Below are 72,089 nucleotides of genomic sequence, written 5' to 3'. Positions count from 1 at the left end.
AAATGACCAACTAAATCGCAATGCGATCGATAATTCGTAACGCGATCTCCGGTATCGCAAATCAGTTTCCAGATTCGCAACGCGAACTTCGACTATCGCAATGCAAACTTGGACTATCGCAATACGAACTTTGACTATCGCAATACGAATATGTAAATCGCAATGCGATAGTCGACTATCGCAATGCGAATATGTAAATCGCAATACGATAGTCGAAGTTCGCATTGCGATAGTCGAAGTTCGCGTTGCGATAGTCTAAGTTTGCATTGCGATAGTTGACTATCGTATTGCGATTTACATATTCGCATTGCGATAGTCCATGTTCACATTGCGATTTATTCCAAATTCGTTACGATAGTCCAAAATCGCAACAACTGGTGGTATTGCAGTTGTTTCTTAAGAATTTTCTCTAAAAAGATAGTATTCGCGCGGACGTGTCGAAGACACGTATTACTACGACCACGACCCTGACCCCAACCCGAGACGAGACGGACGGTGGCGGCGGCGGCGCGCAAGAGTCCCCCTTGTTCTCTATCACTCAACAAGGAAGTGGGAAAGCCAAGCCTTAAATACCATTCCCAATAGTGTTTCCAATACTATGTGGGATTGAGCATTACCAACACTTGATCCCAATACTATGTGGGATTGAGCCTTAAATAGTGATATTATTTTTGAATGTTTTGCTTAAAATTGCAATAATCGCGATTGATTGTAGATTGACTTTTAATTATGACATATTTAATCGTATAATACTAATGCAATTGGTTGCTGATTCAGTTGTTTTAAGGTGCATGATTGTTAATTGTTTCCTGAATAATCACATTGTATTGGAAACAAGTGTTGGTAATTCTCAATCCCACATAGTATTGGAAACACTATTGGGAATGATATTTAAGGCTTGGCTTTCCCACTTCCTTGTTGAGTGATAGAGAACAAGGGGGACTCTCGCACGCCGCCGCTGCCGTCTGTCCGTCTCGTCTCGTCTCGGGTCGGGTCGGGTCGGGTCGTGGTCGTGGTCGTGGTCGTGGTCGTGGTCTTGGTAATACGTGTCTTCGACACGTCCACGTGAATACTATCTTTTTAGAGAAAATTCTTAAGAAACAAATGCAAAACCAACAGTCGTTGCAATTTTGGACTATCGCAATGCGATAGTCGACTATCGCAATGCAAACTTGGACTATCGCAACGCGAACTTCGACTATCGCAATGCGAACTTCGACTATCGCATTGCGATTTACATATTCGCATTGCGATAGTCGACTATCGCATTGCGATTTACATATTCGCATTGCGATAGTCCAAGTTCGCATTGCGATAGTCGAAGTTCGCGTTGCGAATCTGGAAACTGATTTGCGATACCGGAGATCACGTTGCGAATTATCGATCGCATTGCGATTTAGTTGGTCATTTTGGCAAATCCAAAAAAAGTTGGTTAAAATCGTATATTATAAGGCATTTTTGGTCAATGAGGTTATTTTCTCTTTTAAAGTTCTAAAGATGGATTTGACTTGTCAAAGGGTTAATTAAGAAGTTAGAGGTGATAGAATTGAATTTAGAACACATGGAAAATTTGATGAAATTCTTTGATTCAAGAATTATGGTAAATTATGAGAGACGGTGAAGTGTTATAGTGTTATAAGAAGATTTACATATGTATAGATAATTTTAAGACATAAGGAGGGGTTAATAAGTAGAATTTGAGGTCAAAGCAAGAATTTTTAGGTTCAAAATATAATTTATGGGTCGTGTGCATCGATGCATCTTCAATGTGTATCGATGCACTCTCAAATAAATGAACATCGAATTCCATTAGTGCATCGATGCATAAGGAGTGTATCGATGCACCCCCTTAAGATTAAAAACATCGAAGGTGAATTGTGTACCGATGCATGGGTAGTGCATCGATGCACATGTTAAGGGATGCATCGATACACTGTAGAATATACCGATGCACTTCAATGGGAAATGAAATAAATCGTTATTTCAGTTTATGAAATTATAGATTATAGTATACCAATTGGATACTGATAAGTATCAATATATGATTGTGTAGACATTGATCAAAAACAAAGTTCGGATAGGTCGGCAGAGTAAGATATACAAAGAAAACAAGAGATTAAGAGTGTTCATTGTGACCAGGTGAGTACATGATAGTAAGTATATGTTATGCTTGGGAATTTAGAATTGCGACGAGTCTAATTCCGATATTAGATTATATGAGTACAAAGATACAAGCATGTTGTATAGGATGTTCATGAGTAGATGGATATACGTATATACATTTAGAAGTTAACTGCATCTGTATATATGATTTATATGAATGTATATTGTATGATAAATTTGATAGCCATGATTTATGTGATAATAAGATGTAGGATTCTGTGATGATAAGAGATATGAATATAAATTTATATGAAATGAGATCATGTGATATGAATGTGGTATATGAATATAAATGATTAATTAACATGAGATACATGACCATGTGAAAGCAGGAATATGTATATGTGAACATGTGTTATGAGATAAGAATCATAACTATGAGCTATGTGGTACGTGGATGTGAATTACATGGAAAGATGCTAAGTGAAAGTAAAGTATGTGCCTACGTGAAGATGTGAAATGATATAAAAGATAATGTCCATGTCATGTATTATGAGAGCTATAGGTATAGTTCGCATGCCAAGAGACGAGAGTTCTACGTGGTCCTACGGGACATAGTGGTCCTACGGGACATAGTGGTCCTACGGGTCATAGTGGTCCTACGGGACAAAATTCTCAACATATGAGCTGTGGTGACAGCATTGTGCACAACCTCTATGTACTCACATACCTTAAGTTCTCAATAGTGTGCACGGGCTTTGAAAAGAAAATATAATTTGATATAATGATATGTTTGTTTCTCATGAAATGGTACATGTGATATGTGACATGTATAAGTGATAAGTTAGGATCAGATGGTAATAATGGTAACAAGTGTATATGTATAATGGTAATATGAGATGCTATGTGGTTATGTATGATATGATTATAGTAATTATTCATGTATTGTTGCATTTTGAAGTTATATTATATGTTGGTGTTCAATATATGCTCATATGATGGAATTGAATTAATGACAAGGAAATAAGTAAGGATAAAAATGTTAGTGATAGGTTCAATAAGTATATAAGTATAATTTGTATTACACAAGATGTTCATGCATGTGTTAGTTTACTTTATGTATTTATATGTCTCACTAAGTCTATGACTTAGCGTGTAAGTGTCTTACATGTTGGTGTGAAAAAGTCAGAAGATCAAGCTTCGGATCAGCATAGCAGCATATCTCAGCACAAAGTTCAGATCAAAAAGATTTTGTAAAGTATGTATTGTCAGATAATTTCGTATGTTGTCATGTAACTACGTCACTAAATATTTACGCTCTGATGGAGTCTGTTAGGGTTTTTGACACGTTTATGTAAAAGAATTTCTTATAGAATAGAAGTTTTAAATTTTCTATGGTTTCTTTTATAAAAGTATGTGCTTTGACTAGTCAATGTGACGCCTTGGATTCGTATCCGGGTTGGATACGGGTTGGGGGTGTTATATTTAATGGTATCAGAGTTAAGGTTTAGCCGATTCTAGGCTTAAACGAAAGTCAAAAGTATTTTGAAAAGGTGTACATGCCAACAAAAAGTGAAAGTTTATCATTTGATAGAGTCATGAGTATGATGTCTTCTAATAAAGTTATATTGTTATGTATTAGATGTCTGATCGTGAGAGTCCTCGCAGTGAAAGGAGAAGTAATAGACCTGAGGGTAATAGACCTGAGGGTAGTACCAATGTCACTATGAGATTAAGAACTGATAAAGTGACTTGGTTATTCTTCTTGGAAGAATTCAAGCGTAAGTACATTGGTGATCAATATATCAGGCAGATGAAACAAGAATTTTTTAATTTGAAACAAGGGAATTATACAGTGTATGAATATGAATGTGAGTTTAATAAGTTAAGTCATTTTGCTGCTGAACTTATTCCGACTGAAAAGGATGCATGTGATTGGTTTGTGGAAGGTTTGCACCTTAGGCTAAGAGAGTTATTAATAGCCTTGAATTTGTCATCGTTCCAAGAAGTGGTTAATCGAGCTAAAGCTCTAGAGAGAGCTTAGAATGAAAGGTTTAAAGAACAGAAAGTTCAAAAGTCTAAAAGAATAGGTGCTTCATCGAGTTCTTCGCCATCAAAGAAAAGTAGAGAATGGGATTCTCCAACTAAAGATATGTTGGAATCAGATGTTTTTTACCGATAGAAGATCAAACCTCAGTCAAGTCAGGCAATGTTCATATTGTGGAAAGAATCATACATGAGTGTGTAGAATAATTTTAGGAGCATGTTTTAGATGCAGTGATGTTTGACATTTTATTCGAGATTGTCCACTTATGACTGAAGAGACAGTATAAAGAGAAAGATCTATAGCGATATCCCAAAGAAATAGAGGTAGAGGTCATAGAATAACTCGATCGGATTCATTCACTCAACATGATATGCAACCACCTGCCCAAGTTTATAATTTAAGGACTGATGAAGATTTTGATGACCCAGAGATTTTGGCTGGTAAAGTTTGATATCATGGTAAAATAGTTTGGTTTTAATAGATTTGGGAATCAACATAATATTCAGTAAGTGGTAATCAGAAAGATAAATGGGAAGATTTGAGTAGAAGCAAGAAATAATGAATTGTTAAGAATTAATAGTATATGATTTCCAAGTAAATAAGTGGTATAAAGGATGTCTATGGAATGAGTAAGAAAGATATTTATATATTGAGCATCGAAGGATAACTGTATATGAGTAAAGGTTAATAGTAAGGGTAAGATAAGAATTGTTGAGTATTATAAAGGATTGTTTCATCTCAAGGTAAAGTGAAAATTCGAGGACGAATTTTCTTTAAAGGATGAGAGATTTGTAACATCTTGAAATCCTGGTCAGTGACTAAAATGAGAATTTTTGAAATTTGGGGATCAATTTAGGAAATTGAAAAGTTTAAGGATTTTTATAAGAATATTTCAATATTGGATAAAGGGTAAGTAAGAAAGGATTATAAGGTTATTATGGTAATTTGGCTTGGAAGATATTTTATCTCCCTTATTTAGGAAGATAACACGAGGATGAGGAGAGTTTTCTGGAAAGCTTATTTCTTCTTCTTCCTTCTTCACGTTGGCTTCCATTGTTAAAGGTAAGTTTGATTTTAGTGTTTGATTTCTTGAATTTATAAGTATTGTTTGATTCTTTGGGTGTTATATAAGCTTAAGGAAAGCTTATATTAGTTTAAAACACCAAGAATAAATAATTAGAAAGTAATTTATATTAAGAGTTTAGAAATGAATTTTTGTTATAAAAAGGTTTTTAAAGTGAGAAAATAACCTCATTGACAAAAAATGCCTTATAATATACGATTTTAACCAACTTTTTTTGGATTTGCCAAAATGACCAACTAAATCGCAATGCGATCGATAATTCGCAACGCGATCTCCGGTATCGCAAATCAGTTTCCAGATTCGCAACGCGAACTTCGACTATCGCAATGCAAACTTGGACTATCGCAATGCGAACTTGGACTATCGCAATGCGAATATGTAAATCGCAATGCGATAGTCGAAGTTCGTATTGCGATAGTCGAAGCTCGCATTGCGATAGTCCAAGTTCGCATTGCGATAGTCGACTATCGCATTACGATTTACATATTCGCATTGCAATAGTCCAAGTTCGCATTGCGATTTATTCCAAATTCGTTGCGATAGTCCAAAATCGCAATAACTGGTGGTATTACAGTTGTTTCTTAAGAATTTTCTCTAAAAATATAGTATTCGCGCAGACGTGTCGAAGACACGTATTACCACGACCACGACCCCGACCCCGACCCCGACCCGAGACGAGACGAACGGTGGCGGCGGCGGCGCGTGAGAGTCCCCCTTGTTCTCTATCACTCAACAAGGAAGTGGGAAAGCCAAGCCTTAAATACCATTCCCAATAGTGTTTCCAATACTATGTGGGGATTGAGCATTACCAACACTTGTTTCCAATACAATATGATTATTCAGGAAACAATTAACAATCATGCACCTTAAAACAACTGAATCAGCAACCAATTGCATTAGTATTATACGATTAAATATGTCATAATTAAAAGTCAATCTACAATCAATCGCGATTATTGCAATTTTAAGCAAAACATTCAAAAATAATATCACTATTTAAGGCTCAATCCCACATAGTATTGGGATCAAGTGTTGGTAATGCTCAATCCCACATAGTATTGGAAACACTATTGGGAATGATATTTAAGGCTTGGCTTTCGCACTTCCTTGTTGAGTGATAGAGAACAAGGGGGACTCTCGCGCGCCGCCGCCGTCCGTCTCGTCTCGTCTCTCGGGTCGGGTCGTGGTCGTGGTCGTGGTCTTGGTAATACGTGTCTTCGACACGTCCACTCGAATACTATCTTTTTAGAGAAAATTCTTAAGAAACAAATGCAAAATCAACAGTCGTTGCGATTTTGGACTATCGCAATGCGAACTTGGACTATCGCAATGCGATAGTCGACTATCGCAATGCAAACTTGGACTATCGCAATGCGAACTTCGACTATCGCATTGCGATTTACATATTCGCATTGCGATAGTCGACTATCGCATTGCGATTTACATATTCGCATTGCGATAGTCCAAGTTCGCATTGCGATAGTCGAAGTTCGCGTTGCGAATCTAGAAACTGATTTGGGATACCGGAGATCGCGTTGCGAATTATCGATCGCATTGCGATTTAGTTGGTCATTTTGGCAAATCCAAAAAAAGTTGGTTAAAATCGTATATTATAAGGCATTTTTGGTCAATGAGGTTATTTTCTCTTTTAAAGTTCTAAAGATGGATTTGACTTGTCAAAGGGTTAATTAAGAAGTTAGAGGTGATAGAATTGAATTTAGAACACATGGAAAATTTGATGAAATTATTTGATTCAAGAATTATGGTAAATTATGAGAGATGGTGAAGTGTTATAGCGTTATGAGAAGATTTGCATATGTATAGATAAGTTTTAAGATATAAGGAGGGGTTAATAAGTAGAATTTGAGGTCAAAGTAAGAATTTTCGGGTTCAAAATGTAATTTATGGGTTGTGTGCATCGATGCATCTTCAATGTGTATCGATGCACTCTCAAATAAATGAACATCGAATTCCATTAATGCATCGATGCATAAGGAGTGTATCGATGCACCCTCTTAAGATTAAAAACATCGAAGGTGAATTGTGTACCGATGCATGGGTAGTGCATCGATGCATATGTTAAGGGATACATCGATACACTGTAGAATGTACCGATGCACTTCAATGGGAAATGAAATAAATCGTTATTTCAGTTTATGAAATTATAGATTATAGTATATCAATTAGATATCGATAAGTATCAATATATGATTGTGTAGACATTGATCGAAAACAAAGTTTGGATAGGTCGGCATAGTAAGATATACAAAGAAAACAAGAGATTAAGAGTGTTCATTGTGACCATGTGTGTACATGATAGTAAGAATATGTTATGTTAGGGAATTTAGACTTGCGACGAGTATAATTCCGATTTTAGATTATATGAGTACAAAGATACAAGCATGTTGTAGATGTTCATGAGTAGATGGATATACATATATACATTTAGAAGTTAACTGCATATGTATATGATTTATATGAATGTATATTTTACGATAAATTTGATAGCCATGATTTATGTGATAATAAGATGTAGGATTCTGTGATGATAAGAGATATGAATATAAATTTATATGAAATGAGATCATGTAATATGAATGTGGTATATGAATATAAATGATTAATTAACATGAGATACATGACCATGTGAAAGCAGGAATATGTATATGTGAACATGTGTTATGAGATAAGAATCATAACTATGAGCTATGTGATACGTGGATGTGAATTACATAGAAATATGCTAAGTGGAAGTAAACTATGTGCCTACGTGAAGATGTGAAATGATATAAAAGATAATGCCCATGTCATGTATTATGAGAGCTATAGGTATAGTTGGCATGCCAAGAGTCGAGGGTTCTACGTGGTCCTACAGGACATATGTGTTCTACGTGGTCCTACGGGACAAAATTCTACGCGCCCCTAGTGGGATTTATACGAGCTGTGGTGACAGCATTGTGCACAACCTCTATGTACCCACATACCTTAAGTTCTCAATAGTGTGCATGGGCTTTGAAATGAAAGCATAATTTGATATAATGATATGTTTGTTTCTCATGAAATGGTATATGTGTTATGTGACATGTATAAGTGATAAGTTAGGATCATATGTAATAATGGTAACAAGTGTATATGTATAATGGTAATATGAGATGCTATGTGGTTATGTATGATATGATTATAGTAATTATTCATGTATGTTGCGTTTTGAAGTTATATTATATGTTGGTGTTCAATATATGCTCATATGATGGAATTGAATTAATGACAAGGAAATAATTAAGGATAAACATGTTAGTGATGGGTTCAATAAGTATATAAGTATAATGTGTATTACACAAGATGTTCACGCATGTGTTAGTTTACTTTATGTATTTACATGTCTCACTAAATCTATGACTTAGCGTGTAAGTGTCTTACACGTAGGTGTGAAAAAGTTAGAAGATCAAGCTTCAGATTAGCAGAGCAGCATATCTCAGCACAAAGTTTAGATCAGAAAGATTTTGTAAAGTATGTATTGTCATATAATTTCATATGTTGGCATATAACTAAGTCACTAAATATGTACGCTCTGATGGAGTCTGTTAGGGTTTTTGACACGTTTATGTAAAATAAGTTCATATAGAATAGAAGTTTTAAATTTTCTATGGTTTCTTTTATAAACGTATGTGCTTTGACTAGTCAATGTGACACATTGGATTAGTATCCGGGTCGGATACGGGTTGGGGGTGTTACAAATCATTGACCTATATAATTTAACATCCACACATTTACCTCGTTCATCTATGTCAAGCTTTGTTGATGAGCTCATTGGAGTGTTATGAGGTTTCCCATTTTCCAGTCCAAACTTCTTGAGCATATCTTTGATGTACTTAGCTTGATTGATGAAGATGTCATCTTTTCTTTGCTTGATTTGGAGTCCCAAGAAAAATTAAAGCTCCCCCATCATGCTCATCTCAAATTCACTTTGCATTAGCTTAGAAAATTCTTGGCAAAGAACATCATTAGTAGAACCAAATATTATATCATCAACATAAATTTGAACTACTTATAAATCTTTACCTTTATGCTTCAAAAACAATGTAGTGTCAACCTTCCCTTTTGAAAAACCTTTTTCAATTAAAAAGTTTTACAATCTTTCATACCAAGCTCTAGAAGCTTGTTTTAAACCATAAAGTGCTTTTGTTAATTTAAGAACATGATTTGGAAATTTTGAATCTTTAAAACCTGGAGGTTGTTCCACATACACTTCTTCTTTTATTAAACCATTTAAAATGCACTTTTAACATCCATTTGATATAATTTAAATTCATTGAAACATGCAAGTGCTAATAACATTCTAATTGCTTCCATCCTAGCTACGTGAGCGTATGTTTCATCATAGTCTATTCCCTATTCTTGAGTATACCCTTGAGCAACAAGTCTAGCCTTGTTTCTCACTATATTACCACTTTCATCAAGCTAATTCCTAAATACCCATCTAGTACCTACAGTAGATTTATTACTAGGCCTTTCAATTAATGTCCATACTTTACTTCTCTTAAATTGATTTAATTCTTCTTGCATAGCCATAATCCAATGTTCATCTTTTAATGCTTCTTTGATGTTCTTAGGTTCTATGAATGAAATAAATGCAACATAATTACAAATATTTCTAAGAGAAGATCGAGTTGTTACCCCTTTGGATGGATCACCTATTATTTCACTATTCTTGACATAGTTGTATTCCCTTGGGTAGGAGACTTCCATTTCTTCAATGGTTGGATTCTCGAGAGGATCTTGAGTTTCCTTATATTTCATTTCTTCCTTTGATGATGGTTCTCCAACATCATGTCCAACGTCATTTATATTTATAATGCCTACATCATCATTCACACAAGAATCCTTCCTCGTAAGGGGATTATCATCGAAAACAACATGTATAGACTCTTCTACAACTAAAGTTCTTTTATTAAATACTCGATAAGCTTTAAAATTTAATGAATAACCCAGAAAAGTTCCTTCATCACTTTTAGCATAAAATTTGCCAAGGTTTTCTTTACCGTTGTTTAAAACAAAACATTTACATCCAAAAGGATGAAAATAGCTAATGTTAGGTTTTTTATTTTTGAAAATTTCATATGGAGTTTTCTTTAAAATTGGCCTAATCATTACTCGATTTACAATATAACAAGCGGTATTTGTGGCTTCCGCCAAAAAATATTTTGGCAAATTATTTTCACAAAGCATGGTTTTAGCCATTTCTTCTAAAGTTCGATTTTTCCTCTCAACAACTCCATTTTGTTGAGGGGTTCTAGGTGCTGAAAAATTATGGCTAATACCATTAGAATTACAAAACTCAATAAATCCAAGATTTTCAAATTCAGTGCCATGATCACTCCTAACACTAGTTATAAAGTAACCTTTTTCATTTTGGATTATTTTTGAAAATGTGATGAAATGTTCTAATGCTTCATCTTTAGTACTTAAAAATAGAACCCAAGTATATCTAGAATAGTCATTTACCAAGACAAATGCATATTGTTTTCCACCCAAGCTAGTAGTCCTAGTTGGCCCAAAAAGATCTATATGGATCAATTGTAATACTCTACTAGTTGATACGTCATTAATGGATTTAAAAGAAACTCGCTTTTGTTTTCCTTTAGCACAAGCATCACAGATTTTATCATTATCAAATTTTAGTTTAGGCAACCCTCTTACTAAATCTCCTTGAATTAGCCGTTGCAAAACACTCATACTAGCATGTCCTAGTCTCCTATGCCATAACCAACTATCATGCTCATCTCTTTAGCAACTAGGCATAAATTAGTCATATCTATAGAATCTAAATGCACCATGTAAATGTTTCCTATTTTATGACCAACAAGCATAATCAAAATAGATGCAATGTCAATCAATTTTGCAAACACTTAATTTAAAAATAAGACATTGTATCTTTTGTCAAATTCATCTAATCAGATTATGCTTTAATCCACTCACATACAAAACATTATGTAATGTTGATTATCGAGATTAAAAGAACATGCATAAAGTTTTTGAAAATGTTATGCATTAAAACTTTATAATATAAAAAATCTATGCATAAACATTAAGAAAAATTTAAGGTCAAAATTTTGCAAAACCAAAGTTCTTGAAAAATCGATATCAATTGTCAAAGATATATAAATTACATTTTAAAAACAATTTTGACCAAAAATTAATATGATGAACTAGAGTTTATAAAACATTACCAAAAATTACTATGCTCATCATACAATATTTTTCAACATACATGAGATAAAACATAATCATTTAGAATTATTCAACATTTAAAACCTCATGCATGTATAAACTAAATGAGCAACCAAATAAAATAAAAACATTAAGTTTAGAGGTTACCCATTCCTTTTTCATGTGTGGCTAGAGCATCTTGAATATCATCATCTTCATCACCATTGCTCCCACACGCCTACAAGAGACATTTAAGTAGATTTTGGTATCCAAATTGCTTTGGATCCGTGAATGTTAGTTTCAATGCCCATTGTTCCTTTTGGAACCTATACTTGTCTAATTTTAAATCTTTTTCCTTTCTTTAAAGGACAAGTATGTTCCTTATGACCATGATAATGACAATGTGAATATATTGTCATTATTGAACTAGATGAATTATTTAAAATGATCTCTTTTTCTTTTGTTAAGCATTCAAACTTAACTTTCAAATCAAAATTTTATTTTTCAATACTTCCAAATTTCACTTTTAAAATCTCTAAATCCTTCTTCAAGAGTTCATTTTAATTTTCAGAATCCATTTTCGTTTCTAGAAGAAGTTTGTTTAATTTGAAAATTTCTTTTTCAAAGTTTTTCAGATTTTAGTTTTGAAAGCTCTAACTCCTTTTTCAATATTTCATTTTGTTTTTCCAAGTCTGTTTTAGCTTTCAAAAGAAGATCACTTTTAGCTATAAATTTAGAAATCAATTTCCTCTATTTGGAGTTCATGGTCTCAAACTTAGAAAATAATTCATCATAAGCATCTTGTAACTCATTAACAGATTTTGAATTTAATTTATTTGAGTTAGAAGATACCTTTAGCTCCGTGAGAGCTAATAGAGACATCACCTTTATTGGTTCTTCTTCTTCCTTGTCTCCATAGATCTCCTCAAGCTTGTCCCACATTTCCTTCGCACTTGATCAAGAAGAAACTCCTTTATATACTTTAGGATCAATTGCACAACATAACATGTGCATAGCCTTAGTATTTTGTTGAGTTTTCTTCCGTTCTTGATCACTCCACTTCTTTGCCTTCTTCATAGGAGAGGAATATCCTTTCTCGATTATCATCCAAGCTTCCATATCAAATGCTTGGATAAATATCATCATAAATCTCTTCCAACGATGATAATTTGTTCCGTTGAAGTGTGGAGGCACGTCAATTTGTCTGGATTCTTCCATGGAGAATGAACTAGAAGTGGACACCATCTTTATTGATTTAACTCTTCCCAAATCGACTCAAGAGGTGGTTAAATCTTCAAATAAGTGAGGCTCTGATACCAATTACTGAGTTAATCGATCGATGAAATCAGCCAAGAGGGGGTGGATTGGCAATTAAAAATTTGGTGGAAGCTTTTGTAGAACATTGAAAGTAATTTGCACAGCGATTTAGAGTGGTTCGACTTTCTCAACCAAAGTCTATGTCCACTACCTTAGCTATCCACACTAAGGATTTTCCAACAAATTCACTAATTTGTTCTTTCTTTTGAGGCCAAAGAGATAACCTTACAATTCCCTCAAGAATATACCCCAATTCTTGAAAACACTCTTTCTCAAAGAGAAGATTACAAATTTGCAAACTTACAAGGAAGTCCTCACAAGGTAGATTGTTTGCACAATTCTAGAGCAAAGAAAAGAAAACTAAAAAATGAATACAATTGAGTACAAGTAGTGTTCTTGAAAGCTAAATGAATATTGAATGAAAAATAGGCTTGAAATGCTCAAACTTGAGGTTTGATACTTTCTCTTTGATTCTGTCTTAATTCTTGATTCTTGTTATTTCTTCTTATTGATCAATGGCTTCTAAGCTTGTTTAAATACTGATAACTTCGTAAAAGACCACATTTTGGGGCCTTTTAACTTAGGTTATTGAATGTTTAAAGGCTCATTTAGGACCATGTAGATGCATTTAGTAGCATTTAGTTGTATGTGGTGGATTTCAGTTTACCGTGGCATTTTATTTTTACAGCGGTGCTACTTTATGGGAAAGGTACTTGTCAAATGATGTGCAGGTATTGAGAGCAAGGGAAAGAGGAAAGAAAATGCCGTGACATAAGGAGATTACTGAGCAAAATGAATTTTCCAAGTTCATCCGACATTTCGAAAGTGCTTAAAGTGCGGGAAGATATTTTTGAAGCCAGCTGTATCTAGCTGTCCGAGAGCTCTGCCCGAGAAATTCACCTCGAAGATATACCTGGAGGGATCAGCGCTGCAACCGCCGGTTCTGCTGATGACGCCACTTGACCTTGAAGATCATAGTTGTCCTTGGGCGTCTGCCACGGGATTATGCCGGTCACTCAGCCAGCTACCTAGGCTATATCATCACCTGTCTTGCCTGACTCCCAAGCAAAGTTAACCATGGTTTGGGAAAGTCAACTTTTAGTTCAAGGGTTAATTTCCCCTATAAATAGAGGATGAAGCCACATTGTTAGAGACTTTGATTCCACACTGATTTGAGCTTAAAAAGTTAGAGAGAGAAGGTCTCATCTTTCTCCGTCAATCCTATTTGCCGTGGCATTTCTCCTTGACAAGTTTGAGGGAGTGGTGGTCTGAGCGTCCGAGAGGAGCCAGTCTGTTGGGAGCAGTTCTTGGTGACCGAGGGAAGCACTGGGCAGTGCACGTCGAAGGCTTTCTCTCCTCCCCTTACTTCTTTGCTTTCATATTTTGTTATTGGGTTGTAAGGAACGAATGAAACTTGCTTTATGCTTGTTTATTTCGAACCCCACCATGAACTAATCCTATTTGGTGGGAGTTTGCTTGGATGTTTAAGTTTTATTTCAATGAATGGTTGTTTTTATATGCTTTAATCTGTTTTGTTTATGAAACTTAATGCTTTAAGGTTATAGGAGCTACGAGAGTAGCCTTTCCTTAGAAGAGCTTGAGGGTTCAAGAGAATGCCTTGGCAATTTATCTTTTGTCTTCGAGAGAAGCTAGGGAGGAACTATATAAACAAGGGGTTCTAGGTAGTAACTAGGCCTAATCCACCTTAAAGATAAGGCTAGGATTTCATTTGACTAAAAGGAGCTGTACAAAAACGATAGGTTAGATGTTAATGCTGCTGCAAAAAGGTATTGCCAAGACATATCCTGTTATCTGAACCAATAGGATCACTGCAGGGGTTTACGCCAATCGGATTTGCCAAGGCATCTTTAATATGTCGAGTCCCTTACTAGAGATAGCATAGGGCTCCTCTGTAGACTCTTTCGGGAAGGTTAGGCATCGAAGAAATACCATTAAGAGAAATAGACTTAGATTTTCCTAGTGACTCATACCACTCATTCCCATAGCAGCTTGTCGTAAAGCTAAAGTCCTATATATATTAAATCTAGTATTTGCATTTTTATTTTGCCTTGGCATTTACATTTGTTTGCATGTAGTACATTTTAATTTACCACGACATATCCATTTGCTACCACATTACCATCATTCCATTTCCACATTAGTCATTCCATTTTGCTACAGCATTCTCATTTGTATATACCATCACTAACTTTACTTGGGTGACAAAGTAAAGTGCCTTGACAAACCTATTCGACTTCCCCAATTCCCTGTGGAGAAGATACTCTACTTACCACTTTATTACATGTTTGATTGTGTATACTTGTACACATATCCGCACTCATTTTATAGTACCCACAAGAGCGGACAAGTTTTTGGTGCCGTTGCTGGGGAACTTGGCAACTGGAAGTTAAATTGATTTGTCATAGCATTTTTATTTTACTTGTCCATATTTTCTTTTTAGTTAGTTTAATTTTTACTTTCCTTAATTTTTCTTCATTTATTTTTTCTAGGTACATGACCCGAAGCAACCTTGAAGAGCCATTAGAACCGATTGATCCTGAAATCGAGAGGCTTTTTAGGCAACGAAGACACGCTCAACGTGTAAACATGTACCAACTCAGAAATCAAGGTATTGGTCATGAGGAGGATCAAAATGCCGGGGCAAATTTAAATGCTAGAAACACAACCAGACCTCGTGCCATTTGTGATCACCTAAATCCAATCTTAGAGGATCTAAATCCTGGAATTGTGGCCCCAGATATTCAGGCAGTCTAATTCGAGCACAAACCTGTCATGTTCAATATGCTGAACTCCATAGGCCACTTTGGGGGCATGCCAAATGAAGATGTCAGGCAACATATTCACAACTTCTTGGAGGTGTGTGATTGTTTCCGCCAACAAGGGGTGCATAAAGTTGTTTTGAAATTAAAGTTGTTTCCTTATTCCCTACGTGACCGAGAAAGGGTGTGGTTGAGTGGCGTTCCAGCGAGTTCAATGGAGTCATGGACTGATCTATGCAAAAATTGTTTACTGCGATATAATCCTCCAAATATGAACACCCAACTGAGGAATGACATTGCTTCCTTCCGTCAGGCTGATGATGAGTCGATGTATGAATGCTGGGATCGATACAAGGCATTGCTTCGTAAGTGCTCAAACCATGGTTTCAAGATTGGACACAAGTGGTAATGTTCTATAATGGGCTAAACGTACCCACGAGGATAATGCTAGATGCCTTGGCAAATGGGACGTTACTTGATAAATCACCAACAGAGGCATTTGACATCCTGGATAAGATTTCCACTAATGATTATCAGTTTCCATCCACAAGGCTTGGAGTTGGGCAGAAATCTCATGGAGCTTTCGAGCTAGATTCTAAAGATAACGTGTCCGCCCAACTTGCTGCTATCACCAACATGCTAAAATATTTGCAAAGGCCAAGTGAGGTGAGAGAAGTAAATGTAGCTCATTCAGCATGTTTATTATGCCACAACAATCACAATGAGAGTGACTGCCCAACCAATCAAGAATCCATCAACTTTGTAGGCAATAACAACCCTTATTCCAACACATATAATCTTGGATGGCGTCAACATCCAAACTTTTCATGGGGAAATCAAGGATCTAACAATGCCCATCAACCAGCTCAGCAGCAGAATTACAATGACTTCCAGAGTTATCAATCGAATATGCCATGGCATAATTCTAACAAGGGATGACCATTTTCATCAAACACCAGTTCTTTAGAAGCCACAATGCAAAAGTTTATTGCAACAAAAAAGACAATGCTGCAAGATCATGCAAACTCCATAAAAAATCAAGGATCCCTGCTTCAAAGCCATAGTTCGTCCCTAAGAGCATTACAGAGTCAAGTTGGTCAGATTACTGCGGCATTACAAGAATACAAACCAGGACAGTTGTCGAGTGACACTGAAGTCACTAAACCTCATGGCAAGGAGAACTACAGTGTGACGACTCTCTGAAGCGGTGCACAAATTAATGTTGAAAACAAGTTTGAGGGGAAACCAAAGGATGATTCACCACATGTAACTAAACAAGATGATAACAAAGTGCAAGAAGAAGCACAAGTGGAAGAGGAAACGACTGAGGAGTCGTCAAGTAAAGAAACTGATGGGGAAAATAAAGATGCCAAGGCAACTTTTGTTCGCACCCCGTCAGTATAGGAAACCAGACCCCCACCTCATTTTCTGCAACAACTGAAGAAGCACAACGAAGATATCCAATTTAAGAAGTTCGTTGACATTCTGAGTCAACTACAAATATATGTCCCTTTTCTAGAAGTTATGGAACAAATGCTCTCCTATGCCAAATTTCTCAAGGAGATTAATACCAAGAAGAGAAAGGTTGAGCAGTATGAAACCATTGCCACGGCAAAAGAATTTTGTTCTTCCTTAAGTAAGCTACCACCAAAGAGACATGATCCGGGCAGCTTCATTATCCCATGTTCAATAGGAGAAAAATTTGTTGGGAAGGCATTATGTGACCTTGGCTCAAGTGTGAACTTGATGCCTAAGTCAATATTCATCAAGCATGGGATAGGAAATGCGAGACCCACCTCGGTCATCTTGCAATTAGCTGATTGTTCGCACGTTCGACCAGAGGGGAGAATTGAAAATGTCATCGTACGGGTTGACAAGTTCATTTTTCCTGTTGATTTTCTGATTCTGGACTGTGAGGTTGATGCCACAGCACCCATCATCTTGGGGAGACCCTTCCTAGCTACCGGTCGTATTTTCATCGATTACGAGAGGGGCGAGCTGACCATGCGAGTGACCGATCAATAAGTCACTATGAATGTCTTCCGATCACTTAAGTACATTTATGATTCTGAAGAATGCCATAGCACTTTGGAAGTGGATACAGTAATAACAAAAGAAGCAGATCAATTTTGCCAGGATAATTTTATTCAGCTGGGACCTGATGAGAGGTTACTGGAAGACTTAAAGGCCATAGAGCCTCATGAATTTTCATCCGATGAACAACAAGTTAGCTTTCTCAAGGCTAGCCTAGGTACACATTTTGAACCTTTGAACTTTGAAGAGTTTGTTCCTCCCAAGCCCTCATTACAACAAGCTCCTACCCTAGAACTTAAGAATTTTCCACATAATCTTAAATATGCTTATCTGGGTAGTGATGAAACTTTGCCTATGATTATTTTCTCTGCCCTTTCTCCTAACCAAGAATCATGTTTGTTAAGTGTTTTGTCACAGTATAAGAAAGCGTTAGGATGGACGATGGCAAATCTCAAGGGAATAAGTCCAACAATCTGCATGCATAAAATCCTGCTGGAAGAATGTCATGGCAAATCCATAGAGCCACAGCGAAGATTGAACCCAATCATGAAGCAAGTTGTGATGAAGGAGATTCTCAAATGGCTTGATGATGGAGTAATTTACCCCATTTCGGATAGTTCATGGGTAAGTCCCATTCAATGTGTGCCCAATAAGGGAGGAATGACTGTGGTGACGAGTGAAGACAATGAATTGATACTTACTCGCATGGTCACTGGATGGAGAATTTGTATGGACTACCGCAAGCTTAACAAGGCCACCAAGAAAGATCACTTCCTTTTGCCTTTTATCGATCAAATGCTGGATCGACTTGCAGGCAAGACATTTTATTATTTCTTGGACAGTTATTCGGGGTATAACCAGATTGCCATCGCACCAGAGGATCAAGAGAAGACCACGTTCACGTGCCCCTATGGCACTTATGCTTTCCGCATAATACCTTTTGGGCTCTGTAATGCCCCGGTAACTTTTCAGCGCTGCATGCAAGCCATATTCTCTGACATGGTTGAGGATTGTCTTGAAATTTTTATGGATGATTTTTCCATTTCTAGTGACGACTTTCAAAAATGCCTCGACAATTTGGCAAAGGTACTGAAGCGGTGCGAGGAAGCCGATCTCGTCGTACTAAACTGGGAAAAATGTCATTTCATGGTAACCGAAGGCATTGTTCTAGGACATAAAATTTCAGCAAAGGGCATTGAAATGGACAAGGCCAAGATCGAGGTGATCGAGAAGCTTCCCTCGCCAAACTCTGTCAAGGGCATTCGGAGTTTCATTGGACATGTTGGGTTTTATCGAAGGTTCATCAAGGACTTCTCCATAATATCCAAGCCCTTGTGAACCCTACTGCAACAGAACCAACCATTTGTGTTTGATCAAAAATCCCATGGCACATTCAAAGAGCTGAAGAAAAGACTTATCTCTGCACCGATCGTAGTTCCCCAAGACTGGACAACACCGTTAGAATTGATGTACGACGCAAGTGATTTTTCCATGGGAGTTATGCTTGGACAACGTAGAGGTAAATTTTTTCATGTGATTTATTATGCTAGTCGTACCTTAAATAATGCACAATTGAATTATACGACCACCGAGAAAGAATTACTTGCCGGGGTATTTGTATTTGACAAGTTTAGGCCATACTTGATAGGCACAAAGGTCATAGTTCACACCGATCACTCTGCTATAAAATATTCAGTGAACAAGAAGGATGCCAAGCCTAGACTGATTAGATGGATATTACACATGCAAGAATTCGACTTAGAGGTAGTTGATAGGAAAGGTACTAAAAATCAGGTTGCAGACTATTTATCTAGGCTAGAGAACATTTCAGAACGCCCTGACATTTTTGATATTAAAGAAGAATTTCCTAACGAGAAAATTTTATATGCCACGGTAATTTTGTGGTACGCTGACGTTGTTAATTTTCTTGTTAGTGGTGTTTTTCCTTATGAATTAAACAGCCAGAGAAAAAAGAAATTTCTGCATGATGCCAAGTACTATTTTTGGGACAAGTCGTACTTGTTCAAGCAATGTGCCGATCAAATGATTAGACGGTGTGTCCCCGAAGAGGATCAACGCAATATCTATACCATTGCCACACAACAACATGTGGAGGGAATTTTAAAGGTTCGAGGACTGATGCAAAGGTCCTCTAATTGGGTTTTTATTAGCCATCGCTATTTAAATATGCCCATGAATTTTGTAAGGCGTGCGATCGATGCCAGCGCATCGGAAACATTTCCAGATTACATGAAATGCCGTTGCAGAATATTCTGGAGATAAAACTTTTTGATGTTTGGGGCATTGATTTTATGGGACCATTATCATCTTCTTTTGGGGATTTATACATTTTACTTGTGGTGGATTATGTCTCGAAGTGGGTTGAAGCAATTTCTATGCCGAGGAACGACTCGAAGACAGTGCTCAAGTTCCTTCACAAGAACATATTCATGCGATTTAGAGTACCGAGAGCCATCATTAGCTATGAGGGCACCCACTTCGATAATAGATTAATTGCCAAGGCATTGCAGAAATATGGAGTGAGACATAAGATTGCCACGACATATCACCTGTAGACGAATGGCCAAGCTGAAGTGTCCAATCGATAAGTCAAGCAAATCCTTGAGAATGTGGTGAACCCTCGAAGGAAAGACTGGTCCCCCAAGCTCGATGAAGCATTATGGGCTTATAGGATGGCATTCAAAACACCTTTGGGAATGTCGCCTTTTAAGATGGTATATGGAAAAGTCTGCCACCTCCCAGTTGAGTTAGAACACAAGGCATACTAGGCAATCAAGAAGCTAAACATTGACGCACAACTTGCTGGGGAGAAACGATTGCTCGATTTAAATGATATGGAAGAGTTTCGAGCACAAGCATATGAAAATGCCAAGCTCTACAAGGAAAGAACCGATAAGTGGCATGACAAAAATCTTTTGCCACAACATTTTCATGTGGGCCAGAAAGTGCTGATTTTCAACTCAAGGCTAAAACGTTTCCCTAGTAAATTTAAGTCACGTTGGTCGGGACCTTTTGAAGTACACCATGTTTATCCATATGGCGCTGTTGATATTAAGAACATGGATGATGGATCCGTTTTTAAAGTTAATGGCTAGCGCCTGAAAGCTTACCAAGGAATCCCACCTGCGCGAGACAAGTCAGCGTTGCTCTTGCACGACGTCGACACTGGTCCAACATCTTAAGGATGCCCTGACATTTTAAATTTACTCCTATGTATAAATAATTCTTATTTTACTATTATTATCACCTTTATTATTTTTTAATTATGTTTATTTTATTTTTGTTGCAAGGGACTTCCAACATGACCATCACGTGAAGCGTATGAAGGAAGCTTGTTAAAGATGGGCGGCAAAAGTGAATAGTAAAAGGAGGGAGTTTTTTCACTTTTACCTAGGATTAAAATTTTTAACTTTTAATTTTAGTTTTCTTCCCTCCTAGACCCCACAATTTCTTATTTTTATCCCCCCACATAATCTCATTTTTGTTTTATCTTCATTTCCTTTTCACTTTTCCTTTAACTTTTTCTTATCTCATCTTCTCATTCTCTCTTTGACTGAAACCGCCATAATCGTCCAAGGTTCAAGATTTTTCCTTCTTTTCTCAGTTTTTTTCTCTTTTAACAATGGTCCGCTCCCGTCCCCCTGCGCCACCTTCACCACCATGGTTTGTGGATGGTTCTACCCGCGAACGATTCGAAATACTAAAAAACCGCCGAGTCTTTTTCGAGTTGGGATTTGTCTTCTCTGAGGAGGAAGATGCGGCCCTAGGGAGTGAGGTTCTTGAAGTTGTCACCACGCATAAGTGGCAAAAATTTGCCAAGCATCCCGCAGCCGTCAACGCCACTCTAGTAAAGGAGTTTTACTCCAATATATCCGAGCCAAACCAACATGTCGTGACGGTTCGCGACATTTCTATTCGTTTTACTCCTTCTGCAATTAATCTTTATTTTAAACTGCAGGTTGCTGAAGATCAGCATGTTACTTTTACTCAAGATGCTGAAAACGAAACTTACCAAGGCATACTGGAAGATCTCTGTCTTCCGGACACACAATAGAATGGGCAGCAAATGAGTTGCAAAACCGTGGATCGGGAGAGGCTCCTTCCACAAGTGAATTTGTGGAATCATTTCATGAAGCACAAACTTTTACCCACTTCCCACAACACGACTGTGTCTTGAAGGAAGCAAAGGGGAAGGAAAAAGAGGCATCCACATCTCGCGTTTCACCATCTCCATATGCCAAGGCAAATTTAGATTCCCTGGAGCAGGCAGTCCAGCGCACTCAAGATCATGTCGGGCAGCTGTCCGACAAACTGATGATATATTTCACCTATGCCAAACACCGAAATAAATTTCTAACCAGTGCCTTGATGGAATTCCTCCCGCACACGAACTTCACCATTCCTGTCTTCTCAGACATACTCGTGCCACCGAATAAGGATACCAAGGCATCTACAAAAGTACCTCGTCCTGCCCATACAGATGCCCCTCAATCGCATGGTGTAGAGAGTCCCCAGCTTGCTGAACCTAAAGAGCCTGCTGACGCTGAAGAGACTGATGACCCTAACCTCGTCCATGTTTTAGCACCCGATGCAGATCAAGAAGCCAATCTCCAACTCAATAATATCCTGAAGCCAGCACAACTTGTTGAACCTTTGGCGGCAGAACACCCTGATACACTGCAACCTACTGCATCGATGGAAGAAGAGCACCCTGAAGTACCACAGCCCACTGAGTCAATCGAGGATTCACAATTCGAGATGCCACAGTAAGCTACTTTACGTAGGAGCCGACGTCGCCTTAGGAAGACATCTTAGCATTAGGAGCCCCCGCTCCCAGCCGTTCCTGAAGGACCCAACACTCCTCCAGCCGCACCTGCGTCTGACTCTGAACATTCCAGCCTCGCCAAGTTGAGAAAGCACACTCGCCGCTCGACCACTACACCACCACCCGTTTGAAGACAAGGTACCTTGCATTTGCATTGCATTCATAGCATGTAGTTTTATTTTTCTTCGTTTTAGTAAGCATTGAGGACAATGTTTCTCTCAATTTTGGGGGAAGTAGGGTTCTCGCAACATTGCAAGATAGTAGTAGTAAAATACATATGCCATAACATTACTATTTGCCTGAATAGTTTTCTGGAATTAGTTAAAGATGTCCGATGATGATGAATCTTGATGGCTAGGATATAATGTACATGACTGGTTGAGGATGATAGAACTAACTTTTGGGCTTGCTTCTTTGAAATCCTTGAACACACAGTTGTATGTTTTCCATGCTTGAGAAACTTAGAAATTTTTTATAAGAGAATTCTTAAAATGTCGTGGCATAAAGTTTTGAATGATGGGTTTATATATATATATATATATGAATGAATGAAGTTATGAATAAATTCCTTGGTATATCTGTAGAGGGACACTCCGCTATGCCATGGTATATAAGTGAATGAAAGTAGTCACGGGATGACTTTACCTGACTAGCTTGGGGGTGGAAGGTATGCACCCTTTCACCTAGAGTGTAGGATTGTAAAGTGATGGGCTGACTCCCCTCGTAGCAGAATTAAAGAAAAGAAAGCAAGGTGGGAGTAAATTTTGTGAATGCCATGGCAAATTAAGAAAGCTTGCTTAGAAAATTTTTAAATTTGTTAAGCATGGACTGGAGACAACACGCAAACACCCACACAAAGAATCTTTGCCCTAGGAGGCAGTACTAGATTTCTCAAACCTAGTCTAGCATGTTGAAGCCATATGTGCTGAGGGCTGAAATATTATCCCATAAGACTATTCTACTTCTGAACTTGTCATGGTATTTTTGTTTTACTTATCACTATCTATTGCTTGAGGACAAACAGTAGCTTAAGTTTCGGGGTGTGATAACTCTGTAAAAGACCATATTTTGGGGCCTTTTAACTTAGGTTATTGAATGTTTAAAGGCTCATTTAGGACCATGTAGATGCATTTAGAAGCATTTAGTTGCATGTGGTCGATTTCGGTTTGCCGTGGCATTTGATTTTTATAGCGGTGCTACTTTATGGGAAAGGTACTTGTCTGATGATGTGCAGGTATTGAGAGCAAGGAAAAGTGGAAAGAAAATGTCGTGACATAAGGAGATTGCTGAGCAAAATGAATTTGCCAAGTTCATTTGGCATTTTGAAAGTGCTTAAAGTGCGGGAAGATATTTTTGAAGCCAGCTGTCCGAGAGCTCTGCCCGAGAAATCCACCTCGAAGATACGCCTAGAGGGATCAGTGCTGCAACCGCCGGTTCTACTGATGACACCACTTGACCCTGTAGATCTGTCCTTGGGCGTCTGCCACGGGATTATACCGGTCACTCAACCAGCTACCTAGGTTGTATCATCACCTGTCTTGCCTGACTCCCAAGCAAAGTTAACCATGGTTTGGGAAAGTCAACTCTTAGTTCAAGGGTTAATTTTTCCCTATAAATAGAGGATGAAGCCACATTGTTAGAGACTTTGGTTCCACACTGATTTGAGCTTAAAAAGTTAGAGAGAGAAGGTCTCACCTTTCTTCGTCAATCCTATTTGCCATGGCATTTCTCCTTGACAAGTATGAGGGAGTGGCGGTCTGAGCGTTCGAGAGGAGCCAGTCCGCTGGGAGCAGTTCTTGGTGACAGAGGGAATCACTGGGCAGTGCACGTCGAAGGCTTTCTATCCTCCCCTTAGTTCTTTTCTTTCATATTTTGTTATTGGGTTGTAAGGAACGAATGAAACTTGCTTTGTGCTTGTTTATTTCGAACCCCACCATGAACTAATCCTATTTGGTGGGAGTTCGCTTGGATGTTTAAGTTTTATTTCAATGAATGATTGTTTTTATATGCTTTAATCTGTTTTGTTTATGAAACTTAATGCTTTAAGGTTATAGGAGCTATGAGAGTAGTCTTTCCTTAGAAGAGCTTGAGGGTTTGAGAAAATGCCTTGGAAATTTATCTTTAGTCTTCGAGAGAAGCTAGAGAGGAACTACATAAACAAGGGGTTCTAGGTAGTAACTAGGCCTAATCCACCTTAGAGATAAGGCTAGGATTTCATTCGACTAAAAGGAGCTGTACAAAAATGATAGGTTAGATGTTAATGCTATCGCAAAAAGGTATTATCGGGACATATCATGTTATCTGAACTAATAGGATCACTGTAGGGGTTTACGCCAATCGGATTTTCCAGGGCATATTTAATCTGTCGAACCCCTTACTAGAGATATCATAGGGCACCTCTGTAGACTCTGTCGGGCAGGTTAGGCATCGAAGAAATACCATTAAGAGAAATAGACTTAGATTTTCCTAGTGACTCCTACCACTCATTCCCATAACAGCTTGTTGTAAAGCTAAAGTCATATATATATTAAATCTAGTATTTGTATTTTTATTTTTCCTTAGCATTTACATTTGTTTGCATGTATTACATTTTAATTTACCACGACATATCCATTTGCTACCACATTACCATCATTCCATTTCCACACCAGTCATTCCATTTTGCCACAACATTCTCATTTGTATATACCATCACTAACATTACGTAGGTGACAAAGTAAAGTGCCTTGACAAACCTATTCGACTTCCCCAATTCCCTGTGAAGACGATACTCTACTTACCACTTTATTACTTGTTCGATTGTGTATACTTGCACACATATCCACACTCATTTTATAGTACCCACAAGAGCGGACAAATACTCCTTCAATTGATTCTGAACGTTGGGGATGATTAGTGGAGTCAAAGTAGCCGTTTGAGTGTGAAAACAATTAATAAAATAGTTTGGGAGCGTCAGTGCATCGATGCATATACAAGGTGCTTCGGTGCATAAAGTGTAAAATTCAAATATTTCGACCGTTGGACCCTTAGTGCATGGGTGTACTAAGAGTGCATCGATGCATGAAGTGCATTTGATGTTTCAAAATAGCCTGAGTGCATCGATGCATGTCTTGTGCATCGATGCATCAAATGCATTCGATGTTTTCATAAAACCTGAGTGCATCGATGCATAGTATGTGCATCGATGCATAAAATGCATTCGATGTTCAATTTATTCATTGTGCATCGATGCATGGATTGGTGCATCAGTGCATTCTTTTGAAAAATTGATTTTAGGCTTGATTTTGGTTCAAAATACTTTGTGAAAATTGTTTTAAAAATAGTTTAAGTATAAAACACAATTTTACACATTTAGTAAGGTTTGAAAATTGATCTTGAAATACTTGGAGTAATAATTTGATATTCGAGTAATTAAATTGAATATACTTAGAAAATCATTTGTAAAATCGTAAAATTCATTTAACTTAATTTGTTATATCGAAACATCAAAATGTTTTCAACAATTATTGGGTTATGGGGTTCAGCGATCACCCTTAGGGATTCTATCATGTATGGGCGCGATATCGGTACGTGACTGTCCAACCTACCGAGGCCCACGTGTGCCTTGCGAAGCCCCTAGTCCCACGTGTGCCTTGTGAAGCCCCTAGGCCCGCCCGCAGCACGCTATAGATGCGGGGCTCTGCAATGCCGTGGTAAACTATGGGGGGTGCCCCACAAGAATCCACCTTGGTTTGGGAGAACCCAGTGATCACCCACTATAAATATATGAGGTTAAAATGGCCCACCTACTTATCACCAATTGGTTTTAAGAAGGAATGGTGACCATTCGCTTCAGAACTCTGTAGTTAAGTATGCTTGGACCAAGGAAATCCAGGGATGGGTGACCCACTGGAAAGTTGTTCAGAAATGAATGACTCGATCCTACAATTATGATTAATTACCTCATTCATACATAATGTTTAAAAATTCTTGATTTCTTACAAAATGTTTTCTACCGTTAACGAGTTCACCCATTTTCATCACATAAGGTAACGTGGAACCCTGTGACCACTAACAAAATGTCACGTTGCATTTTAATTTTAATTTTTTATTTTATTTTATAAAATAACCTTTCATATTTAATCATTCACCAATGTACATCGTCGTTCAACCTTCTCCGACGATCTGTGGTGTTCACTGTCACCATCGCCGGCATCGTCGTTGTCCTATGATCAAACCTTGACCGTCGATTACCTCTGTTTGTTCACTGTTTTGTAGAAATCTATGAGAGACCGCTATCATCATCGAGAGCGCCTTGCCATTGTGACCAAAACCTCGACGATCGTTTGTTGTGAACCGTTGCCGATCTCCGTGGAAGATGATTCGAAGGTTTGCCGGAAATAAGTTCTTCGCCGCTGTTTTTTCGCCATTCCGATCGACCTCGACGTCTGTGAGCCTCACAACCACCACCACTAGAATCCCCAAGTTGCTCCAATCAAAACCCAGTTCGCCCGCTCGTCGTTTCTGTCCTCTCCGATCGTTGTCATTAGCCTCATTGAGATCTTGCTCAAGTTAAGGGGAAAACTGAAAAATAGGGGAAAGCTTTATTTTTTAATAAAAAAATATTTTTTAAAGTACCATGGCACATTATGTGAAGAAAATAGGTGAACCCGTTAACGGTAGAAAACACCTTGTATGAAATCAAGAATTTTTAAGCATTATGTATGAAACTGAGAATTTGGTATACTTTATATATAAATGGGGTAATTAACCCTTTAAATTATTATTGAAGTTATATTTTAGTTATATAATTCTAAATGAAAATAAAATAATTAAATTTAATAATATATAATAAAATTATTATATTATATTTAATATTAACAAAAAATTAATTTAATTAAATAAAAGTAAAATAATTATATTTAATTAAAATAAAAATAATTCTTATCTATGAACATGATTGGTTTAAATGGTAAACAGCTTAATATCACTAAAATATGTCTTGAGTTAAAAGCCTTATGTATTCATAAAATTTTCGTTGAGAGACTCATTCATAAAAATAAATGTATGACACGAGTCTGTCTAGATTAATAAAATAAAACTCTAAGAAACCAAAAAAAAATTCTTACCCATTACCTGAATCTACTTTACTTTTTTATATAATGAATTCAAATTTAGAAAATAAATATTCAAATGTTTTTTATTGGGGATAACAAGTTTAAAACCGAATATTTTAACCTATCATCTGTCTTTCTCTTTAAAATTTTCATTTATTTTTTTATACTTTGAATTTGAATTTTAATATCCGATAAATAAATTATCAATTTTTTATATGATAAACTATATGATAAGTACCCCAACTATCATTTTTATTTCGTTTGTCATTTAGTTATTATTTTTTTCAAAAGCACACCTAATGTTACATTTTAACTTCATTATGATCTCATACCATTAAAAAATTAACATAACCACTAATATGACATTTAAAAAAGTCAATAATGACATGACATTACCTTATGGCGACACGTCATCATAACCATTATTTTTTTTAATAGCGAGTGACTAAAATAAAACCAAAACGTTATGTTAGGTATGATTTCGAAACAAAAAATAATTTGGTGACCAAAATAGAACAAAAGTAATAGTTTAAATACAAAACATGTAATTTACCCTATAAAATATCAGTGCGCAATGCAGCTTTTCCATGAATCAGGCCAAACAAAAATCCAAGCCGAAATGTTTGAACTTTGCTTTTTCCTAGCTACCTAAAAGTTAAAATCGGAGTATTTACAATTCTTAAGCAGCAGAGGTGATGGATGATGTAGAGCATTGAGTCGAAAGCAAGATGGACCAAAACTATATGTTAAAACTGAGTTTCAGATTTGCATTAGTGGTTTCTATAACAAACGACTTCACAAGAATATTTCTGAAGAACGAAAAATATTGTGAGAGCAGGTCGAGCTGCCACTTGAGATATGAACTACTACTGTATTCATCAATATCTGCAAGATAAACGAAGAAACATATAAAAGGATCAGAATTTCTGAGAATGTCGAATAGAGAGAACTAGCACTCGTTGTCAGGCCATGGGCACAATACCAGATGAATACCATACTTTCTTCATATGCAAATTGGAATAACAAATCCTACCTTATGCAAAATAGCAAAAGAGAGTATACAACAGGCCAATAAATTACATATGCAGCCACAAAATGGATAAGCATGTCTGATATCTCTTTATATTATTATTAAGAATTAATTGCATGACACGTCCTTCAATTATGACTCTCATTCTAATTGGTCCCTAAACTTTTAAACTTTCCAATTTCATCCCTAAACTATGACTATTGTTCTAGATTAGTCCTCAAACTTTTAAACATTTCAATTTCATCCCCAAGCTGTGATCTTCATTCTAAATTAGTCCCCAAACATTTTGAACATTTCAGTTTCATCCTAAATTATATGCATATAATAATCACATCCCTAGTTAATAAAATTGTTAGGCCAAGTTATATTATTATATGTTTGAAAAAAAAAATAGGTTAAACTATAGTTGAAACTAATTACATATTTAGATGAATTTGCAGATGAAATTGGAAGATTCAAAAGTTTGAGGACCAATTTAGAATGAGAGTCATAGTTTGGGGACAAAATTAGAATGTTTAAAAGTTTAAGGGCTGTTTTAGAATGAGGGTCATAGTTTGGGATGAAATTAAAATGTTTAAAAGTTTAAGGATCAATTTGAGATGAAGGTCATAATTTAGGGACATGATGCAATTAACTCTATTATTAATCTACATATCTATGTTACTTGGACTCTAGAATGAGTCCATACCAATATCCAAATATATTTCAAAATGAGTGCACAACAAATAAACTGGAAAGAAAATTTACATATGCAACTTTGTGGTGCTTATTCAACTATTTTTAACCAAGAAAGGAATAATCTCCATAAGCATTACTAAATCAATCACATCATTAAAGTGAACAGCAATGCACAAATCCAGGTTTAAACCAGCTTAATCAAATGATAGGCAAACTACTCAATAATTATTAATCATGCAAACTAACCTTCTGCACAAGCACTCATTTTGGTATAGATGATGAACGGTGTTCTATGAACTTCCAAGAAGACTTTGAAGTATCTGGTAATGGCGTTCCGAAATCTAAGATGCGTTGAAGCCATTTAACCCGACATATAAGTTCCTCCAAATCCAAAACTGCAGCCTCTATTGTATCAGAGTATGTGGAATTCAAACAAAGACTTCCATCAATTTTCTTCTTCTTTAATCCATTGTCATCAAATTTGTCCGTCATTCCCAACATCTGTTTTGAGGTATCTTGAATATGTAAACTTGAAACTCCATCCGAGTATTTTCTCTTTTCAGGGACATGATCCACTATATTGACGCCTACTATTGTTTCTGAGGTGTTTGTCTGTTTTTCATTCAAAGATTTCTTTCTCAATTGTTGTTTATACGGAAAATATAAAAGACTAATTGAAATACGAGAAGATAAAGAAACCTCATGCTTGATTGATACATCTGTTGTTGAATGAACATCTTTTTTCTCTCATTAACAATGCTATCTATCACGTTTGAGGAACCGCCTGCAGTCACCATTCCCCATGCAAGTTCACACGCTAATTGTCATGGAAATGTGCACCAACAAATATAGATAAAAAATCCATTTTTGTCCTTTCATATATGTTCACATCATGCTTGGAAGAAATCAAAAAATAGAAAAATTGGTTAAATACAGCCACGAAAGAGACTAGAAAACAATAACATGTGTGATAAATATTGTATTGTGTCAAACAGAAAGTTTCTAAACATTGAATATAGATATTTTAAAAATAAATAAAATCTAATACATTTAAATAACTATAACTATATAGTCGATTACTCTTTTCCAAGATATATATTATATTGAAGTTTCTATATGATTTTCATGCATAGATATAAATTATTATATTAAGTCAAAGTAAAAGTACTGAGCAGCCAAAAGAGTGTTACAAGCATTAAAGTTGCCAATGATTAACAAAGGTAAACCAGAAGGAAAACAAATCATTTTCTCCATGCATACACATTATCAAAAGTAAAAATACTGAGAAGCCAAAAGAGTGTTAGAAGCATTATTACCTTGATTAAGAGGCTTGACTATTCGAGCACAAAAATGACCATATTTATCCCCCTTATAACAAGCAGATTAGAACAAACTGATAAGCATCTAAAGATACAATAACCACAACCCTTGTTAACGTGTATTGTTTAAGACATGATAGGATAAAGTAGGTCCATAGATGGCGAGACATATCTTGCACCAATGAACTGCTTTCTTAGTTCCAGATACAGAGAATAACCATTGTCAATGTTGAGGAAACGTCATAACAAGAATACTGAAGGCCATGGGTCAAATTACCATAAATTGAAAATTTATACAAATATATACATACTAAGTTATCTCTGCTTTCATGATTTATCACGTCATCATTGTTTTCACATTGTTCCTATATAAAGTTGTTATATAAATTAAAGAGAATGTTGATGGCACTATGGATAAGTGGTGGTCGAAGGGTGGCATTGGTGGGTTGATTAGAGATGAGAAAGGAGTGATGATGGGTTCGTTCTCTTAAGGTATTGGATCCGGACCTCCTATTATGGCAGAGTTGATGGAAGTAAAAAGAGGCTTGAATTTGTTTATGGATTTGGGGATGTCGGAAAACGGAAGACTTATTTTGGAATGCGATAGTGTTGTGGCAATCGATTGGATAAAAAATCCATTAAGTTTCACCCTGATGTTCCTATCCTTAGTCAAAGATATTGCATAGATTGTGGTAGATAAATGTGTCATTGTTCGTCATGCGGTGAGAGCAGTTAATTGGGAATCGGATAAATTCACTAAACTAGGGATTGGTTAAGTGGAGGGGATTTATTTTTGTTGCTGTCCTGTTTCTAGGGAATTTTTGACAGCTTTAGTTTATGTTTAAGTTTGTTCCTGGCTGAGTCTTATTAGGAGATTGTTTTCTGTAGGATAATTCTTATGCTTAATTGTGGTGCATCTTAGGGCAGTGTTGCACCCGACCAAGGATTTTGGCGGTATTGTAATCTTATTGTACTTGGTTCTTATACAATAAAATTTTTGAGACACTCTTTTTCTCATTTTAATGTTCGTTAAGTCCTTGTTGCTTGACGGATATGAAGGAGTTTTTAATGAGGACTTCCTTATTATCAAAAAATAAATAAAGTTGTTATACTTTCTTGCCCCAAAGGATATTGGGTACTAAGCCAAGATAAAAGATAAAATCAAATCAGACAAATATGCAAGGGAAGAAAAAGAGTGTGAGACAACCTTGGGCAACTTCCAACCCTCATCTACAGACCATTCCAATGATGGACGCAAGTCTTTGCAAGAAGCGTCATATAAAGACCCTTCACCCCTGGGAGGAGGTAGCAATTCAACCTATACAAACAGATAAAACCAAGAGCATTTGAAGAAAAACAACCATCAGAAGCCATTCTCATTGAGGAAGTGTTAAAATGAAAAGTTGGGTCACTAAATAAACTATTTATAGGGATGGGCACTTATGGATACATACTATAGCCAGACGGGAATGACATACAAACACATTATTTCTCAAAAGCATACAAACTAACACAAAAGAAAATGGTAGCCTATATGAGATTAATATTGAATTGAGATTTGAACCATCTGTCGAATTTTCGGTCTTAAAGATGAGGGAGCAGCTAGAATTATCAAATGAATTCCCGTGTGGGGTGAACGCTTTCCCTTTCCCTTTACGCCAGAGGCTCTTAAACGGATCTGGTTTTTCAAAGCGTCAAAGCCAGGCGAAAGCAATTGTTCCAGGCTCCGTATGAGCTGGTTTTTCAAAGCCAGGTCACGAAGGAGTGTTTTAAGAAGCAAATATAGTTTCCTGTTTCGCAGATATAATTAGCTATATCTTGTTTCCTATTTTGTAGATATTTTGTTTTAAATTTATTTTTATGTAGGAAGTAGTCTCTTTATCTAGGTGCGCAAAAATGTGTACATATCTCCTATAATTATTTTGATTGAATATGTGATGACACGAAATTTCGATTCAACGTTAAGCATTGACTTGATTGTTATTCGAATAAATTAATAACAGTAAGAAGGCTCAATGGGCCAAGTTTGAGTTCAATTAGATAAGAAAGTGGTCTAATTGGAGATAAAAATGAGATTTTTAAGCTTAAGATGAAATCATGGTGATTTGGGAAGAATTTGTAGCTGAATTTAGAGTGGGTTTTAGGATTTCATTCAGAAAACATTTTCTCTTCTCTTCCCAAGGCCTCAACTTTGTACCTTCTCTTTCTACTCAAGTCAAAACTAGAACAAAAGTCTTTTTCTTTCCTCTCCCTTTGCATCCATCCGAAGATATCAAGACAAGATTCATGATCTAGGGATCATGAGTTTCAAGATGAGCTCACCTTCCTTTTCAATAATGACCATGAGCTCATTTTGGGGTTTTTGGAAGATTTAAGCTCCACGAGCTTCCTCCGATGTTTCCATCCGGATTTCTTATAGCCAAATTGTTATTTAGCAAGTTTAATCATCATATTAATGATAAAATCATTTTTTAATCATCATATTAATGTTTTCATGGTGTCTGAGATTGATGAGAATTTTCTTCTCTATTCCACCCCTGTCGAGATTTAGAAGACAGTTAAAAAAACTTATTTAAGTGCTAATAACACTGCTGAGTTGTTTGCTATTGAGAGTAAAATGCATGCTCTCCGACAAGAGGAGCTGACTGTCACAATATATTATTATACATTGTTGAAGTACTGGCAGCAGATAGATCTATTTGAGGAAAATGATTGGCAATGTGGTTGATGTTGTTCTTCACAAAAGAAACACACAACAGAGAAGGGTGTTTCAGTTCTTATTTGGACTCAATTGAGACCTTGATGAGGTTAGAGGTAGGGTTCTTAGCATTAAGCCTCTTCCGACCCTCTAGGAAGTGTTTGCTCTTGTCAGAAGAGAAGAAAGTCGCATATTTGTGATATTGCCTGCTCCTATTGTCACTGAAAGTTCTACCCTAACGACTCATACTTCCTGGGAAGCAAAGAAAAGGAGAGGCAATCCCGGTGTGATTATTGCAAAAAGGTGGGTCACATTAGGGACCAATGTTGGAAACTTCATAGAAAGCCAGTCGATTGGAAGCCTCCTCAATTCAAAGGTCAGAGGGACTCACAATCCCACCTGGTAACTACTGCAGGGTTAAATAGTTTCACCAAACAACAGATGAAAGATCTTCGCAGGATATTTGAACACATGAAAGCCACCAATGTCTCCAATGACTCCAGCCAACTTATGAAGGTAGTTTTCCCTTTGTGGGTATGGTTGTATGGATAATTGATTATGGGGTTTTAGATCACATAACTGGATACAAAAGTCTATTTTAAAATTTCATCCTACTTCTCAGAATTCTATAAGAATGGCAGATGACTCACTTTTCTCAATTGAAGGCAGTGGTTCAATTCAAATTAATGAGGATATTGACTTAGATTTTGTTCTTTATGTTCCTAATCTAGCATGCAATCTTTTTTCTGTTAGCAAATTATTTCAAGACCTTAAATTTGTCACTAAGTTTGGTCTAAATCTTGTGACTTGCAGTGTATGGTAGGCTCTATGTGCTTCATGGTCAACAAAATAATCCCAGCAGGTCCTCAATATTGGTTCCAGTTTTTATCTCCAATATATCAAGTGATGTTATGCTTTGGCAACTTCGATTAGGCCATCCTAGTTTCTATTACCTTGAAAAATTATTTCCTAGTTTATTTATTAATAAAAAAACCAAAACAGTTTCATTGTGAAAGTTATCAACTTGCCAAACATACAAAGAGTTTCTATTTACATGCTTCTTACAAACCTTCACAACCTTCTAGAGTGAAGAACATTAATGGCAGCCGGTGGTTAATATCCTTCATCAATGACCACACTTGAATCATATGGACCTATTTGATTAAAAATAAGTCTGACACTGTACAAATATTTAGGAGGTTTCACAATATGATAGAAGCTCAATTCAATAGCAAAATTCATATTCTAGAATTTGATAATGAGGAAGAGTATTTTACTAAAAACTTGGGACCTGTCTTTAGAGAAAAAAAGAATATTTACGTTACTTTTTGTGTTGACACCCCATAACAAAACATGGTAGGAAAATCAGACATTTATTAGAGGTTACTAGATCCTCATTATTCTATCATAATGTTCTTAATTATTTTTTGGGTGAGGCTCCTTTAATAGCTTCCTACCTAATCGACAGGATGCCTAGCAAATTATTAGCCTTCCAAACACCTCGGTTAGTGTTTCTTGAGTTATCCTCCTTTCAAACCAATGTCCTCAATTCTTCTTGAAAATATTTGGTTGTACTGTCTTTATTCATAACAATAGTCCTTCACGGTCCAAATTAGATTCTATCCTAGGCTATTCTTTGCTAAAGAAGGGTTACAAGTGTTTCTCTCCAACCACTAAAAGAACATACATTTACATGGACATTACCTTTCTTGAGCAGGTACATTTTTCCCCAAACTAGAATTCAAGGAGAGACATTAGTAGAATTCCAGCAGTTTCTATCCGAACTGCAGTAGACGCCATTACAGCCCTTACCAGAACTACATCAAACTCCATTATAGCCCTTAACTGAGGTGCAACAAACTCCCTAATCTAAAAACATAGTACGTCAAAATCCCTTACCAACACCTAAAACAATAACCTCCAAAACCATCCCAGGAAAAACTACTACACCAACACCTAAAACTCCTCATATTGAAGGGAAAAAGTTGTGTTTACAAGAGAAGGCAGAAAATTGTTCCAGAGGCCACTATACAGTCTATTCCTTGCCAAAAACTATCACCAAGTCCAAATGCCTCTACAAATGAAGAAGGTATTGGAGGTAATTTTCCCATTTTAGATATTGACGATTTGCCTATTGCAAAGAGAAAGACAATGCACAAACCATCAAATACAAAGCTTTGTAACATATGGACTCGTTTATAGCTTTTACAGCTAACATTGATGGAGTAAAAGTTCCAACAAATCCAATGGTGAATGAAGCAATTAGTTCTATCTCTAAAACATCTTTACCTTCCAATACAAATCCAATCCAACCCAATTCTGGAAATTTTGAAACTTCAAAAAATTAGTCCCTCTCATCACAAGACATAAAGAAATATCTTCAATGGTCTCAATCTGTCCAGATGTTCATATTACCTGATCGGAAAAGTTTCAATTCTTGAAAAATGATTTAAGCTACAAGAATTGGAAGGTTGGAAACCATCAACCCATGTCATGGCTCATAAACACCATCAATCCTATATGAAACGACACAGGAAATACGGGAGGCATTAGGGAAAACTTAATCAAGTTCTGAAATTACTTCGGAACTCTTCACGATGGAGAAAGCTTTTCAGGATCTTCATCAAGGAGAATTAACGGTAAGTTTTTTAATGTTTTAATTCATCATTGGTAGCAATTAGATATGTTTGAGTTTTATGAGTAGAAATGTCCAGGGTACTGGCATATTATAATTAAAGAAGATGAGAAGGAAGGAATCTTTAGTAAGAGAGAGAATGAGTGCGATAGTTAGAGAGAGCGAGAGTAAATTCGAAAAAGTACAATGTTTTTTATGAGGAATGGACAGTGTTCATTGATAATCTTAGTAAGAGTGTTTCAAGAGGGGTGTTAAGGAATTATTTCAGTCCTTATGGTCAGATTCTAAGGATTTTCATCCCCCGTTTTTAGAAAAACCAAATTATAAGTCTTATACTTTTGCATTTGTCCAATTTGCTGGTGAGGAAAGTAGAAATAAGGCAATCCAGTTCGGGAATGGGAAGTGGATTGATGGGAGAAGAGTCTTAGTAGGGATTGCTAAGTATCAAAAGGTTAAGAGGAGGGAAGCTGCGGAGGGTAAGAGGATGTTGGAGATCAAGTCAGGGGAAAGAGATACTTCAAAAACTGGGAGGAAAGTTGAGTCGTTGAGAAGCATGAGAGAGGGCAGATCGTATAAGGATGTGGTGAATTCTGAGTATAATCTGAGAAGAGAACCAGTGTATTGAAAATATTTTGATATTTCGATATAACAAATTATGATAAATGAATTTTAAGATTTTCCAAAAAGATTTTCTAAGTATATTCGATATAATTATTCGAATATCAAAATATTACTCCAAATCTTTCAAAAGTCATTTTTAATCCTTACTCAAGTGTAAAATTAAGTTTTAATCTTAAAATAATTTCAAAACGATTTTACAAAATATTTCGAACCATTTCAAAGCCAAAAATTCCAGATTGCTCAGAGGGAACCGATTCCCCCCCCCAAGGGGGTACCGATTCCCCCTGAATGGTTTGGCTCCGAGAATTCCATTATGCTCGGAGGGAACCGATTCCCCCCAGGGGTACCGATTCCCCCCACTGTTCAACGGTTGAAATATTTGAATTTTACACTTAGGGAACCGATTCCCCATGAGGGGTACCGATTCCCCCTACGCTCCAAGCAGAAATATTAATTGTATTCACACTTAAACGGCTACAATAACTTCATTAATGATCCCCAACGTTTAGAAGTGATTCAAGGTGTATTTAAGCAAGCTTAGAAGCCATTGATCAACAACAAGAAACATCAAGCAACTAGAATAAAGAGAGAATCAAAGAGAAAGCATCAAACCTCAAGTTTGAGCATTTCAAGCCTATTTTTCATTCAATATTCATTTTGCTTTCAAGAACACTTATTGTGCTCAATTGTATTTATTCATGAGTGTTCTTTCTTTTTTCTAGAATTGTGCAAACATATTTGCCTTGTGAGGTTTTTCTTGTGAGTTTGCAAATTTGTAATCTTCTCTTTGAGAAAAGAGTGTTCTCAAGAATTGGGGTATATTCTTGAGGGAGTTGTAAGGTTATCTCTTTGGCCTCAAAAGAAAGAACAAATTAGTGAATTTGTTGGAAAATCCTTAGTGTGGATAGCTAAGGTAGTGGACGTAGACTTTGGTTGATAAAGTCGAACCACTCTAAATCGCCGTGCAATTACTTTCAATTTTCTGCAAAAGCTTCCACAAAATTTTAATTGCCAATTCACCCCCCTCTTGGCCGATTCCGTCAATCGATTAACTCAACAATTGGCATCAGAGCCTAACTCATTTGAAGGTTTAATCGCCTCTTGAGTTGATTCGGGAAGAGTTACATCGATAATCAAAGTCATCAATGGCCTCTACTTCAAACTTCGACTCCAGTCTCGATTCGATGTCCATCAACAAGCCTCATTTCTTCAATGGGGCTAACTATGCCTATTGAAAAAATAGGATGATGTACTTCATTCAAGCAAGTGACATGGGAGCATGGAATGTCGTAGAAGAAGGATACATCAAGCCTCTCACTCATCCAAGATTGTGGAGTGAATGAGAGATAAAAATATTCCAGCTCAACTCTAAAGCCATCCATATCATATTTTGTGCTTTTGGATCAGATGAATACGAAAGAGTTTCATCTTGTACAACCGCCAAAGAAATATGGGACAAACTTCAAGTCACTCATGAAGGTACCGATGAGGTAAAGAAATCTAAAATTAGTATTCTAACGCATAGCTATGAAAATTTCAGGATGAAACCAAATGAAGATATCAAAGCTATGACGGATAGATTCTCAACGATTGTCAATGGTCTCAAATCATATGGAGAGATCATTTCAAATGAAAAGCTTATGAGGAAGTTAGTTTACTCCCTTCCAAAATCATGGCAATCAAAGAAGAAAACAATCATCGAGTCTAAGGACCTAACATCCTTAACTCTTGAAGAGCTAATCGGTTTACTCCTCACTCATGAAATGATGCTTGAAGATGAGGTGGACCTCGATAAGATTGAAGAGACACCAAAGGAGAAGAAGAAGAAGAAAAACATTGGAGTTGCTCTCAAATCCATAAAAGATAAGAGTGATTCGGATGAAGATGACGATGACGAGGAAATGGCATTGTTTGCCAAACGGTTCAGAAAAATGATGAGACTTTACCGAGGAAGAAAATTCAAACAAAATGAAGGCCTCGAAAATGAACCAAAAGAGAAGGACCCAATCATTTGCTATGAATGCAAAAAGTCGGGGCGTGTCAAATATGATTGCCCACAATTGAAGAGAAATGGCCAATCAAAGAATAAGTACAAGGCTCATGTGGCTATATAGAGCGATGTAGAAGGTTCTGATGAAGAGGAACAAGAAGTAGAAAACTTGTGCTTGATGGCATTCGGGGAAGATTCTAAGGTAACCTCTAACTCATCTGATTTTGATGATTTATCCTATGATGAGTTATTAGAGGAATATAATGGGTTGGCTTCGGATTATGAGAAATTGTTTTTAAAATATAAAAATGATATTTCAAAATTGAAAAATGAAAATAAACTCATATCCAAAACCAACAACAATCTTGAAAGTAAAATCAAAGATTTTCAAATCAAACTAGAAGAGTTTGAAAAGAAAATTTTGGATTTGCAAAATTTACTTTCAAAGGTCAATGATGATCATCAAAAGAAAATTGATGATCTTAAAGCTTCTTTTGATAAAGTTGGAACAAAACGTTTTGAAAATTGAGAAAATTCAAAATCCAACTTTGTTAGAAAAAGTTTTAAAAATTACAATCATAGAGGTCCCCAAAGAACCTCTAATGGAAAAATCGTTAGAAGTATATGGGTTCCTAAAGAGCTCATTACTACTAAAGAGAAGTATATCCTACACAAATGGATACCTAAGGGGACTAGGATTTTAGAAACTAATGAATATGGATCCAAAAGAATTTGGGTACCAAAAATCAAAAATTAATCTATGTTTGTAGGAAAACGAGCATTGCTACAAGGCACGGGAAACAAATCTAAATTCATGGTACCTTGATAGTGGATGCTCGAGACACACATGACCGGGGACAAAAACCGGTTCATAGAGCTTAACGCCAAAAATGGAGGAGAAGTGACTTTTGGTGATGATTCAAAATGTCACATTGAAGTATAGGTACAATAGGTAATACCTCTTCCATACAAATTAAAAATATGTTATATGTGAATAGATTAAAGCATAATCTCTTGAGTATTAGTCAATTATGTGATAAGGGATTCAATGTCATATTTGAAACTAATGGTTGTAAAGTTATTGACATTGCATCTAATAGGATTATGCTTGTTGGTCATAGAATAGGAAACATATACATGGTGCATTTAGACTCTATAGAAATGACTAATTTATGCCTAGTTGCAAAGGATGAGCATGATAGATGGTTATGGCATAGGAGACTAGGACATGCTAGCATGAGTGTTTTGCAACGATTAGTTCAAGGAGAATTTGTTCGAGGGCTGCCTAAACTAAAATTTGATAATGATAAAATCTGTGATGCTTGTGCTAAAGGAAAACAAAAGCGAGTTTCTTTTAAATCCATTAATGACTTATCAACTAGTAGAGTATTACAATTGATCCATATAGATCTTTTTGGGCCAACTAGGACTACTAGCTTGGGTGGAAAACAATATGCATTTGTCTTGGTAGATGACTATTCTAGATATACTTGGGTTCTATTTTTTAAGTATTAAAGATGAAGCATTAGAACATTTCATCACATTTTCAAAAATAATCCAAAATGAAAAAGGTTACTCTATAACTAGTGTTAGGAGTGATCATGGCACTGAATTTGAAAATCTTGGATTTATTGAGTTTTGTAATTCTAATGGTATTAGCCATAATTTTTCAGCACCTAGAACCCCTCAACAAAATGGAGTTGTTGAGAGGAAAAATCGAACTTTAGAAGAAATGGCTAGAACCATGCTTTGTGAAAATAAATTGCCAAAATATTTTTGGGCGGAAGCCACAAATACCGCTTGTTATGTTGTAAATCGAGTAATGATTAGGCCAATTTTAGAGAAAACTCCATATGAAATTTTCAAAAATAAAAAACCTAATATTAGCTATTTTCATCCTTTTGGATGTAAATGCTTTGTTTTAAACAACGGTAAAGAAAACCTTGGCAAATTTTATGCTAAAAGTGATGAAGGAATTTTTCTGGGTTATTCATTAAATTTTAAAGCTTATCGAGTATTTAATAAAAGAACTTTAGTTGTAGAAGAGTCTATACATGTTGTTTTTGATGATAATCTCATTCCGAGGAAGGATTCTTGTTTGAATGATGATGTAGGTATTATAAATACAAATGACATCAGACATGACGTTGGAGAATCATCATCAAAGGAAGAAACGAAAGATGAGGAAACTCATGATCCTCTTGAGAATCCAACCATTGAAGAAAGGGAAGTATCTTATCCAAGAGAGTACAACTATGTCAAGGATGGTGAGATTATAGGTGATCCATCCAAAGGGGTAACAACTCGATATTCTCTTAGAAATATTTGTAATTATGTTGCATTTATTTCATGCATAGAGCCTAAGAATATTAAAGAAGCATTAAATGATGAACATTGGATTATGGCTATGCAAGAAGAATTAAATCAATTTGAGAGAAGTAAAGTATGGACATTAGTTGAAAGGCCTAGTAATAAATCTATTGTATGTACTAGATGGGTATTTAGGAATAAGCTTGATGAAAGTGGTAATATAGTGAGAAACAAGGCTAGACTTGTTGCTCAAGGGTATACTCAAGAAGAGGGCATATACTATGATGAAACAAACGCTCTCGTAGCTAGGATGTAAGCAATTAGAATGTTATTAGCATTTGCATGTTTTCATGAATTTAAATTATATCAAATGGATGTTAAAAGTGCATTTTTAAATGGTTTTATAAAGGAAGAAGTGTATATGGAACAACCTCCTGGTTTTGAAGATTTAAAATTTCCAAATCATGTTCTTAAATTGAGAAAAGCACTTTATGGTTTAAAATAAGCTCCTAGAGCTTGGTATGAAAGATTGTCAAATTTTTTAATTGAAAAAGGTTTTTCAAAAGGGAAGGTTGACACTACATTGTTTTTAAAGCGTAAAGGTAAAGATTTATTAGTAGTTCAAATTTATGTTGATGATATAATATTTGGTTCTACTAATGATGTTCTTTGCCAAGAATTTTCTAATCTAATGCAAAGCGAATTCGAAATGAGCATGATGGGGGAGCTCTCATTTTTCTTGGGACTCCAAATCAAGCAAAGAAAAGATGGCATCTTCATCAATCAAGCTAAGTACGTCAAAGATATGCTCAAGAAGTTTGGACTGGAAAATGGAAACCTTATGACACTCCAATGAGCTCTTCTACAAAGCTTGACTTGGATGAAGGAGGTAAATGTGTAGATGTTAAATTATATAGGTCAATGATTGGATCTCTACTTTATCTAATTGCAAGTAGACCGGACATTATGTTTAGTGTTTGCTTATGTGCTAGATTTCAATCATGCCCTAAGGAATCACATTTACTAGCTGTTAAGAGAATCTTTAGATACCTTAAGGACACTCCTAGTTTAGGAATTTGGTATCCTAGAGACTCTAGCTTTAGCTTGCATGCCTTTTCTGATGTGGATTATGGAGGATGCAAATTAGATAGGAAAAGCACCTCCGATACTTGCCAATTCCTTGGAAATATGCTGATTTCTTGGTTTTCAAAGAAACAAAATTGTGTTGCATTATCTACCACTGAAGCCGAATACATTTCAGCTGGTAGTTGTTGTGCACAAGTTTTATGGATGAAACAACAACTTTTTTGATTATGGAATTGAAGTAGGTACCATTCCTATCAAGTGTGACAATACTAGTGCTATTTGTCTCACTAAAAATCCCATCCAACACTCTACTAAGCACATTGAAATAAGACATCACTTCATTAGAGACCATGTCACTAAGGAAGATATAGTTCTAGAATTTGTTGATACTTTGCATCAATTAGCGGATATCTTTACAAAACCTTTAGACAAGGAACATTTTTTGACACTTAAGAGAGAATTAGGTTTAACTGACCTATCTTCACTTAGTGTTTAAAATAAATTTAGCACTTTTAAGAATAAATGAAAAATGCTTATAATAATTTTTGATTGCATTCTTTGCTATTAGTTAGGGGGAGTTTATGATTTTTGATGAAAAATTAACTTTATGTTCAAATGTAGTTTAAGGATTAATTTGATTGATTGAACATAATTAATTTTTGATATATGAGTTGCCAATACCACTAGAGAAGATTAATTTAGCATTTTTAGTGTTTAAAATACAAAATTTTGAATTATAGGGCAGAGGGAATCAATACCCCCTTGAAGGGTAACCGATTCCCCCTTTAAAGGGGAACCGATTCCCCCTAGGGGAATCGATACCCCCCTGGGGTTCTGGTTTTATCGGGCAGAACCCTTGTTTTTGGCTCAAACCCTCTTTTCTTCTCTTTCTTGCCGCCGTTTCCCCTCTCTACTCTCCCTATCTCCATTTTTGCCTCAAATCAACGTTTTTAATCGGAATTCTCTTCAAATATCATCTCCTAAACCTGCTAGCATCATTAAAATCATGCAAACAACATCAAAATCCATTTAATCTCATCTTTCAAGGTAAATTTTTCTAAACTCTCTATTTCATTGATTTTGAACATAAGACTAGTTTTAATTAGTTCTAAATAGAAATAGTGATCGGGCATTGCTTATTAGTGTTTAGAAACTAAATTTTTACAACTAATTTCATCAAAAACACAAGATTTTTCCAAAACTTTTGAAAATTTTGAAATAAAAAAAATTTATTATGTTTAGATTGAATTACGATGTTGTTATAAAAACTATACATATATTGATTTTCAAAACCTTATTTTTCAATAAGTTTTTCGAAACCTTTGCCCATTAGGATTGATTTAGAGAACCTTGAAATATTGAGAACTCAATTGAGTTTTGGGATTAATTGAATTGCATACATGTGTTTTCTAAATTGCAGGTTATCCATTCTATTCTGATTTCCTAAACAATGTCCAATCCTAAACGTGCTAGGTCATCATCTAGTCGCTCAAACCGTCAACCAAATCCACCTCCAAATCCTCCTCCTATTCCTGAAATTCCAATTCCTAATCCTAATCCCATTGATCCTAATATGAGTATCCAAAACTCGTGCTTCAATCATCCTGGTCCTAGAAATCATCATTTTTGGTATTATCAATATTTTGACTCTTACAAAATTAGAGAAGAACGTATCCCTTCTCGTCAAGCTATGATAGATATCGATTTTAGATATCTTCCTCTTTTACAAGAGTGGAAATTTTATAAACTTTGTGACCTTGAACCTATAGTTTACCATCAACTTGTTTACATATTCTATTCTAATGCCGTTTGTATTAAGAACCGAGCTCAAACCAAAACCATAGCAGTTCGTTCCTATCTCCTAGGACAATTCATCAATCTTGACTCGACTTACATAGCTAATGAATTAGAATTAGATAATGATTGTATATCAAATGAAAAATAACTTTTAGGTTCTCGGTATAAAAGAAGGGATAGTGCGAGTGTCTTAGATCTTCATGATCGTTTTCTTCATCTAATGATTTCTTGGTGGTTTCGACCATCCGGAGGTCGTTACTCTACTCTTCGTGCTTTAGATCTTTGGTGGTTATATTGTTTCCAAAACAGTATTAAAATAAATCTTCCTGAGATTATTTTTGCTGAAATCGTTGAAACCGTAAACTTAGTACCAAATAAGAAACTTTGTTCCTCTCTAGTTTATGGTTGCATTCTAAGTAATATGTTTTCTAAAGTCGGGCTTAGAGTAGGTATAGATGTCGTCTTTCCTCTCAAGAAACAAATTAATCTTCTTTCCTTAACGAGAGCGGGATGGATAAAGAATAAGGACACCGGTGAATGGGTTCAATCTTCTGAAGATACTCCGGGAGCTAGTTCTTCACTAGCTCCTCCAGCAGATGACGACGATCCCGAACTTGAGCAATTAATGCAAGATATTGACGAAGCCGACGATGAGCTGGAACAACACGAGGAACAAGCTCAGCAAGAATATCATGTGCCTCCATATTTTCAATCATTCATGGAGATATTTGATTTCCGTTATGCATCATTGGATTCTCGCTTCACTTCCATAGAATCTCACTTCTCGACTATGGAAGCTCAATAATTGGAAATTCTTCGAGAGATGCGTGCAAACAATGAGGCAACCAACGCTCGTATTAATGAACACACTCATGAAATGGAAGTTATGCGAGCTCATTTCCAACCTCCCGATCCTCCTACGGATGCTTGAACTTTAATCTTTTCTTTGCTTGTTTGGATTAAACTTGGATATTTGCATTATTGTTAAAACATTTTGAATGCTTTTGGATTGTTTATTTTTGGTTGTTCAAACTTATGTTTAATACATTTGATTTGAATTTTGTGTGTATTTTGCATCTTTAGACATATATGACCAATTATCCATTACATGTTTATGAATATTGATTATGGAACTAATGGCTAACGTTTCTCTTGATTATGATCTTAGCAGCTTACGCTATATTTAGTTATCAATTGGCTAATTGTTTTTCAGAAACTTGTTTAAAATCTTTTAAAGGTCTTTTTTTATTTAACAAAAAGGGGGAGAAATATTAAAGTGTTTTTAAAGGGGAGAAGTGTTAGGGTAAGGGGGAGTAATTTCAAAACTTGATTTCAAAATCTTAAAATTACTAAAATGTTTTGTTATATCAAAAAGGGGGAGATTGTTGAAAACATTTTGATATTTCGATATAACAAATTATGATAAATGAATTTTACGATTTTCCAAAAAGATTTTCTAAGTATATACGATATAATTATTCGAATATCAAAATATTACTCCAAATCTTTCAAAAGTTATTTTTAATCCTTACTCAAGTGTAAAATTAAGTTTTAATCTTAAAATAATTTCAAAACGATTTTACAAAATATTTCGAACAATTTCAAAGCCAAAAATTCCAGATTGCTTAGAGGGAACCGATTCCCCCCCCAAGGGGGTACCGATTCCCCCCTGAATGGTTTGGCTCCGAGAATTCCAGTATGCTCGGAGGGAATTGGTACCCCTGGAACCGATTCCCCCCAGGGGTACCAATTCCCCCCCACTGTTCAACGGTCGAAATATTTGAATTTTACACTTCGGGAACAGATTCCCCATGAGGGGTACCGATTCCCCCCACGCTCCAAGCAGAAATATTAATTTTTTTCACACTTAAACGGCTACAATAACTTCATTAATGATCCCCAACGTTCAGAAGTGATTCAAGGTGTATTTAAGCAAGCTTAGAAGCCATTGATCAACAACAAGAAACATCAAGCAACTAGAATAAAGAGAGAATCAAAGAGAAAGCATCAAACCTCAAGTTTGAGCATTTCAAGCCTATTTTTCATTCAATATTCATTTTCCTTTCAAGAACACTTATTGTGCTCAATTGTATTTATTCTTGAGTGTTCTTTCTTTTTTCTAGAATTGTGCAAACATATTTGCCTTGTGAGGTTTTTCTTGTGAGTTTGCAAATTTGTAATCTTCTCTTTGAGAAAAGAGTGTTCTCAAGAATTGGGGTATATTCTTGAGGGAGTTGTAAGGTTATCTCTTTGTCCTTAAAAGAAAGAACAAATTAGTGAATTTGTTGGAAAATCCTTAGTGTGGATAGCTAAGGTAGTGGACGTAGACTTTGGTTGATAAAGTCAAACCACTCTAAATCGATGTGCAATTACTTTCAATTTTCTGCAAAAGCTTCAACAAAATTTTAATTGCCAATTCATCCCCCTCTTGGCCAATTCCGTCAATCGATTAACTCAACACAGTGTCAGGGGCAAACTTGGCGGGTAACAAGCAGAATGCACCTAGTGTGAGGAACGTTTGGGAGATGCATATTCCATCAGAAAATTTGGAATGGGTTCAACGTTCATTAACAGAGATAATGAAATCTACTTTCGACCATGACTCGTTAAAGGAAGCTTTGGAGATAGAGGGTATGGAAGTTCATGTTGTAAGATGGGGTTATGCATGTAATACGTGCATCATTACTTTCAATTCGGTGGAGGAGTTCTCACTGGCATGGATGAATAAAAATGAAGAGTTGTTCTTATGCTTAGACTGGTTGGCCCTAGTTCTGAACAAGGATGGAGTTCTATCGGCCCTTTTCCAGATAGAGTTATTTGGATTGCCTCTACTGTGTTGGAATGAGGCATTCATGAGAAAACTTACTAGGAAGTTGGGACAGTTTTTATGTTTTAATGAAGATTCAGAGAGCAGATCGGACCTCTCGTTGGCGAAAGTTCTACACAGGGTGGAAAGTCCTTATGATGTTCCTGATACGGTGATGATAAGCTCGTATGACAGATCGTTTAAATTTAAGATCTCACTGGGGTCTGTTTTGAATAAATAAAAAAAAGGGAGGAAGAAGATGGAGAAATTTTCAAAAAAAAAAGGAACAGTGGTTATGTCTTGTATGAGGAGGGAGATGGTAGACGTTCTACTTTTGCAGTAAATAGGGATGAGTTCACAGAGGATGCTAGGCTTAAAGTCATTTCTTGGATGAATTATGGGCAGAATAGTGGAGTGAATGGAGTTAGTGAGGGACATGTCCAATTGAGTAAGTCAATAGCAGATAATTCTGATTGTGGCCTGTCAGGTTTCTTAGAAAATAGGACAAACCAGAAGGGTAATCACGTGGGCCTGGGATTGAGAGATATAATTGACCTGGTGGATTTAGTTCAATCAGAGGACAATGAGGCTGCTTTTTTATCAATTAAAAAATTGTTTCCTAGTGGGTCTGCATACAATTTAAAATGGGTTGGGGATAAGTTTATTTTACAGCCCAATGCCATTTTTGCAAATCATTTGCTTGCTGCTGATGAAGGAGAGGATAGGGTGGTGAAAGATAATTCACAGGGGGATAAGGAAGTGGTTCTAAGCAAACAGGGTGCTGAAATGAATAAAGAAAAGTCTGTTGGCTCAAGAAGTTTGGATGGGGATCACGTTTCCATATTACAGATTCATAAGGATGTAGAGAGGAGTAAATTTTCAGTTGATCAATCAGAATGTTTAAAAAAGATGAAGAAGGTCATGGAGGATAGTGTAGCTTCAATGAGGAAAGCTTCTGAAGTTTGAGTGTAAGGAATAAGAGTTATGAGAATCAAGGGGGAAACATTTCATGACTTAAGAGGGATGGTCAGTTTAAAGCAAAGGAGATTCATCTAGTTCCAACCAAACATCAGGATCAATGTATTCCTCGGTCTAAAAGTCTTATTAATCAGAGAAAGTTGAGAATAGCTCCACGTCGCTCAGGAAGTGTATGCTCGGATACTGAAGTGTCTATCAGCTTTTTTGATAGAGTATATAAAAGGGTTTTTAGAAGTATGGTCAGGGATTTGTTAGAACAACTCAGGGAGTTATCACAGTCTTCCCAATCTTCTATTAAAGCTAGGAATGAAGTTGTTGCTACTAGGGAGGTCTGTGACTTGTTGGGGATTACCTTTAAAGGGTACAACAATTATTATAGGAGGAGATTTTTAAGATAAATATGAAGGGGTCTTCAAGGAGATCCTGATGATTTCTAATGGTTTGTTTTGGAGTTTATGATTTTCAATTAAAATGTCAAAGTTAAAAGTAATCACATGGAATATTAGAGGTCTTGGGAGAAGAGAAAAAATCAGAACAGTGGCCAGACTTGTTAATAGAGAGAAGCCAGTCATCCTATTTTTATAGGAGTCAAAACTATATGTTTGTAATAGTGGTCTATAGAGGAAGTTAGGGGGTAATCTATTGAAGGTCATATCTTTCATCCAGTTGAGGGTTTTGTAGATGGATTGATATGTTTGTGGAATGAGAATTTTTTTGAGGTCAGTGCAGAACATAATCAAAATAGATTCATAGCATTATCAGGGAAGTTCAAGCTGTATAACTTTGATTATGTTTTAATAAATGTGTATGGTCCGTCAGTAGAGGCTGATAAAGAAGAGTTTTTTAGGGAGCTGATGTGTTTTGTGTAGAGTTTAAATCTTCCAGTTTGCATAGGGGGATTTTAATGCATATTTGGATACAGAGGAGAAATGTGGTGTATAAAAAAAAATTGGCCTTCTATGGATTTGTTTAGATCATTTGTTCAACATTTTAATCTTATGGATTTACCGTTAGTTAGAGGAAGATATACCTGGTGCAACAATAGAGAGTCTCCTACTTGGGTAAGGCTTGATCAGTTTATTATTAGCGGTTCCTTCCTAAATCAATTTTCTAATGTGATCCATAAAATGTTACCCAAATCCCTTTCAAACCATAATCCATTGGTGTTAGTAGAAAAATGCAACAATTGGGGACCTAAGCCTTTTCGATTATTAAACTACTTGTTAAAGGAAGATGGGTTTGTTGAGTTGGTGGAAAATTCATTGTCTAAATTGAAGAATGCTAAAGGTCGAAGGGGACTGTTTACTTGACTTCGAGGAACAAAACAAAAGATCAGTAATAGGACCAATATGAATCAAAAGGGGATTTTTGAAGATATTTCTGATCTAGAAGGCAAGATAAATGGTCTAGAATTGAAGTTACAAGAAGGAGGGATTTCCATTCAAGAATGGGATTTGTTGTTTATGTCCAGAATGAATTGTGGAAGTTGCACAGGAGGGAAGAGAGTATTTGGTTACAAAGATCAAGACTGAAGTGGATCAAGGAAGGGAATAGGAATACGAAGTTTTTCCATTTAACAGCAATTAATAGAAACATAATGAATTTAATTTCAGCTTTGAAAGTGGCTAATGAAGAAATTTTTGATCCGAATAAGCTGAAAAACTGTCTTTGAGTATTTTAAGGAGAATTGCAGTACAAAAGCTACACTAGAGGTAGAGGATATTAATCTTAATTTTGTGAAATTATCAGAGGATCAGAAGAATGGTCTTGAGGTAAAATTTTCAAAACAGGAAGTTTGGGAAGCAGTGTTTTATTCGGAGAGTTCCAAAGCCCCGGGTTCAGACGGTTTCATGATGGGTTTTTAAACAATTATGGCCTATACTGAAGGATCAACTTATGAAGTTTGTGGATGATTTTCACAGAGGGAGGCGTTGGGAGCATGGGGTCAATCATGCTTTTATTACATTGGTTCCTAAGAAACTAAATCCTGAAGGTATTGAAGACTACAGACCAATAAGTCTAGTTGGCAGCTTATACAAAATAATCTCCAAAATCTTATCAAGAAGATTGACTTCTGTTATTAAAGATTTAATCAGCCTTTCGCAATTCGCCTTTATTCCAGGTAGGCAGCTGATTGATTGTGCTTTTATGGCCAATGAATCTATAGATTATTGGAGGAAAAGGGAATAAAATGAGTTGTTTTCAAAGTTGATTTTCGCAGAGCCTATGATTCAGTGGAATGACCAATTATTTTTATATTATTGAAGGTAATGGGTTTTGGGGACAAATGTATTTCTTGGATTGATTATTGTATTTCTTCTGCTTCAATATCGGTTCTAGTTAATGGATCTCCTACATAAGAATTTAAAATGGGAAAGGGGTTGAGACAAGGTTATAGTTTGTCCCCTCTTCTGTTTAATGTTGATGGTGAGCTCTTAAATTTAATGTTGAGTAAGGCTACTAATATTGGTCTTTTCGAAGGGTTCAATATTGGTAAGAAAGAGAATTTTTTTAATTTGACACATCTCCAGTTTGCAGATGATCTAATCTTATTCTGCAGAGACTCTTCAACCCAAATTCTTAATATCAAGAGAGTATTGAGGGTGTTCAGCTTAATGTCAGGGCTAGACCTTAATCTGTCCAAGAGTAAATTGTTTGGTGTTAATATGGCAGAGGACAATTTAAAAGAATATGCACTGGAAGCAAGCTGTGGGGTGGGATCTTTTCCTATGACTTATCTAGGTTTACCGATAGGAGCAAAGAAAATTCAGAGTTGTTGTGGGAGCCAGTATTACAGAAAGTTTACATCAGCTTAGCAGGTTGGAAAGCTGCCTCTTTATCGATGGCTGGAAGATTGGTGTTGGTAAAATCGATGTTGTCCTCCTTACCTATTTTCTACCTCTCTATTTTCAAAATTTCGTTTAAGGTAAATCAGAAACTAAACTCAGTAATGGCTAGATTTCTTTGGGGTGAAGAATCAAATAAGAAATGGGTTCATTGGGTGAATTGGAGTACGGTATGTCAACCATTTGAAGAGGGTGGCTTGGGAGTCTTGGACTTGAGTTTGGTTAATAGAGTTTTACTTGGGAAATGGGTTTGGAAGTATGCAAATGAGAAAGACTCTCAGTGGAAAAAATTAATTTGTTGTACGTATAATGTCAGTAATTTATCTCTGTCAATATGCAAGGTTGTTTCTCCTCAAGATTCTTGGTTATGGAGAGGTATTCCGAGTAACTATGAGAAAAAGGATGAGATAGGGGAGTGTTTGAGGTCCAATTCAAAGATTCAAGTGGGGAACGGTACGTCAATTGATTTTTGGAATGATGTTTGGGTCAAAGGATCTTCTTTAAAGATTCAATTCCCTACTCTTTCGACTAACAAAATGAGCAAAGTGGCTAAATTTGGTGGCTTTGAAAATAATGGTTGGGTTTGGAACATTCAGCTAAGGAGGAATCTTTGTGATTGGGAATTGGATCAGTGGATTTCTTTAATGCTTTTGATTGAGAACATAGCCCTGAATGAATCTGTGGATGATTTTCTTGCGTGGTCGAGGAAATGTGACGGTTTGTTTTTGGTAAAATCTTGTAGAATGATTATTTCAAGCAGAACTGGAGGTTCTTTTCACTGAAAGAAGTGGGTGTAGTCTAGAATGGCTCCTCCTAGAGTGGAAACATTTCTATGGAAGATTACTTACCAAAAATTGGCGGTTAGAGTGGAATTGAAGAAAAGAGGGGTTACTCTAGAAGATGTTTTGTGTCATTTATGTCATAAATATGAGGAAACAATTCAAAATCTTTTTATATCTTGCTCGGTTGCAGAGGAGTTGTGGTATAGATTTTCAAGGTTTTGGGATATTTTTTCGGTTACGACCCAAGATCCTTCTTCCCTACTTTGTTCTTGGTCTTATCTAAGGGAGTATTCTTCTATTTGGAAGTTTATTCCAGGAGTTGTTCTATGGTCTTTATGGAAAGATAGGAATTTAGTAGTGTTTGAAAACTGGAAACTAGACACTGCATCTATGTTCTTCATTTCCAGATTTAGGTTGGCTAAATGGTTTTTAGCTAAATTCCCTCATGCTAATATTCAGGTTGACTTACTAGTGGGGGATCCATCGCTTGCAAACAGATTACCTATTAAATCCTATAAAAAAAAGAAGGTTTTCTACTGGTCTCCGCCTCTTTCTGATTTCTTTAAATTCAATGTTAATGGAGCGGTAAAAGGTGATGGGCTGCAGGGTGAAATTGGAGGAGTCTTGAAAGATTCGAATTGTTCTACTTTAACTACATTTTCTATTTCTGTGGGACCTGGTCCTCCTATGTTAGCTGAGCTGAAAGCTATTAAACAAGGAATTGATTTATTCCTTTCTTCTGAATGGGCATTGAAGGGAAGACTAATCCTAGAGAGTGATTGTAAAACAACAGTTGATTGGATTTTGATGCCATTTTCATCCCCTACGTTTTTTTGTACTTTTGTTGGGGAAATTGGGGCCTTAGTTTCTGCTAGGGTATTATTGTTAGACGGATTCCTAGGAGCTGCAATTGGGAGGCAGACAAGTTAGCTAAGGAGGGGATTGATTTATTATGTAAGTTGTAATCATATGTAATTATAGTTTATTAATAAGATGAGGTACTCTTTTCCTCCTTTCGCTAGTTGCCTCTTTCATAAGAGCCAACTAAGAGGGAGGTTTTTAATGAGACCTTCTATTTCTATAAAAAAAAATGAGTAGAAATGTCCGAAGGCAGGATATGAAAAGTTTAGATTATTTTAGAGGCAAAATATGAGAACAGAACCTCTTTCAAGTATTTGAGAGACGTTTTCAAAAGTTCAGAGAGAAGAAAATAAGAAGGTAGTGTTAGGCAACCTATAACCACCTCCAAACATAGATGGATGTGTACTTGATACTAGTAGGTTAGGGCCTCAAGCAGATAATCGTCAGCCGGAAGAAAGGAAACCTTAGTGCGATCATTCTTTTAAACCTAGTAATACAAAGGAGACATGTTGGAAGCTACACTGAAAACCAACGGATTGGAAGTTAAATAGATCAACTTAATATAGCCGTGCAAACTCGACCAATGTCATAGGGGACAACAGTACACAACCGAATCCAGCCTCTTCTCTAAGGAACAACTACACAAAGCAATCTACTGCCACACAAGGTACGAGTTTACGTTCTAAGGTAAACTACAATTCAAATAGTGAATCATTGATTGTGGAGCATCGGATCATATGAAAAGAGATGGGACATTCTCCTTTGATTATCACACTAAAAATTGTTGATGACACTTTATCTAAAGTGGTCGGTACCGGAACAGTTCAAATATAAACAAAGAATCATTCTCAAATATGTTATGTTCTTAATCTTGATTGTAATCTGATTTCCATTAGTAAATTGACTTGTGATAACCATTGTTTAACAACATTCTTTCCAAAAGTGTGATTTTCAAGAATTGGATTCAAATACGAAGATTGGCTATGTTGAAAGGTGTCATGAATTATACCTCCTTTAGCAACCGGAGTATGGATGGGCCCTAGTAGTTGTTACGAATCCATCTACTTTTGTTTCAAGTCAGTTTAACTCTTATGCAAGTCTCAATAAGGATAGTGAAATCATGATGTGCCACTACCAGTTAGGTCACCCTAATTTCTTGTACCTTGAAAAGTTATTTCTTCATCAATAAAAACCTAAAACTTTTCAACTGTGAGATTTGTCACTTTGCAAAGCATACTAGATACGTTTATCCAAGGATTTCTTACCAACCATCAAAACCTTTTTCTCTTGTTCATAGTTATATTTGGGGACCTTCACGAATCAAAAAACATTAACAGGACATGGTGATTTGTGAGTTTTATTACCTAGGGTAAACTACACGTTTCGTACCTAAACTATTAATTTTGTTTCTTTTTTGTGCCTAAACTTTCATTTATTTTATTTTTAGTACCTAAACTTTCATTTGTTTCAAAATCATACCTAACGTTTAGTTTTTGTTTCATTTTGGTACCTCGCCATTAAAAACTTATCAAAACTGTTACAACATGACACTTTTTTATGGGTAAATTACATCATTCATCACTTAACTATCTTCTCACTCTTATTTTGGTCACTAAAGTTTATATTTTTTTTAATTTAATTACTTAACTTTCAAATTTAATTTTTTATTTTAATTATATATTAATAAAATAATAATAAAAATGTCATGTCACAAAAATTATCAATAAAATAAACTAGAGTGATTAAAACATGAGCAATTTGAAAGTTGAGTAGTTAAATTAAAAAATTTTAAACTTTAGTAACCAAAATAGGAGTGAGAAGATAGTTAAGCGATTAATGATGTAATTTACCCATTAAAAAATACCACGTGCAATAGTTCCGTTAAGTTTTTAACGGAGGGGTATTAAAATGAAACAAAAAGTAAACGTTAGATATGGTTTTGAAACAAATAAAAGTTTGGGTACTAAAACGAAATAAACTAATAGTTTAGATACTAAATGTGTAATTTACCCTATCAATTATCATATAAGACTAATAAATTCCTTTCAAAGTTGAAAGAATATTTCAAGCCTTCAATTCTATGGTTCAAAACTCAATTTGGTTTGTCTGATAATGCTAATAAATATTTTTACCTTACTCTGGGAGAAACCTATCTAAACAGAGAATAGTCCAAGTTCATGTGTCAATACTCTGCAACAAAACAGGACAGCAGAGAGATACAATAGACATTTGTTGGAAATGGCCCACTCAATTATATTCTCTACCAACGTACCAAAATACCTAAGGGGAAGCTATCATCATTTCAACAAATCTAATCCACAGGTTACCACCTCGTGTCTACGAATTTCAAACACCTTGACAAATCCTTAGCAATCTCGTGCATCTCTTTCCTCATACTTGGTTCCTATCATACAATCCGTTTCCAGAAGTATTTGGATTCTCTACCTTTGTCCAAGTCTACCCACATAATAGAAGCATAACTTATTTCTCGATCCACAAAGTCTTTATTGATTACTCCACAAAAAAAAAAGGTATAAATGTTTTTGTGTCACTACTCAAGAGTGTATTTGAAACCACTGATGTTACATTCTTTAAAAACAATCCACTTCTCCCAAAGACATTCAGGGGAGTTCACAACAAAAATTCACACGACATATCCCACACTTGTCCAAGGTTCTAAGGCAAGTCCAACAACAGTAGAAACTCACACAAGAGGGAAAAAATGAACAAGAACACGAGGAGATTCAAATAGAAGGAGATTTTGAGCTGCTAATTGCCCTATGAATAGGTACACAAACATGCACTCAACATCCAATTAAAGATTTATGCAAATTTTTCCAAGGTCCTTTCGAGCGTTTCTCTCATGAATAGATGAAGTTCAGACTCCATCTGATATTCAAGAAGCTCAGGTCATCCAGGATGGAAATAAGCAGTTCAAGAAGAGATTAGTGCATTGAAAAAAATGGATCATGGTTTATTATGAATCTTCCACTAAGGAAGAAAATAAACTATAAATGGGTATTTGCTGTGAAGGAAAAAGTAGATGGAAGCATTGAGAGGCGTATGGCACTATTAGTTGACAGGGGTTTCACTCAATCCTATTAAGTTGATTATCTAGAAACATTTTCTACAGTTGCAGAACTTAAAGCTATTTGTATTCTTGTATCCTTGGCTGCAAACTTAAAGTGATCACTTCATCAGTTAGATACTAAGAATGCATTTTTAATTGGAAATCTCGAAGAATGGGTCTATATGGAGATTCCATCTGAGATTTAGAAGAAAGGTGTATAAAATATTGAAGTCTTTATAAGGACTAAAACAATATCCAAGAGTATAGTTTGGTATATTTTCTAAGTCAGTAAAAGATCATGGTTTTATTTTATCTAGTGCCAAGTTGATCACACGATGTTTGTGAAGCATTCCTCAATAAATAAGTTGGCTATATTTATTGTCTACGTGGAATATCATTCGAACTGAAAATGATATGGAAGAGAGAGCAAGGATCAAACATACATTAACTGAAGAATTTGAAGTCAAAGATCTTGGCTCCCTTGGATACTTTCTAAGAGCGGAATTGACTCGATCAAGAAAAGGTAAATTTGTTTCACAAAGCAAATACATCTTAGACTTACTAAAGGAAAATGATATACTTGATTGTAGACCAACAAGCACTTCAACGGACTTTAAGAAAAAACTCAATGTACCAATGGAGGTACACATAAATGCCATATGCCAAATTTTTAGGTATCTGAAGTGGACTCCAAGAAAGGGGTTGCTATTTAGACTGACTGACTACCAAGATATAGTGTTGCACTCACATATAGACAAGACAAGAAGTTAAATAGATAGTAGATCAACTCGTGATATTGTTTCTTTGTATGGGGAAATCTTGTGACGATTAAGTAAATCAATCTGTTGTTTCCAGAAGCAATGCTGAATAGGAGCTATGAGCACTTGCAATTACAATTTGTAAAGGAATTTGGAACATGCGAGTAATGGCAGAGTTGGGAATGGAATTTGGAAAGATAGTAAAGCTCAATTGCTCGAATGTGATAACCAAACGGCCATCAATATTGCAAAAGGATCCAATTCATCACGATCAAACCAAGCATGTTACAATTTATAGACACTTTATTGCAAAAAAACAAAATTAGGGAATTCGAAAATACAATTGATATACAGTCCAACTCGAGAGCAGTGTGCAAATATTCTAACGAAGACTCTTTAACTACCTAACCTTGAGAGATTGTGTTGCAAGTTGGGTACGTAAAACCCAACTGAAGGTCGAATATTCAGTCTTAAAGATAAGATATAGTTTCAAGTTTTGCGGATATTAGGAAATCATTTTTTTTATAGAAAAGATTCTAAAATAAGACTTCCCCTTGATGCCCACTCTCAATCCAGAAATAGTTGTAGACCCCTCTTAATAGCCAACAGTTCTGCCATAACTGGAGGACCCGAACCAACATTCTCAGAAAACGAATCCAGCATGACACCCTTCTCGTCCTGAAGCAAACCACCTATGTCTCCCTTCTCCCAAAAACTATCCATAGCACCATCCACGTTAACCTTAAAAAACCCTGACAAAGGAGGACACCAATCTTCATGGACAGAATTAACCTTATTTGAGCAATGGTAAGAATCTGCTAATGTAAGATTTGCCCACTAAACTATAAAAAATGACCGAATGATTTTGAAACTTTGAAGAAAACCATGTTGCCACTTTTATATTAGGAAATCATGGAATTAATTAGTTTTATTCTATTTTCCTATCTTGTAGATATTCTATTTTAGTTTTAGTTTACTATAGGGAGTAATTTACTTATTTATGTGTGTAGAAATGTCTATATATATATCCAATAATGATTTTGGTTTAAATATACAAAAAATTAATTCAAAATTGTTCACCATCTAATCCAAACTTAAGAGGATGTTTGGATATGGTGTATAAGAGGTGCAAATAGCCAGATAGTAAGTAGGATAAAAGTGTTGTACAAACATTTAAGAAAATATCTTAAAACAACTATAATTATCCACAGCTAATAAAATATGAGCCAACAATTATAGAAAACAAAATATAGATGTCTCCTCAAATAACTCTTGAAATAAAGAAAGATATGTTGAGAAATCCATTCAATTCAAACATCAAGCATAAATAAAAAATTAATACCTTAACATTTTCGTCATCAAACTTTTCAGTTATCCTTCTAGTCCAAAAGCAATTGTCAGTCCACCAATCTACCAAATCACCCACCTTCCAAACATCATTGGCTATGACAACAGTGTCCGAGATGATATGGACATTAGGCATCTGATGTTCACGGTAAACTGAAGGAAAGCAAGGGCGCACCATCAAAGTTCGCTTTTTGTCCTTAGATTTACTACACTGATATAACTTTGTCCAACGTATTTCTATAAAGGGGAAAAATATAATGAAATCATTGAAATTTTCTTAAACAACATTTAAATCTCTCCCAATAAGATAATGAAATCATTGACATTTATAATGTGTCTAACTGTTGGTGAGAACAGTGTGTGTATGGAACTCGAAACTTTTAGGTAAACCACTAGTTTTGTTTTCCTTTAAAAAGGAAGGAAAAACACTTAGGAATTCAACATGCAACTACCTGCCTCCTGATACCTGTTCACTTGATCATTAGGTCACAACAGGGATGTAAATAAGGTTTGTAATCGAGTTTTTGGTCGCGTCGCATTTATCGCGGTTGCGGACATAGTGGATGCTATTGCGATCACTACGGGTGTCGCGGTCGAGAATTTTTTAAAATTTCGCACAATTTATCCTAAAACATAATAATTATAATTATAATGTTAAGGAATGACCAAAATAGTAGCAATCTGAAAGTTTAATGAGTAAATTGAAAAATTTTAAAGTTTAGTGGGTAAAATAAGAGAGATAAGAAAGTTAAGTGCACTACAGCAAAATAGAGTTTTAGCGGCATTTTTTTAATCCTATAGCAGTGTTTTTAAGCACCGCTAAAAGCACTTGCGACGATAGGAAAAACGCCGCAAGAAGCACTGCTAAAACCAGCGCCGCTAAAGTTAGCGGCGTTTGAGAACCAAAAACGCCGCCATAGGTCAAGATCTATAGCGGCGTTTTTGTAACAAATGCCGCAAAAGGTCGAGATCTATAGTGGCATTTTTGGAACAAACGCCGCAAAAGGTCGAGATCTATAGCGGTATTTTTGGAACAAACGCCGCAAAAGGTCGAGATCTATAGCGGCGTTTTTGGAACAAACGTCGTAAAAAGTTTGTTTCTATAGCAGCTTTTTTGGATACAAACGCCGCAGAAGGTCATATCTATAGCATCGTTTTTGGAATAAACGCCGCAAAAAGTCGAGATCTATAACGGTGTTTTTGGAACAAACGCCACAAAAGGTCATATCTATAGCGTCGTTTTTGGAACAAACACCGCAAAAGGTCATATCTATAGCGGCATTTTGGGAACAAACGCCGCAAAAGGTCGAGATCTATAGCGGCGTTTTTGGATACAAACGCCGCTAATTACCTTTATTTGGCTAAGATTTTTTGATTTTGCATATTTCATTTCTCTCTACATCACCTAAATTTATATCATGTAGCTTTATCTAATTAACAACCATACATTTTAATTAAGACACAAATTATGCAAAAAATACTTAAGAACAAAATAACTTAAAATGTATAAACATTAAAATTAAATGTAATGTAGTTTGGCATTGTTCTCTAGGATTTAGTCTATGTTCTTTCACATTCAATTAAAAAAATAGTGTTCACTAGATTTTAGTCTTTATTGCTCTTTCAATTAAATCCACTAGCTCCGTTTCACTATCTACTTTAACAGAAAGAGAAGATGTTGTGGCAAAAATGGCCTCATCGTGAGCTGCTTTCAGTTGCTCCTCCTTCCTTGCCTACATATAAACACAACACCCGTTATGCTTCAACAACCAAACTAATTGTCTCCCACAAAACACAAATAACAACATACAATATAACATGTATGCATGAACATCAATTGGAATTTGAAACAAGGATAGATGAAAAGGAATGATGCATCACCTGTATGGCAGAAAATTGAAAGCTCCGGCTAATATGCTTCACTAATGATGCATCATCTTCAGCAACTGCCAACAATGAGGCACATGAAGTAAGTTCTAGTACACCTTTGTTCATTCCAGGATTACAAATATTTCAAGCTAAAGGTTGCAAAGCCAACTCGAATATATAAATTTATAAGTGAAGTACATATTCAATGATAATCATTGATTATTATAAACCAATAGATTCCCTAAATCAAATGCTGGATACTAATACTCATCATTACTTATGAGGTTTAACATCTAATACCTGTTAAATTTTATATTAAATAGCTAAATGGGGAAACACATAAAACAAATTGAGAGGAACTATTTTTCCACAGGCTAAATTATCATGTGACACTGATAGATTCTAATTGATTTTCAGATACAGTTATGAGATGATATGGATAGATGTTTAACCTTCAACTTCCTCATCATCAAGTGGGGCATCTTTGTCGAACTCGAACCGTTCCCAGCCAGGGCTTTTTGTTGGATCCTTTTTAGCTGCATGTAAAATTTAATTCTTACACACAAACCAGAAGGAAACCATCTAGTTTAGCAAGATAATTGAGGGCTAACAGGCACTACCTTTCTTTATTAACAATATTGTCATATAACATTACTGCAAATGAAATTACAATTTCATAAACCCGACAACATGATGGAAAAGATAATACAATAGAGAACAATCAAATAGGTAAACTATCAAATCCAAAGTCTGAAATAACCAGATCCCGAACAGTAAGCATAGTAACACTAAAAACACAGTTGGTGCCATCACCCTAGCAAACATCCTAGAACAAATGGGTACAGGAAACATAAGAAATAAGTTTTTCAAAGAAATAAGAGGAGGGGGGAGAGAATGAGGTCTCCTTCAATTTGTTCAGATTTCTCTTCTTCTCCATTCTCTGCTACTTTCATCTTCTTTCCTTTGTCTACCACCATTTTGTTTTCTTTCTTATAGCCAAACGATGAAAAATCAAAACCCTAACCTAAATAATTGCCTATTTCTCTCTGTTTTTTCTAAAACCCTAATATTATTTCCCTCTCATTGGATAGAGACGAGGGAGAAAGATGCTTTGTTTAGGGATTTATGTTTAACTTCGGCGGGAATAAAAAATATGTGAAGTAGGAAAAGTGAAAAAGGGTTAAAGGCCGGTGGGATTTAAAAAAATTGTAAACATGTGGCGTTTGCATAAAAATGCCACTGAAACACGAGTCTTTAGCGGCATTTTTAAAAATGCCACTAAAACAAGAGTCTACAGTTGCGTTTATATAAAAACGCCACTAAAATATGAGTCTTTAGTTGCGTTTATATAAAAACGCTACTAAAACATCAGTCTTTAGAGGCGTTTATATAAAAACGCTACTAAAACACGAGTTTTTAGCGGCGTTTGTATAAAAACGCCACTAAAGTACGAGTCTTTTACGGCATTTATATAGAAACGCCACTAAAATAAGAGTCTACGTGGCGTTTATATAAAAACGCCACTAAATTATGAGCTTTTAGCGGCGTTTATATAAAAACGCCACTAAAACACGAGTCTTTAGCGACATTTGTATAAAAATGCCACTAACGTATGAGTCTATAGCGGCCTTTAAAAACAAAAACGCCACTAAAATACGAGTATATAGCGGCGTTTGTACCAAAACGCCACTAAAATACGAGTCTATAGCGGTGTTTTTATAAAAATGCCGCTAAAGTACTACTATGTCGTGACGTTTTGTATAAAAACACCGCTAAAGTTACTATTTTATGGCGTTTGGAATGTAAACGCCGCTATATGTTTAAAGTTAGTGGCGTTTACTCTTAAAACGCCGCGGTAGAACAATTCTGCTATAGTGGTGATGATTTATTGTAGTTTACCCTAATTAAAAAGAATAGAAAATGGTAGTAACTGAGTAAGAGTGGAACGGCTTTTTTTCTCTTCTCACTTCTCGGGTTTCTTACTCTTCTCAGGTAGGGATTTCATTTTTCTCCGATTTTTGACTCCTCATCTCCTCCCCTGTTTCCTCTTTGGCCTACTCTCTTTAATCGCTTATTTTCCCACGGCTGAAGTTTGGTCGATTGAGCACATCTCTTCTCTTTGGCCTCCCCTGTTTCTGCTTGTTCTTTTTTTTAAGACTTTTGCATAACAAGGATAGCGTCTCGTTATCGACGCAATTTACCATTAAACGCTAAATTGCGGCTTCGACGGACTGTTATCATCGTGATTCCACTACCCACTGTGATTTTCTCGAATATCAGTTTCAAACGGTGACGCTGCCACGAAATAGCTGCTGCTACTGCGGTTGCATTCTGCTATTTGAATACCTGGGTCACAACACAATTATTTTCTCCCAACTTCTAGTTTTGTCCTCTTATGAAAATTATATTAAGTGGAATTTTAAAAAATAGTTTTTTTATCATATTCAAAACAATAGCTTAGCTAGATAGAGAGAACTTACTTTCATGAGGAAAATCAACATATTCCAAGGCATGACGAAGTTCCCTGTTCTTCCGACCAATTTCCTTGATCTGATAGAAAACACAATTATGAAGAATCCTTTCACATCAATATTAACAAGATTAACACATCCAAACTGAAAACAATTACAGTTATATAAAAGTTTAATGGCTTAAGAATAACATTTTTTTAAAAATTCAATGGTCAAAAAAGTAAAACCTTTCTACTTAAAGTATCTTTTGATTCTCACTAGGATTACCCAATTGTACACATAGTTTCCAAAGCTAACATCAAATGGGAATTTTACAAGCTAAACAAAAAAAATGCAAAATTAAGACTATCTACTCAAGAATTATACAAGTATCTAAGTCTCAAATAAATAACAGAAAAAGTATCACAAACCAAACAAGGAGAAAAGAAGAATAGCTCAATTAAACAAGTAATTGAGTTGTGTTGCGATGATTGACCCTACTAAAACTCAAGACAATATTTCTCTAAAAGTATTAAGATGAAAATTTTGAACTTTATAAACAATCATACAACTTGCAAGGCGGGTATTATTTTCTAGTGCAATATCATAAAACGTTTGGATCAGAAAATGTTTGATTACCTCTAGTAATAAAGGTTAGTCCAACCCATAATCAAGCCGATATGGTTCAAATAACAGATGGAATCAAATCAATTAAATTAAAAAGGACCTCTCATATGTCATTTATGTTCCAAAATAAAATTGTAATCTAATATCTATCTATTAACAAACTCACCCGTGATTTGAACTGTGACAATTACAATCAAACCTTTTTGAATTTCATGCAGCAGATTCGGGAAAGGTGATTGACAGTGTTGAGATGTGTTGTGGTCTTTTCAATTCCTAAGTCCTCTTTTAATTATGCTTTTGTTTCAAATCAAGTCAAATTCTGACACTTTTGCCTTGGTCGCTCTAATTTCGTTTAACTTGAAAAGTTGCATCCTCATTTGTTCATCAATAAAGATTCCATGTCTTCCATAATTTGTCAACTTGCAAAACACACTTGACATGTCTATCCTAGTATCCAATACTGAACTTCACATCCATTCTCTATGATTAATAGTGGCATTTGGGACCTTCACGTGTGAACAGTATTAAATGAGCTTGTTAGTCCATTTCTTTTATAGATTATCACACTAGAACCATTTGAACATTCCTTATAAAAGAAAAATCTGAAACAAACGAAATATTAAAGTCCTTTTATTCAATGATTCATATTAAATTTAAGAGAAAAATTCATATTCTCAAAATAGATAATGGTAGTGACTATTTTACATCAACTTTGGGCTCTTATTTCATAGCAAGAGGGGTTATACATGTGAGTTCTTGTGCTAACACACCTAAGCAAAATGGGATAGCCAAAAGGAAAAGTGAACACTTACTGAAGGTAGTTACATCACTCATGTTCATTAATCTTTTACCTAAACACTTTTGGGGGAAGCCTAGTGGAGTGCTAAAATTTCAAAGACCTCATGAAGTCCAACTACAAGTCTTACAACATGCTAGATCTTTGTCTTTCAATCTTCCACTTAAAGTCTTTGGTTATTCTACCTTTGTTCACATACACCAACACTGAACCAACCTTGATCCCAAGCCAACATAATGTGTTTCTCTAATGTATTCTAATTAAAAAGGGTACAAGTGTTACTCACCTATTACTAGGAAAATGTAAAACTCCATTGATGTAACCATTTTAAACACCAACTATATTTTTTTCATATCTAGAATGTAGGGGAGAACTCAAGAGAATTTCAGCTTTGGGACAACCTTCATAACACTCAATTTGTGCACATTCCTACCCAAAGTGTCAATCCAAAAAAGTTACCATCTCCAACTCGATACAACACACCACTGAAGTCTCAAATGGAATCTCCACCTAGTGAGCCTCTTATTAGTATTACTGATAATTTAGATTTGTCTGTTACTCAGAGAAAGGGTGTTTGAACATGCATCAACTATCCTATTGAGAGACATGTGGCCTAGGAGAAGTTATTGTCATAGAAAGCGTTCAAGTCATCTCTTGATAGCATACAAAATCCAAAATCAATTCAAGAAGCTTTAAAGATTCTAGCATAAAAAAGGGTTCTCGAAAAAAAATCAAAGCCTTGGACAGCAATGGAACATGGATCCTTGCAAAGTTACCACAAGGAAATAAGCCAACAACTTGCAAATGTATGTTCACAATGAAGTTTAAAACATATGGGAGTTTCTAGAAGTTAAAAGTTAGGATGGTGGCAAAGGGCTTTACTCAATCATATGGAATTAATTATCAAGAAACATTTGCACCCGCTGCCAAGTTGAATACATTTCGAGTACTATAATCACTAACGATAAATAAAAATTGGCCTCTATATGAACTCCACATCAAGAATGCCTTTTTGAACGAGACCTTGAAAAAGATGTTTAGAGAGATACCTCCAGACCTAAAAAACCCTTCAAATAGCTATCAAGTGTGCAAACTAAAGAAGTCATTGTATGATCTAAAACAGTCACCTCGTGCCTGGTTTGATAGGTTTGCCAAAGTAATGTTCATATATAAATATAGTCAGTGCAAAGTATATCACACCTTATTTTTGGAAACCTCATCAAAAGGTAAAAACACCAACCTGATTGTTTATGTTAATGATGTCATTATAACTAGGGATGACTCATAAGAATTTATCAAACTGAAAAGACTACTTGTTGCTAAGTTTGAAATTAAGGACCTTGATGCTCCCAAATAATTTATAGGGATGGAGTTACTTGATCTAATATAGGAAAAATAATAACTTTAAGAAAGTATATCTTAGATTTATTGAGATCGATATGCTTGCATGTAAACCAATAGAAACACCTATGAATCCTTACCTAAAGTCAAGGAAAATAAAGAGGGGTTTGGATGTAAACCAATAGAAACACCTATAGATCCCAACCTAAAGTTAAGGAAAAATGAAGCGGGGTACCAGTTGATAAAAGACAGTATTAAAGGCTAGTAAACAAGTTAATCTACCACACACAAGATCAAACATTGGATTATCAATGCACATTGTTAGCAAATATATGAATGATCCACCTGAAGAATACTTAGAGGTTGTAAATTGAATCCTTAGATACCTAAAGATGACACCAAATCACGATTTTCTCTTTAAAAATGGTGAAAGCCTTGAGATAAAAGTGTACACTAATGCAAGTTGGGCTGGAAAATTAATTGAGGAGATTAACAAGTTGTTATTGTTCCTTCGTTTGGGGAAATCTTGTTACATAGAAAAGAAAAAAAACAATTTATGGTTTCAAGAAGTAGTGCATATGCAAAATTCCCAGCGCTTGCTCTAGGAATCTTTGAAAGATTATGGATTCAGAGATTATTAAAGAGTCAGATCAAAATGCAAAGTGACAGTCAATCCTCTTATAAGTATTGTTGTAGATCTAGTATAGTAATACAGAACCAAGCAAATAAGGATTGACAAACATTTTATTTCAGAGAAAGTCAACAATGGAATAGTCCAATTAAGTTACATTCCCACTCAACTACAACTTGTTGATATACTCACCAAAGTTCCCAAGAACCAACTTTGATAAATTCAAACCGAAGTTGTGTTTGTATAATATATACATCCAAGCTTGAAGGGCAGTACAGAAAGAAGTTGAAATCAAAAGTAACTTATATTTTACTTTTATTTTTACTAATTTCATTTGTCAAAAACTCCTTACATAATGTGAATGGAAAACTTAAAATGTCAACAAAAAATGACATCGAATTTTCTAGCAAGATTAGATAAAATTAAAATTGCCAATAAGAAAAAAACACTTGCAATATGAACATACTAATTTTTCGCAAGATACATGAGGCTAAATTGAAAATTTTGTTATCTATCATCATGGAAGAACTTATAGCATCCTAGTTTAAAAACCAATATGCAATTGTAATACCCCAAACATCGGGCCAGTGACTAAAATATAAGAATTTAAAACTTAGTGGTTTAATTGGAATAAATTGAATAGTTCAATGACTGATTTTGGAATTTATGTTTAGGACTTATTAGCAAAGATGGAAGAATAGAAGGACAAAGAGGTCTTTTTGCAAGAAATGAATTTAAATTTCATTTTAAATGGTATTTTAAGCATGTGAACTGTGAAGATTAGAAAAGGGGAAGTATATGGAAGCTTGGTTCACTTTTCTTCTTCTTCTTATTCTTCTTCTCTTCCCATGACTCCATTGATAAGGTGAGATATGTTTCAAGTTGGTTATTCTTTTCATTTGTGGGTTTTTTGAATCTTTAAGTGGTATATAAGATTAAGGAAGCTTAAAGATGAAGAAAAACTAAGTGATTAAAGAATTCTTAGTGAATTAGTGAAATGGGTTTTTAAGTGAAATGATGAAATTTGGTTAGTAATTGGATTCTAAAGGCATAATTGACTTTTCAAAGATCTAACTAAGGGATTTGAAGTGTTAGAAATGATTGAGAACATGTTTGAATGTATGGTATGATTTTTAGTTTTAAGAATTCCATAGAGAAATTTGGATGTTAAAAGTGGATTATTGGATATAAGTTAATTAGGATAAGTGTTAATGAGTTTGAGGGGTTGAATGGATCTAAGAGTAAGAGATATAAGTGAATTTTGGGTAAAATTCAAAGTGAAATAAATGAAATCTGGGCAAGGGTATCGGTACTGGAAGAACAATACCGATATTATAATGTTAAATTAAAGGAAATATGTTGAAAATGATGAACAATATTGATACTGATTGAATTAGTATCGATACTGAAGTAAGGTTATCGATACCAAGAGTAAGGTATCGATACTATTATTTAGGGTGAAATTCCATAATGCCAAATTGGTATCGATACTGAAGTGGGTATCGGTACCATAGAGTAGAAGTATCGGTACTGTAGGAGTGGTACCGATACTATTCAGTCTGAATTTTAAATTGGGAGTTTCATTTCATTTGTGTAACTACTAATTGGTTATATGTTAATGGAAAGTTGGTATTGATATTGGACATATCTATGTGTATATTTGGAATGAAAATGTATCGAAGGAATCAACATAGTACGAGATTGATCGAAAATAAAAATGACTTAATTTAAGACTTACGCGAGGCAAAGGTGAGTGTAAATCATTTGTTTTATATTAGATTTGAGGATGGATTATATTACCAATAACATTGTTATTGGTCAAATGGATGCTTATACTACAGAGACAGAGTTTGTATTCCAAATGATGAAGAGTTGAAGAGAGACATTCTTTCTGAAGGGCATTGTAGTTCGCTGACTATGCATCCAGGATGGAATAAGATGTACCAAGACTTAAAAGGAAGATATTGGTGGCCATGCATGATAAGAGCCATTACAGAGTTTGTTTCAAAGTGTCTAACCTACCAATAAGTGAAAGCTGAACATCAAATACCTTCAGGACTACTGCAACCGGTCTCTATTCCAAACAAAAAAGATTTCGTAATTGGGTTACCTTTGAAACCGAACAAAAAAGATTCAGTTTGGGTTATTGTAGATCGGTTAACAAAGACCGCACATTTTATTCCTGTTCGAACTGATTTTTCAATGGATAAGTATGCAAAATTATACATCAAGGAGATAGTTTGACTTCATGGAGTGCCATTTTCAATAGTATCTAATAGAGATCCAAGGTTTACTTCGAGGTTCTGAAAGACTTTACATGGAGCATGTGTTATTGATTTCCATGGATCGTGGGAAAAGTGTCTGTCGCTTGCAGAGTTTGCTTATAATAATAGTTATTAATCGATTATCAAGATGGCGTCTTATGAAGCTTTATATGAAAGAAAATGTCGAACACTATTGAATTGGTTTGAATTGAAAGATTGAGACTTAGTAGGGCTAGAGCTGATCAAATAAGTCGAAGACAAAGTGAAGATTATTCAAGATAATCTTAAGATAGTTGTTGATAGACAGAAGTCCTATGCGGATTTAAAAAGAAAGGAAATTGAATTCCAAAAAGGAGATAATGTATTTTTAAAAGTCTCTCCTTGGAAGAAGGTACTTCATTTTGGTCGAAATGGAAAAGATCCACAATGTCTTTCATGTTTCAATGCTCTAGAGATATCGATCGAATTCTTTTCACATCTTAGCATCAGAAGAAATCGAAGTCCAATCTGATATGACCTATGAGGAAGAACCAGTGTAGATTTTAGCGCATGAAGTCAAACAATTAAGGAACAAGATGATTAACATAGTTAAAGTTCTATGGAGAAATCACAAAGTAGAAGATGCGACATGGGAACATGAAGAGGAAATGAGAAGATAATTTCCTTATCTCCTTGTACAGTGAAAATTCAAGGAAGAATTTTCTTAAGGGGGAGAATTGTAATACCCCAAACATCGGATCAGTGACTAAAATGAAAAAAATTAAAATTTAGTGGTTTAATTAGAATAAATTAAAAAGTTTAAGGATTAATTTTAGAATTTGTGTTTAGAACTTATTCAAAAATATGGAAGAATAGAAGGGTAAAGAGGTCTTTTTGCAATAAATGAATTTAAAATTCATTTTAAATAATATTTTAAGCATGTAAAGATTAGAAAAAGGGAAGTATCTGGAAGCTTGGTTCACTTTTCTTCTTCTTCTCTTCCCGTGACTCCATTGATAAGGTGAGATATGTTTCAAGTTGGTTATTCTTTTCATTTGTCGGTTTGTTTCAAGTGTTAATGAGTTTGAAGGGTTGAATGGATCTAAGAGTAAGAGATTTAGGTGACTTTTTGGGAAAATTTTGAGGTGAAATAAATGAAATATGGGCAAGGGTATCAGTATTGGACGAACAATACTGATATTATATTGTTAAATTGAAGGAAATAGGTTGAACATGATGAACAATATCGATACTGATGAATTAGTATCGATATTGAAGAATTAGTATCGATACCAAGAGTAAGGTATCGATACTATTATTGAGGGTGAAATTCCAGAATGCCAAAATGGTATTGATACTAAAATAGGTATCGGTACCATAGAAGAGAAGCATCAGTACTATAGGAGGGATACCGATACTATTCAGTCTGAATTTTAAATTAGGAGTTTCATTTCGTTTGTGTAACTACTAATTGGTTATATGATCGCTTGTAAATGTATATGCTAAGGCAAGCAAATATGTGCAAGTATACACAATCGATGCAAATAATATAATTGGTGAGAATTATTGATGTTTTGTTGTAGCTAGAACTAGGTATCACCAACTAGTCCTAAATTTATTATCTAAACATAAATAAGAGATACTAGGGGAAGTAAACTAATGGAAGAGTATTGTCTGAGCAAGAACTATTGTAAAGTATATGATGTAGAAAAGTGTAGTCGAGGTAATAAAATATTGCACAAGTAAACTATTTAAAAATATTAAAGCGAATAAAAGCGTTGAGATTAATAAATTCAGAGAAACCTCACACAGGAAGACTTCTTTACAAAGCACTCAAGTTCGTTTTGCTAAGATGAAGAATTAACTTATGAATAGAATGATTTGGTGAGCTATACTTAAATTACCCGACATGATTACTAGAGTATTCAAGAATGGTTACTACAACAATACTACCAGGTGTGAACTACGACCCTTGGTTTGTCAGACTGTTGTTGCGGTAGTACTTCTCAACGTGAATTGCATTCACTGCCTATCCTACTCAAGTAACTACGACCCTAAACCCTCTTCTTATCTCTAAGGTAGATTATAACCTCACCATCCCAGATTAGTACCATTGTCAATGTTGATCTTCCCTAATTTTCTAAAATTTAGGCATCTATTCCTAGAAGAATGACAATCACTCGAAAGCTCTTATAAAATCTAGGAATGTTTTGTCTAGGTACAACCGCGAGGAATCTAGTAAGTCTAGTTTATAGGCTACTTCCCTAATCTTTTCAATAATCTTATAAGGGCCATAAAACTTTACTGCTAATTTGAAAACGTAGTCGATCGCCAAATGTATGTATAGATCACCAAAAGATAAGGGGAAAGGTTCCATAAAATCGATCCCCATACATTAAAGTGCTCTACTTCCAAAATATTTTTGCCATGGCATCTCATTTCTCTTTTATATGCTCCAGTGCGCTGGCATCGATCACATGACTTATAGAATTCATGTGCATCTTTGAACAAGGTGGGCCAATAGAAACTGAATTGAAGGACCTTTGATGCAGTCCTCATTCCACTAAAGTGCTCTCTACATGGGGATGAATGTAAATGAAATAGATTCTCCTTATGATCTTCTTCAAGGAGGTATCTGCGGATTATTTGGTCGCCACATTGCTTGAAAAGGAATGGTTTAACCCAGTAATAGCGGCGTACAACATGTCTGAATTTTTTTCTTCCCTGGCTAAATAAGTCTGAAAGCATAACACCACTAACAAGAAAGTTAACTACGTCAGCGTACCACATCACAGCCGTGGCAAATAAAATCATTTCATCAAGGAAATCCTCCTGAATATCCTTCAGTCGACAAATGGTTTTGTTTTCAAGCTTAAACAAGTTATCTGTTACTTGGTTTTTAGTACCATTTCTATCCTTTACCTCTAAATCGAATTTTTGTAGTAATAATATCCATCAAATGAGCCTAGGCTTTGTATCTTTTTTATTAAATAAGTATATAATGGCAAAGTGATCAGTATGCATTATAACATTAGTTCCTATGAGATATGGCCAAAACTTATCGAATGTAAATACCAAACCAAGAAGTTCTTTTTCAGTTGTTGTATAGTTCATCTGTGCATCGTTAAAGGTGCAGCTCACATAGTAGATGACATGAAAGGGTTTACCTTTTCGTAGCCCTAGCACCGCCCCTAATACATAGTCACTAGCATCGCACATGAGCTTGAAAGGGACGTCCCAATCAGGTAGAACAACAATTGATGTCGAGGTAAGTTTTTCTTAATATTTGTAAAAGCATTCAAACATTCATCATTAAACACAAACATTTGACTTTGTTGAAGAAAAAGACATAAAGGCTTTGAGCTTTTAGAAAAATCTTTGATGAACCATCTATAGAATCCTACATGCCCTATGAAACTTCGTATGCTCTTTATAGTGGTTGGTGGAGGTAAATTCTCGATTACATCCACTTTGGCTTTATCCACTTTAATGCCTTGGCGAGAAATCTTGTGTCCCAACACAATTCCTTCGGTCACCATAAAATGGCATTTCTCCCAGTTTAGCATAAGGTTGGATTCTTCACATAACTTCAGCACTTTAGATAAGTTACAAAGAGATCGGTCAAAGTCATCGCCCGAGACGAAGAAGTTGTCCATAAATATTTACATGAAGTCTTCCACCATAACTGAGAAAATGGCCATCATACACCTCTGAAAAGTTGTCGGAGCATTACATAGTCTAAACGGCATTCTTCTAAAGGCATATATATCATACGGATAGGTAAAAATGGTCTTCTGCTGATCTTCCAGCGTTATGGCTATCTGATTGTATCCAGAATATTCGTCAAGGAAATAGTAAAATGCTTCTGCTAACCTATCAAGCATTTGATCAATGAAACGGAGAGGAAATTGGTATTTCTTTGTTACTTTATTGAGCTTCCTGTAATCCATATATATCCACCAGCCCGTGATTGTTCTTGTAGTAAAAAGCTTATCATTCTCATTCTTAACCATGATCACACCACCCTTCTTTGGCACCCATTGCACTGGACTGACCCATGAGCTATCGGATATTGGATAAATCACTCCAGCATCCAGCCATTTTATGATTCCCTTCATCACCACTGTTTTCATTATTGGGTTAAGTATTCTTTGTGGTTCCATAGAATTGTTATGACTTTCTTCTAAGTTGATCTTGTGCATGCATATTGTAGGGATGATTCCTTTTAAATCACATGTGGTTCATCCGATAGATATTCTGTGTTGTGACAAAACATTCAACAAACTTCCCTCTTGCTTGAGGATTAGACTAGCAGAAATTATCATCGGTAAAGTCCCATCTCTACCCAGATAAGCATATTTTAAATGTGATGCCAAAGTTTTAAGTTCCAAGGTAGTGCATGTTGTAATGATGGTTTAGGGGGAATAAATTCATTGAAGTCCAAGGGTTCGAATCTCGTACCTAGTATAGATTGAAGGAATATAGACTATTTCATCTCCAATAATTTATCCTCATAACTTACTTTGGTTTCATTCTCAGGAAATCTGTCATCTGCTTCAATCGAAAAACTTTTGCCAAGGCAAGAGTTTTCATAATCTTCAGTCATAATTTTTTTTCTTGGGCCAAAATTCTTTTGTTCCTACGTCAGAAATTTTTTATCTTGGCACAAAGTATCATACTCTTCTATATGTAAAAATTCACCTTGGTCAAGATTTTCTGCTCCATCTTCCTCCATTGATTCCATGACTCTAATACAATGGCATTCTTCTGAATCATCAACATATTTCATTGAGTTGAAGATATTGAATATGACGCTTTGATCTCCCACCCTCATCGTGAACTCTTCCTTCTCACAGTCTATTAGGATTCGTCCAGTAACTAAGAAGGGTCACCCAAGAATGATGGGTGCGTTTTCATCAGCCACGACGACTAAAATGAAGAAGTCAACTGGAAACACAAACTTGTCCACTTTTACAATGACATCTTCAATTATGCCCTTAGGA

General features: G+C 35.5%; 1 protein-coding gene across 1 annotated transcript; it reads right to left on the bottom strand.

The window, feature by feature from the left end:
- Positions 1–29,355: 29,355 nt before the first annotated feature.
- LOC120199986 lies at positions 29,356–62,515 on the bottom strand. The gene is made up of 7 exons (XM_039200942.1): positions 62,408–62,515; positions 61,737–61,787; positions 61,479–61,548; positions 57,125–57,366; positions 31,752–31,862; positions 30,542–30,593; positions 29,356–29,761 (listed from the first exon to the last, which is right to left on the bottom strand). The coding sequence occupies exons 1-7, from the start codon at positions 62,513–62,515 to the stop codon at positions 29,487–29,489; spliced, it is 909 nt and encodes a 302-aa protein (XP_039056873.1). The 3' UTR covers positions 29,356–29,486.
- Positions 62,516–72,089: the final 9,574 nt, after the last annotated feature.

This window comes from Hibiscus syriacus, unplaced genomic scaffold, assembly GCF_006381635.1.
Source record: "Hibiscus syriacus cultivar Baekdansim isolate YM2019G1 unplaced genomic scaffold, ASM638163v2 tig00000340_pilon, whole genome shotgun sequence".
NCBI lineage: Eukaryota > Viridiplantae > Streptophyta > Magnoliopsida > Malvales > Malvaceae > Hibiscus > Hibiscus syriacus.
The sequence above is the reverse complement of the archived record's forward strand: the minus strand, read 5'-3'. Positions and strand labels throughout refer to the sequence as shown.

Bases quoted from the DNA above. Each gene is read 5' to 3' on its own strand.
- LOC120199986 (XM_039200942.1), bottom strand. From the start codon at position 62,515: ATGTCAAGTGTGTTTTGCAAGTTGACAAATTATGGAAGACATGGAATC. The intron at 61,788-62,407 runs GCAAAAGTGTCA...TTTTTTGTTTAG, and splicing joins ACGAAATTAGAGCGACCAAG to CTTGTAAAATTCCCATTTGA. The intron at 31,863-57,124 runs GTATTAATTTTT...CTGTTTGTATAG, and splicing joins TTGATGACGAAAATGTTAAG to GTTGAATTGCTACCTCCTCC.